The sequence below is a fragment of the Copadichromis virginalis genome, linkage group LG3, assembly GCF_057382275.1.
Source record: "Copadichromis virginalis isolate Kocher_CV1m ecotype Utaka linkage group LG3, C_Virginalis_male_GT1.1, whole genome shotgun sequence".
In the NCBI taxonomy this organism is placed as follows: domain Eukaryota; kingdom Metazoa; phylum Chordata; class Actinopteri; order Cichliformes; family Cichlidae; genus Copadichromis; species Copadichromis virginalis.
Window position 1 is genome coordinate 14,240,713 of NC_140620.1, and position 67,925 is coordinate 14,308,637.

Below are 67,925 nucleotides of genomic sequence, written 5' to 3' on the forward strand. Positions count from 1 at the left end.
TTTTTAAATACATTACACCGTTTCCGAGCTCAGTCACCTCTGTTTGTTTGAAGCTTTTATGAAAAAACAAACTTTGAAACACACATCAAGGTATTACTTTAAATATATGTATTTTTTACATACCTGCATTAGAATCAATCAGTTCCGCCTCATTTTCTTATTCTTATAAATGGGTCTCTCCGTTCTCCCATCATCCTTTGTGTTACCGCGCCAGATCCGCGGCCCCGAACCGTAGTAAGGAAACCTCTGGCAGTTACTTGACTCGCAGCCGGCAACAGCTTACTATACAGGTCAACTCCGCTAGCAAGAAGATCGAGGGAGGCGTAGGAAACTGCTTTACTGAACCTTTATTTCTCCTCCAAGGCACGAACACCGCGTACAGTGGGCTGAAACAGTTTACTCACAGCGGGCATCGCCGATACAACTTTGGCTGCCGAGGGAGTTATTATATTCCTTTTATTTACTTTCTCTTCGTCTCTTCTGTAGTTAACCGTTACTCTTCTTTTCCTTCTCCGCTCACCCTCACACACCCGACAGGCAGTTCCGCTACACACACCCGCATACATTTCCCATCAGGCTTCACCCTTAAAGGACCATGCCTGTAACACTACCCCCACTCTGGATGATAATTAAACCCTTAACATCATTCCAGCACATGAACCCCCCATTAACAAGGAAACATACAGCATTCGTGCCCCCAGTCCAAAAATGGCGATCCTTAGGATGGAACAATCTTGAAGTAGACAACTGTCCATATTTTAAGCACAAGAAAACATAGGATGTACAGGGTTCACTTTGAGGAGGGTGTAAGTCAATGTCCATATCCCGCCCTTCACATAGACAGTATTCATAAAGAAAGACATTAAGGCACTACAGCTGAACGTTTACCCCTATATCCAGCTTTACCTCATTAGTATAAACAGTTCAAACAATAACTTGCAGCCCGTCGACAGCCATGTTGCCAGGAAACAGCAAGACAAACAAGCCCAACAGTACACGTAAGAATAGCCCCCTGTAACAACTCAATTTACAACAGTCATATCACTTAACATATGTAACATGAACAATTTTTTTTTTTTTTTTTTTTTTAACTACTGAGCAGGGCAGCGATCCGCCTACACCCCGACTCAGTTAGGACATACTAGCCTAGTGACTGACCCAGTCACCAAACATGTCCGGCGCCCGCCGCACACGCTGTGGTCTGGAACGGGGTGTGGACCTGAAGGAAGGGTGCTGTTCTGGTCCTTCAGCCCCATCCACGTAAGGCTGAACAGGGCTGGCTGGCAACCCACTACCATCTCCTTGAGTGGGTGGCGGAGAGCCAGCTCTCAGGGAAGCACCAGTATCTGGTTGATCTGCCCCAGCTGGGGTCTCCCACAAGTCGAAGGGGCCGAAATCAATGTCAGAATCGCTTTCGTCGAGCGCTGGAGGAGGCACCTCGGTGGGTGCTGCCTGGTCGGAGTCTTGGAAGACCCAGCTGTTGTCCAGCGGCGTTCTTGAGTGATAAGGCTTGAGTCTGTCGTGATGAACCACTTTAGCCTTTGCTCGGGGCCCCTTTTTAATGCAGTAGACTAAATCATCCAACAGGCCCACTACGAAGTAGGGGCCCTCATAGGAAGGCAGAAACTTGCGAACCTTGTGCCGCACTCTCTTGGTCCCTTTGATCAGATGCCACACTGCAGCGCCGACTGGATACTGAACTTGGCAGATATTCTTATCGTACTGTTTCTTAGCGCGCTCAACAGATTTCCCGAGAGCCTCCCGTGCCAGTTGGTGGGAAAGCTCCAGCCTTTCCCTGAGTTGCACCACATACTGTGGTGTAGTGCAGTTGGGGGTGTCGTCGGCCGGCAGACCCGCGACCAGGTCAATAGGCTCGGTTATCTCTCGGCCCAGAAGCATCATGTTTGGGGTCAATCCTGTGGAACTGTGCTTAGTTGCCCGATAAGCCATGACAGCATAGGGAATCATTATATCCCAGTCCCAGTGGCAGCGCTCCGCGGTGGTGGCTAAGGCCTTCTGCAGGGTAGCATTAAAACGCTCTACCTGGCCATCGGACTGTGGATGAAAGGGCGTGGTGCGTGTCTTTTTGATTCCGAACAGTTCACACATCCCCTGGAACACAGCCGACTCAAAGTTGGTGCCCTGGTCGCTATGCAGAGACTGTGGGGCTCCATATCTACATACCCACTCCGCAACAACCTTTCCTGCCACCGTGGGCGCTTGTGCATCGGGGACTGGATAAGCCTCCACCCACTTGCTGAAGTAGTCTTGTACCACCAATATGAATCGGTTATGCCTTTCTGTTTCGTTCAACGGTCCCATCAGATCGACTGCAATCCTCTCCATGGGGGCGCCAACACGTACCGTGCCCATCGCTGCCTGGGGGGTTTTTGGGGGCCGCGCCCTTTCAGCACAACTGGTGCAAGTGCGGCACCACAGGGTCACATCATCTTTCATGTTGTACCAGTAGTACCTATTCTTCAAGCGTGCCAGGGTCCTTTCTGCCCCAAAGTGGCCACCCACTGGGCCATCGTGCATCTGCTGCATTACGGAGTGATGATAGGCGTGAGGCAGAAGGATTTGGGGGAAAAACACATTACTTTCTGTACAGTGGAATTTCCTCACCAGCACTCCATCTTTTAGGTACAGTCTCTTCCACTGCGCCCAGTAGGCTTTGGTTGCGGGGCTGCATGCCGCTACATCGGCCCAGACGGGCCGACCTTCCCCTTTTTCCTTCCATTCCCAAACTGGGCCTATATCCACATCGTTCTTCTGGCTAGCCAAGAGCTGTTCTGGGGTCCAGCCACTGAACAAGCTAGTGTGATGGGACTCATCCACCCGGTGGATATTTGGGCAGGTGTCGTGGCTACTACTGGAACAACAGTCCACTGCTGCTACGGGTGCACACTCTGGTTCTGCTACCCGGCTTTTCCCATCGGTACCATCAGGCCCCACTACCCCCACTGGGGGCTGCCCTGGGGGGGTCATGCTGGTACCACAGTCCTCTAAGTTACACTGCACACCTTTATGCTCGAACCGGTCGCTGTTGATGGTGGGCTCTGGGAGTGTGCACGGGCATGAAGCGCGGCAGGGTCTCCTGGAAAGTGCATCCGCATTCTGGTGGTTTTTCCCAGGTCGGTGCAGCACCTGGAAGTTATACTCTGCCAGCTTCTCCAACCAGCGGGCCAGCTGGCCCTCGGGCTCCCTCAGCCTGGTCAGCCAGCGGAGGCTGCTATGGTCAGTCCGGACAGTGAACGGCCTACCCAGCAGGTACTGTCTGAAGTGGGAAGTGAACGCCACAACCGCCAGAAGCTCTCGCCTGGTCGTACAATAGTTTTGTTCGGTAGCCGACAGCCGCCTGCTCCCATAGGCCAAGACCCGCTCTTCGCCCCCTTGCACTTGGGAGAGAATCGCTCCAATCCCACAATTGCTGGCATCAGTGTCGAGGAAGAAGTCACCCTGGTCCAGTGGGTAACCCAGGACAGGGGCTGCCGTAAGCCGTCTTTTTAATTCCTGGAATGCTCCCTGGCAGTCGGCAGTCCAGTTAAAACGGGCATACTTCTTAGTGAGTTCGTGGAGGGGTTTAGCCACTGTGGCAAAGTCCTCCACGAACCGGCGGTAGTATGAGGCTAAGCCAACAAACTGACGCACTTCTGTGACGGTCCGCGGTGCAGGCCAGTCCGTCACCTGCTGGACTTTCTGGGGGTCCGTGGAAATACCTCCAGCAGAGATGATATGGCCCAGATAGGCCACCTGCTCCCGAAACAGGCAGCATTTAGATGGCTTCAGTTTTAGGTTGGCTCCACGCAATCTGATGAACACTTGCTCGAGCCGCTCCAGCATCTGGGTGCTATCCTGGCCCAGGACAATGATGTCATCTAGGTACACTAGGCATGTCTCCCACTGCAGCCCAGCCAGGACTCTGTCCATAAGCCTTTGGAATGTGGCCGGTGCGTTGCACAGTCCAAACGGCATCACATTCCACTCGAACAATCCCTTACGGGTACAAAATGCAGCTGCTTTTCGGGCTCTGGGGGTCATCTCTACCTGCCAGTACCCTGAAGTCAGGTCTAGTGTACTGAAGTACTTGGCAGTAGAAAGCGTGTCAAGGGTGTCCTGGATGCGTGGCAGGGGATAAGCGTCTTTAAGGGTTCGCTCATTTAGTGGTCTATAGTCCACGCATAGTCTGGGACTCTGGTCCTTCTTCTTCACCATCACAATTGGAGCAGCCCAGCCGCTATTGCTAGGTTGAGCTAGCCCAGCCTCCAAGCTCTGCTGTACTTGCTGGTCGGCCGCTATTTGTTTGTCCCCTGCCATCCTGCGCGGCGGGTGCTTAACTGGTGGCCCTGGCGTGGTCAGGATGTCATGCTGGACAACACCAGTGCGACCAAGGTCATTCGGGCCAGTGGAGAAGACATCACTGTAGGACCTCAGCAGGCCTGCCAGATCGTAGCGGGCAACGTGAGTCAAACCGGGGCTGCTCTCGGCGTAAAGGGCCTGCAAATGGCTTGGTACAGAAGCAGGGGGAGTACCATTAAGTTCGAGGGCTGCCAGGACCCTTGGTGGGCGACCCCCCGATCCCTCCAGGACCTGCACGGGCTGAAGAACCCCTGCCACGGCACCACGCTTTAAGGTGACAGCTGCGGCCCCAGGGTTAAAGACTCTGATTGGGATGCTAGAGGGTTTACTAGGTTGCACAACTGCGTGAGCTACCAGTACTTGGTGCTTCTCCACAAAGCCCTTTGTAGGGCTTAGCATCATGTCTCTATGGGCGGCACAGTGGGAGCTGGAAAACCCGGGGACCACATACTCGCAGCCTGGTTCCAAAACCGTAGTGCGTGCCACCCTAACAACAAGCACCTGGGGTCGAGGGCCCACGCCAGAACATGGTATCTTTTCATTAAACAGGGTTATCTCTTGGCGGCCGTAGTCTAAGCAAGCGCACGATTGTTGCAGGAAAGGGTGCCCCAGAATAACTTCAGTGCCTTCAGCCATGTCGGCCAAAAGAAAGTCTACATTTTCAACACCGCTCCCCACCTGTACAGGCAGGATGACCTCGCCCAGAACGGCCAATCCCTCTGGACCAATGCCTTGTAGAGTCTGAGCAATGGATGCCTGCACCTGAGGTCTTGACTCTGCGGGGATGGTGTTAAAATAGTGGAGGGGCAGCACATTCCGCCGTGCACCAGAATCCAGCAAGGCCCGTATTTCCCGTCCCTGTATTGCTATCTGGACACACATCACATCTTGGCCTCCGTTGTGGAACACTGTGCCTGGGTCAGGGGCTGGGCCTCTAGCAGCTTTTACAGGCTTTTGGGCAGGTGAGCGAGGAGAGGGGCAGTTCCTCTGTAGATGTCCTATGCCGGAGCAGTTATGGCAAACAGCCTCCTTCCTGCTTGACCTGTTAGATGTGCTCCAGCTTTGGCGCCCACGCTGGATAGGTCTTTGGGCCCTCTCCGGTGGTTCATAACTTAGCATATGAACACTCTCCCGTAATGCAGCTGTTCGGGTCCCCTGTGCTGTAGAGACTCGTGGCCCTGGCTGCATAAGCTGTGTGACTGCCCTGGCGGCCCTTTTCGTTGTCTCGAACCTGTGGGCGATTTCATAGGCTCTTGCCAGGGTGCGTGGTTGTTCTTCCAACAATTTCTGGACCATTTCAGCATCTGCCAAAGCATTAGTGAAGATCTCTACAGCAATGCAGTCCTGCTCCAGCTCGGAGCGGTTGGCATACACAATGGAAACCTTCTCGTATATATCATCTCTGAGGGTGTGCAGGGCCTCACCTGGTTTCCGGATTCTCTGCCGTAGCTCAATGCCAATGGCTGCTGCATGCTCTGAACATGGCCCATAGGCAGCCTCCACCTCCTCCACAATCCTCTGGTAACTCCAGCGAGCAGATTTGGGGTTTTTGTGGATTATGGCTCCAGCTGCGCCCCTCAGGCTGAATCTCAGTTGGACAGCCATGGTGTTCTCCGTCCAGCAGTTGGCCTTTGCACAGGTCTCGAACTGATAGAGAAAGTCTTTCCATGACCCTGACCCATCGAAATGGTCTGGTTGTAATGTGGGAATTTTCTCCTTGCCCCTCGTCTGTCCATCAGCACTACAATCTGCAAAACCCCCGTCTTGCACTACACCAGGAAAACAGCCGCGTGGCCCTGGCATGGCTTGTTTTGAACTGTGACCCTGGTCATGCTTGCAAAGCCCACACCCCCCATCTGGTGCTGGTATTGCCATGCGAGTTGTTGGGGAAAAATAGCCCTGAGCTGGCATTTCATAGCTGTACTGCGCAGGTTGGGGTATACCCGGCATAATGTGTAGCTTCGCTGGCTCAGTAAACGGCGTTTTTCTAGGGACACTGCAGGTACAGTTCATGGCGGTGAATGGCTGGCTGCATGGCCGAGATGTAACAATCCGAGGTGGGTGATCATGCGAGCCATGCTGTCCCACTGTGAGCGGTGTAGATGCAGTGTTACCAGGGCCTCCGCAGTCTGAGCACTGCAACTGCTTAAACTCACTGCACACTGCATTCTGCTTCGCTATTGGTGTTAAGAAAGGGTTGGTGTGAGCTGAAGGTGGCGGGGTGAGATGCCATGCAGCCTCAAACTCCGTCGTATAGACTGCTGCTATGCTCGCCGCTGGCGTTAACTCTATGTCCGTGATGAAGGGGTTGCTGCTGTGGATTCTATTGTTTACATAAGTGGCACGGTCCACATTAGCTGTGCCACTCTCTGGGGTTTCTGGCAAAAATGGGTTGCTGCTCTTACTGAAGTACATTCCCATGCCATCCCCTTCAGCATCTCTCGGAGCCGCCATTTTCTCTGTCGTCCGAGGGAAAAGAGAAAAAGAAAGTTCGCTCCCTCTCTCTCGGCGCTTTGCGGAGTTTTATCCCGGACGAGCCCCCAGTGTTACCGCGCCAGATCCGCGGCCCCGAACCGTAGTAAGGAAACCTCTGGCAGTTACTTGACTCGCAGCCGGCAACAGCTTACTATACAGGTCAACTCCGCTAGCAAGAAGATCGAGGGAGGCGTAGGAAACTGCTTTACTGAACCTTTATTTCTCCTCCAAGGCACGAACACCGCGTACAGTGGGCTGAAACAGTTTACTCACAGCGGGCATCGCCGATACAACTTTGGCTGCCGAGGGAGTTATTATATTCCTTTTATTAACTTTCTCTTCGTCTCTTCTGTAGTTAACCGTTACTCTTCTTTTCCTTCTCCGCTCACCCTCACACACCCGACAGGCAGTTCCGCTACACACACCCGCATACATTTCCCATCAGGCTTCACCCTTAAAGGACCATGCCTGTAACATTTGCTTACACAGGTTGCGTCTGATTGGTTGGAGCTGAGCGACATCCAAAACTAACAGGAGTGGTGAATGAATCTATAAATGTGTTTTACGTGTGAAATGAAAATAATAAACCTAACAAAGGATTATGTACGTTAAATCTGCGCACTTTCAGATCGTGAATCAGTTTGGAAAACACTGTGTGATGGCCACAACATGAAGCGATTTTATTGTTGAATTATCAGTGATACTTTCACGTGTTTTTGTTGAGAAATGTTAACGATGTCATTACAAGAAAGCATTAAATAAGGGAGAAAAACCCGTTGGCGGAGAGGGTCCTCGGTTCTCCAGTTAGATTGTGCTTCACAGCGTCATGTTTCGCCGTGACGGGGTTATTATTGGAGTAAATGGATGGCTGGCGCCTCTGCTCGAAGCGTCTCTGATCGCCGTGAGCGGGTTCATATTGGAATGAATTGACAACCCACAGCATCACATAAAAACGTGGAAGGGTACTGTAACAGCCGTTATGGTGTGGTGTCCCTTTAAAGGACTTGTGTGCTGCAAAATACCCTCACATGGTGCGTAAAGCAGTTTTTGCGCTAAGAGTTCTGCTAGCTCTTTACAAACTGATGATGCTAACGTTAATTGCTAACGTTAACTGGAGCGCCAAGACTGAAAATCATTTGAGTTGCGTTAGTTATGTGTTTATGTCACTGAGTTCTGCAAAAATCTCTTTCCTCTTTAGCTTGAAAATGAGTGATTCAGAGGATCCCGAGCTGGAGGAAGAGCTTCAGGCTGCTGACGAACTCCTTCAAGATATGCAGGTAACATTTTTAGTGGAAACAGTTGTTAAAGAGGGAACACGCTTGTCTAATATTTTGTACGGAGTAAACGTTATGTTATTTGAATTTATTTTTAAAGTTTATGTCAAATTAAGTTGGTTAACTTAAGATGTTTGATAATCTTTGCTTTAATCATAGACTGTATTTTAGGTGTTCCCTTTTTTCCTTGTTAATTGCGTAGAATGATGCACGGAGTGAACCTCAGCCAAGACCAGTGCGCTGGAAAAAACGTGACAGACAGGGAGATTTTATTCCTCAAAGACCATCAACCAGTCGAAGTACTAGTTGCATGCCACGTGGTCAGTGTTCACGCAACCATTGATTTTATCTCACAACTTGTTTTCACCAAAGAATTTCAGTAAGTAAATATTCTTCATCCCCCCCCCCTCAGTGTCCAGAGAGCAGCATCAATGTCCACGTGAAGAACCTAGTTATGTTGCCAGTGTCAACCCAACAAAAGGTACTTTACCTTCTTGTATATATTGTGATTTCTGTTTACTTTTATATTTGTTGTTATAGTTGAGTTAGGCAGGGCTTTTGTGGAGTCCTAAGAAACATACTGCCTAGAGTGTTTTTCACTTTGTGGAAGAGTTTCTTCCTTTCTTTATATTTTTTTCTGTATAGTGTATGGAACTGAGGTGCTTCGTCAGGAGCTCCTTCAGTTGTTGGAGGATGGAGAAGAGGACGCAGCCATGACTTGTGAGACGTCGTGTGAGTCAGCTGCTACTCACTGGGCGATCAGAAATATGGTGTCCTTGCAAAAGTGGAAAGAGGCCAGGCCTTGTCTTATAGACAATATGTTAGCTACTCTGGATCCACAGTCACACCGTGTGTGTCAGTGTGGCAAACAAGTAGTTGTGAGGTGTCTGGACTGCCTGCCTCTTCCATTCCTTTGTGCTGACTGTGATATTGCAGTTCACACACGCTTTGTCCTGCACAACAGAGAGGCAGTAACAGGAGGGTTTTTGCAGCCTTCATCAGAGTTTCACAAGCCAATAGGTACGGTTTTTAAGTCTTATGCATTTCTTGCTATGTACTATGAGTGGGTGCTGTTATTGTATATTTATTGTGTATCAGTTAATTTCTAATTCTTTTTATATATATTGTGTGTTTTAATGTTAGTTCGGCTGTTGCCTGTGCAAAGGCCAGACCATGTGTGTGACTGCCCAGCAGGTAACGTTGAGGTTTCACCCGGTGCAATTGTGGCTCTTGTAACCATAAATGGTAAGTTGCCCTTTTGTCACACACTACATACACAATAGATGTGTTTGGAGGTTTTATTGCAAATTGTGCATTGCTATCTTGGTTTGAATTACCCTCGGCCCGCAGTATATGTGGGCACCTGTCAAAGGTCATTTGGATTTACCAGACCGATTTGAAAACAACATGAAAAAAATGAATGCTTTGAGCCATGACTGAATTTATCCTTATCCTTTCTAAAGGCCGTTATAACCTTACACTACCAGTGGTGAGCTGCACCAGCTGTGGCCTAATGTGGTCCCCCTCAGTTAAGGACATCCTGGGTAGTGGATATTGGCCTGGCACCTTAAATTTCTGCACCCTGTTTTCAATGGATGTCTTTCAGTCTTTCTATGACATTAAGAAGGCTGCACCAGGGATGTCACTTAAGGCATTTGTCAAAATGCTGGATGAACGAACAGCCCATTTTGGAAGGGTGGGTTTCTAAATTTGCTAAGTTTAAGGAAATTGTGCAAATCAATGTTTATGATGACTGTCCTTGAATATTCTGTTGTATGTCCTCTATGTAAAAGAATGGTCGAATATCAGCTGATGCCTTCAGTAAAAGTTTCTTGGAGTGGAGTGCTGTAAAGTTTGAGGTGGACAGGATGTGCAAGGAGCCATGCTTTAGCTGCCCTGCCTGCACTCCAGACATGCTCGCCGTCTCAGTTGATGGAAACCGCAAGCTTTATCGCTTTCAATCAAATGCAAGGTACGTTATGCATTGTGGATATAAATCAAATATGGATTTGTACAAAAATGTATTTTAATGTTTCTTTTCAAACAACTGTCACTGTGTTCGTTCAGCACTTCAGAGCAGGGGAACTTTGAAGGTGTCTTCATTGAAAAAGATGAGGAAGTTGCTGAGTTTGTGAAATACATCCAGAGACACACAAATCATGTAAGATACACATATGCGTTAATCTTGTTAAAATGATGTTAATGCCGTAACCATATACACATACGTGTGTGTGCATGTGTGTGTGTGTGTGTGTGTGTGTGTGTGTGTGTAGACATATATGGATGGGTCGATATTTTTTTTATTTTTCTCTTGGTGTTGTCGTAATACTATTTACTTTACTTTATCTTAATGTTTACTTAATTTTGTCACCATGTGTATTTAAAAAAAACAACATGATTTTTATTTTGTGTTATCAGTGCTGTCCTGGGGAGATATGAGGTCTCGTGTGACTTAAGGCTAATTCAGCTAATTGTTATGCATTTGTTTTAAAAAGTTTGTCCGTGATAGGGCTTAATCATGCCATGTCTTTTATGTTAAAATCTTTGAGTGTATAGGTCCCGGGGAAAGGGTTGTGCGGATCTTCATCTTGGACTGCAGCAAAGGAGTCGTCCAAAAAGTCCACTGGGAAGTTGGATGAGGAGGGCATGGAAATAGCTGTTTGTCGCCACGGAGTCCTCTTAGCTGCATTGAACATGTTTCGAGGGGAGATCTTTGCTTACCCCCTTTTTCTCCAGAGGAAGTTGGCAGCTAGCGTCCCAGGACATATTACGTTCCTTTGCTCCGATGTGGCCTGTAAATATTTCCCCTATTTAACCAAGGTGGCTCAGCAGTGCCCTGAGCTGAGGAACCTCTTGTCAATGCGTCCTTTTCTCTCCGTCATGCATGCAAAGGCTCACACTTGGAAATGCGAGGTATACTGCAGCTTGTAGTTTTGGATTAGTTTGAGACATTTTGTTATAAGGTTGAATGAATTCAGCAGTCATGTATTGTGACCTCCTTTCTATAGATCAAATGGGGAGGTGCATTTCAGGATGGGGCCGGTTCAACAGTTGGAGAAGAGGTGGAACAAGTAAACAGTTTCCTGTCTAGGGCGGCCATCACAACGAAGTACATGTCTAAAGCAGGTATGTGTCCATGTCTGAGATTCCACTCAGTCTCCTGCTCATTAATTCTTATTTGTATACTAACTGAAATGCAGGGCGAACAGACATGCTGACCCTCCTGGCTTTGGGGTGGAACAAAAGGAAAGTGGAACAACTGGGCCGCACTTTGAGCCAGCGATATCTAAAGGTCATTTTTTTCAACACCCATTTTAATGTGTGTGGTAATGGGGGGGAAACACCAGTACTCTTTTAATGTCAACATGAATGACATTTATGAATGCATTCTTAGATCATAAGGATCCTTAGAGAACAAGTGGAGAGCCTGAATGCGACCAGAAATGAGCTGGGTGTGGATGACGACACGCTGCAGCAATGGGTGGCCGATGTGCAGAAATGGGCTGAAGGTGAGTCTTAATATAATGCACTCGTATATAACAACAGGACCCACCATGGCCTCATTAAAGAACTTAGAGTTAAGATCTTTCTGACAGTGTCAACAAACAATGAAAAATAAGCCTTGTAAAAGCAAATTTATGGCAGAGTTGTTGCGTTTCATCAAATTGGATAGAACCTGGGTTGAAATGATATCGTACTAGTTGGTTTTATAAACCTGAACACCAACATACTTGTTATCTCATGATTATCATGAGATAGCAGCACATGAAGGCTCCAGATGTCTTATAATGAATGTCATCAAGTCAGTGATCACAGAGTCCACTGTAGTTTGGTGACTGTTACTCATCCTGTATTCTGATTAATATTCCTCTCACTTAGAAAGTGATCAAACTGATGGCAGCCTTGGAGCGTTGCAGGCACGAATAGAGGAGCTTGTCGTCATCATCAGAGTGCGAACACAAAGTCTTTACAGACAAAATGGTGTCACAGTTTCTTTGAAACGGACCGTTTGATACTTAGTTTGTACAGCTTGTGCAGCTACTTTGTAAACAGAATAAAATCAGATCCAGGTTTGTTTAAGCTGGATGTGATTTGTTCTAGCAAACAAATTGATGAGTGTAGATTAAAATGTAACTATATCAGAATCAGAATCAGAAAGGGGTTTATTGCCAAATGTTGAGCAGGTTTACAACATTAGGAAATTGCTGCGGTGCTTCAGTGCAAACATACTGTCATAAATTGCAATTAAATGGACATGAAAAAATAAAAGTAGGAATAAGAATTAAAAGTGCTACGTAGAAAGATATGTGCATGAGATATACATGAGATATATACATGAGATAAGAATTAAGAGTGCTCCGTAGAAGGATATATGCATGAGATATACATGAGATATATACATGAGAATAAGAATTAAAAGTGCTGCGTAGAAAGATATATACATGAGTGCAGGTGGTGATCAGTGCCAAACATGGAATGATGCAGTGACACAGCGTAGGGTCATGTGTTAGTGGTGGGAACAGTCATATGGTTATTGTTCATGAGTCCGACAGCAGAGGGGAAGAAACTGTTCTTATGGCGAGAGGTTCTGGTGCGAATGGACCGGAGCCTCCTGCCTGAGGGGAGCAGGTCAAACAGACTGTGTCCAGGGTGAGAAGGGTCAGCTGAGATCCGAGCTGCACGCCGCAATGTCCTGGAGGTGTACAGGTCCTGCAAAGATGGGAGTCTGCAGCCAATCACCTTCTCAGCAGAGCGCACAACACGCTGCAGTCTCTGTTTGTCCCTGATAGTGGCTCCAGCGTACCACACGGTGATGGAGGAGGTGAGGATGGCTCGATGATTGCAGTGTAGAACTGCATCATCGTCCGTGTTGGCAGGTTGAATTTCTTCAGCTGCCTCAGGAAGTACATCCTCTGCTGGGCTGAGGATGTACTTCCTTCCTTCACATAATATACATCATGTGAAGGTGTGAATTTTTTATGATTATTTACAGATAGCAACAAGAGGCGACACAGAATTCGCAAGGTCATCTTAGTTGAGAAGAAACGCTTGGCGGCTGCTGTTGACGACTACAACAAGCTCGCTGAACCAACAAAGCAAATCGTATCCAGTGATGCCCTCGTGCAGACCGACGTTTGGCCCTGGCAGAGCACAAGTGAACGTAAGCTCTTGATTTATAAATATCCTTTTTAAACAAACTCCCAGTATCTGAGCAGTAGTTGAATGTTTTGTTCTTGAATCATAATATGCTGCTATGTTTTCCCATCTGATGTTGTTAAACTGTAGCTGCTGCTGACCTCCGGACAAAGAGAAAGGTCTTTGAGAAGGTGATGGCTGTGAGGCGCCTGAGAGAGGAGGAGATGATCCTTTGCAGGGAGATGCGGCATCACTGGACAGTGTTGCGAATGCGTTCTGTGGTGTTGGGGACAATCTCCTCAGACTGTAAGCACTTTATTTATTTATTAATTTTTTGATGAATCGATTGAAAATAAGAGCAGATGCTAAAGTCTTACTGGATCTTTTACCTATATCTAGATTGCTAGCTAACACTGCCTTCCCCCTTTTAAAAAAATGTTTAATTACAGCATCCTAATTCCTTGTGTTTATGAGGTGAGGTTTTTTTTTTGTTTTTGTTTTTTTTTACTTTTCTCATATTTATTTGTTTTGTTCTTTTTACAGCCTCCTTTGTTGGCATGTCGGAGGATGCACAGAAGGGACTTTGTAGCCTGGTTTTAAAAAAACAAAGTGAACTGAAAGCTGAAATGCTCAAAGTAAAGGACGTGTACAAGAGAATCCTCAGCCACCAACCACTCCTGGAAATGGACTCGGAGGAGGACATTCCAGACGATGCCACTGAGAGTGATTTGAGCACTTCTGATGAAGACTGATTGTGTCATCATTGATGTTATGTTTGGTAAAATAAAAAGTTAATCACATCTCTGTTCAATGTGATTTTTCAACAGACATTTTACATTTTGAGAAGTAAAATGGAATTTCCTTGGTGCAGTTGTTTACCCTGAATCATTATTTCCCATCTAATTTAATGACTAGTGTACATGTTCAGATATAACATAATTCTTATAACATAATTTAATTCATGGGATGCTTTCTGGACTGCTCAAATTATCACAAAATTTAAAAGCACCAGGCAGCACACTCACAAGTAAATTTTTTGTTCAGTGTTTTGTCGAAGAAATCAACAAGTACAATTGAGATGTTTGCTGTAGTGATGTGTTTGTTAAGAAGCATGCCAGCACACTGGTGAACTGACAGTCCCAGAATGCACCCGAGCCATTGACTCACCCCAGAGCAAATGAAATTGCTTATCTAGAAAGACAACCGTCATCAAAGAAGAAGTAAAAGAGTAGGAAACAAATGGTAAGGGAAGGTACTGTGGGGTAGGAAAGAAAGGCCAGAGCTGTGCAAAATGACCTCCAGCAGGCCACAAATGTGCACGTCTGCTCAAACGGTCAGAAATGGACTCCATGAGGGTGGTATGAGGGCCCGACGTCCACAGGTGGGGTTGTGCTTACAGCCCAACACCGTGCCAGATGTTTGGCATTTGCCAGACAACACAAAGATTGGCAACTTTGCCACTGGAGCCCTGTCCTCCTCACAGATGAAAGCAGGTTCACACTGAGCACTTGTGACAGTCTGGAGATGCCGTGGAGAACCTTCTGCTTCCTGCAACATCCTCCAGCATGAGTTTGGCAGTGGGTCAGTTTTGGTGTGGGGTGGCATTTCTTTGGGGAGCTGCACAGCCCTCCATGTGTTCGGCAGAGGTAGCCTGACTGCCATTAGGTACTGAGATGAGATCCTCAGACCCCTTGTGAGACCATATGCTGGTGCGGTTGGCCCCGGGTTCCTCCTAATGCAAGACAATCCTAGACCTCATGTCGCTGGAGTGTGTCAGCAGTTCCTGCAAGACGAAGGCATTGATGCTGTGGACTGGCCCGCCCATTCCCCAGACCTGAATCCAATTGAGGACATCTGGGACATCATGTCTCGCTCCATCCACCAACTGCACCACAAAATGTCCAGGAGTGGGCAGATGCTTTAGTCCTGGAGTCTGGGAGGAGATCCATCAGGAGAGCATCTGCCACTTCATCAGGAGCATGCCCAGGTGTTGTAGGGAGGTCATACAGGCATGTGGAGGCCACACAGACTAGTGAGCCTCATTTTGACATGTTTTGAGGACATTACATAAAACCAGATTAATGATTCTGTATTGCATTGATCAAGGAACCAACCCAATAGGAGCTAAAGGAATCCTCTTGACATTACTTCACTCAGTAAGTTTATACTATGTTTAATGTGCATTTTCTTCATCAGTTTAGAACATAACATGTTAGCGCTCCCTGGTCCTTTTTGGAGACAGATCCTGAGACAGCAGGCAGCTATGGAGAACTCGTGTCAGCTGTGGTAATTAAGGAATACTTTGATTTAATATTGATTTCATGACAACTATCCTCAGGCACATATTCCTGGATATATATAATGACATAAGTAAACTCCCATTTTAGAATCATTGCCTTCTTTGATCTGACTTATTGCCTCAGACTTTGGCCCTGTGTCCCCAAAAGTATAGAAAATCCATGACACTGAGTAAGAGGCCTTTATCATGTTATAAGTGAGAGAGTTTGGTGTAACAGTGGTTGAACATGCCAAATCAATCCACAACATACTGCCATTCCCCAGCTGTAACCTGCATATGCATCAAACCAAAATCCAGTATCATAGCCACATGATAGACATAAAGATGAGGTTAAAAGGGTTGTCTCGTTTTGCCAGATAGCTTCATCCCAAAAAAGATAGACATTCTTCAAAAACAAAAGTTTGTGAATATTTGCTTTTTTGCCAGGCCTAAACCAACCTGTTAAACTTATCAAATTATTGTCATAGATAGGAACCTATTGATTGAAACAGAATAATCCATTGAAGCCTCCATCATCATCCACAATCACTGTTACTGTTCAGATTATTTTATCTCGGTTTTCCTCTAGAATGTTTTGAAAATCAGCATTTGCTGTAAAACTATGAGATGTCGAGTGCAGGGAAGATATTATTGATCGATCAGATTCATGTATGTGTTAGGTACTTAAGCCACAATTAGAGAGTGAAACAGAGACTGACACTGGTTGAAATGTATAGTAAATATTTTATTTTGAACTTTTATGCTGAACTACAAGCTGTGAACTGTGTGATCTCTGCGACCTGTGGTGCCTGGTTTACTGTGTGTAAAACTGCGCAGGTTCCCATGTGTCATCCCACACTTTGCCACTGTCAGGAGAAAAACATAACAAACAACAACGACAACCACACACAAAATAGGACAATTTAGGTTGTGACATATGACAATTTTTTAGGATGAAATATCTTCTATATTCATGTCATGCTTTATACGCCTTCATTGTAATATAAATTAATCAAATCAAGTCAGAGAGTATTAATATATGTAGTAGATGTCAAGCAGGACCACAGCAGCAGCCACGATCCATTGGAACCTGCTGGATGAGAGAGCACAGAAACTCCAGGGAAGAAGTTTAGTTAGTAACATGCATGAACTGCATTACTGAGACATGTATGTTTACAGATGGTGATGAGGAAGAGGGGGAGAGTTTTCAGTAAAAGGAGACGTGACTGCATCTTCAACCAATACTGAGCCTGCATAACCCTGAAAGAGACAGAGAAAGAGGGGGGGGACACTAACCCCCAGCAGTCTGGTCCTATTACAGCATAACTAAGGGCTGAGCTGAACCAGCCCTAACTATAAGCTCTATAAATAAGTAAAGTCTTATGCCTACTCTTAAAAGTGTTGACCATGTCCACCTCCAAAACTCATAATGGACTTTGGAGGTGGACAGCTATCAAGCTCCTCACAGAAGAAGACAATTTACTTTAGTCCAAATACATGAATTCAAATTGAGTTGATAACTATTTATCAACAATATGAATGTCTGTTCCCGTCCAACAAAGTTGTTACTACATACCATGTTGAGCAAGGCTTCCACTTGACTTTAACTTCTTCTTTTTCCTGAAAAACATGATATAAACAAACAATTAATTAAGAAAGACATGCAAGTTGCATACAAAAAGGAGCTTATAAACATTTGTGTACTATTGAATGGCTCAATATATTATACAATTAGTTTACAAAAACATAAGAACCACTACAATGCTTGTACTGCCAGCATCGAGTGCATGTCAGCAAAGCAACACTGCTTACATTGTGGCTCACAAGCAAAACTAACTGAAGCAGATGTTACTGAATGGGAAGGAGCACCTCCACATCAATCACTCCTTCTGAGCATGATGTCAGGAGGACTTTAAAGAACGTAAACATCAGGAAGGCAGCACGACCAGGTCGTATCAGGTGGTCTGTTCTTATTTAATGTCCTATTTGGAGTGAAATCCTGACTCAGTGGCTGAATTAGTGTAGATTCATCAAAAACAAAAGCTTATGGATATTCAGTCAGGCACAGTTCAAATCCGGGAAGTCCAAAGATGCAAACAAATCTGCACAACAGCAGGCTAAATTACTTACATTTACAACTCTCCTGTCTACTATCTCTTCATATTTGAAAATCTTCTGTGTGCGGTGTTTTCGGCATTCTGAAAAATAACAAATGAAATATTTACATGAGTTCTGTAAAACTGGAAAAAATGCAAAAATTAAGAAAAAGAAATCTTAACAAACTTAACGAACCTGTCGTGTGTTTCGTACATTTACAATACCATAACGTCTAACCTTTCCTTGTCATTTTTGTGTTTGGGACATCCGAGGTGTACACCGTAGAAATTGAGGGAGATGCAGGATGTGGAGATGGAGAGGAGGATGCAGGAGAAAGCAGAGATGAAGAGGAGGATGCAGGAGGAAGCAGAGATGAAGAGGAGGATGCAGGAGGAAGCAGAGACAGAGAGGAATGTGCAGGAGGAAGCAGAGATGAAAAGGAGGATGCAGGAGGAAGCAGAGATGGAGAGGAGGATGCAGGAGGAAGCAGAGATGGAGAGGAGGATGCAGGAGGAAGCAGAGATGAAGAGGAGGATGCAGGAGGAAGCAGAGACAGAGAGGAATATGCAGGAGGAAGCAGAGATGAAGAGGAGGATGCAGGAGGAAGCAGAGATGAAGAGGAGGATGCAGGAGGAAGCCGAGACGGAGAGGAATATGCAGGAGGAAGCAGAGATGGAGAGGAGGATGCAGGAGGAAGCAGAGATGGAGAGGAGGATGCAGGAGGAAGCAGAGATGGAGAGGAGGATGCAGGAGGAAGCAGAGATGAAGAGGAGGATGCAGGAGGAAGCAGAGATGAAGAGGAGGATGCAGGAGGCTGACAGAGGGAAGATGTTGGTACAGGCTCTAAATGAAGAATAAATTCCTGGTTTAGAGCCTCTGGGTCTGGGACTGGTCTAGCATCGACACTGTCAGCAGAGGATGGTCCAGCTGCTGGTGTAGAACTTTTAGCAGGAGGTGAAGCTTGTAATTCTGAAAAATTTTAAATATTAAACATTCATTAAAATGGGTTGAAAAAATGTACAGTACACATAAACACATAATAAGTAGTGATTTGCATGTTTTCAGTTAAGTTTTTACTAAAGATACAACTGGTAAATATTGGCATCAAATAAGTCATCTCACACACTCACTGACCCAAATCATTCAGTACAAGTGCCCTCTAGGGTAGTGTGACATCTGTAGTGCTTTTCTACATTGTACATTAATAAATTAATGAGTGTGACTATAAATCCAGAGAGCTAATGACTTTTTCCTCTGATGACACTACTTTCCTGACTTTGTAGTGAATAACATTTGACACTTCAAGCTAGTACTGTGACTTAGGAGTTTTGTACAATGGTGATGCTAACTACCTCAGGGAGGTAATCAGGTAACCTCTTAAGAAGTATATAAGTTATTTAAGAATCTTGGTGTTCATATTGGTAACATTATAACATTTGTTATACTAGAAAGTCTCGAAGAGAATTATCAGGTCTGGTTTTTGTGAAGATTTTTAAAATTACATTTGTATATACATGAGTGTGAAAGACTATACTATACACACACACACATACAAAATTGTTCAGGTGGGTAACACCAGAGGTTCAGTATGGCTAGCTTTGGTGATGTGACCGACACATGGGGAGGTAATAAGGCAGATATAACACTATTTTCATGTTAGCAACAGGACATGTAGGGCAGCTGTCACCTCACAGCAAGAAGGTTACTGGTCTGAACCTTGGCTGAATAATAGAATAGAACAGAATAGAGTAGAGTAGAATAGAATAGCTGGTGACTGTTAACTATCCTCATCCTCACCATCTTGTTTGTCTCTATGTACCCCGTGATGATCTGCCTTCTTATCTAGGGTGTACCATGAGTATCACCCAAAGACAGCTAGGATAGGCTACCTGATAAGGACACCTGGTTACAGATAATGGACAAAGCATATCTTACTTCTCAGAAGGTGTTCATAAAGCTTCCTCATCTTCATGAGGATGTCACGTGCAGCACCTTCCGCTGGTTCGATCTGAGTGATCACGTCCCCTACTATACGGCCCTTACGGTCAAACTGTCCAAGAAACAGAATTGGTTGGTAGCCCAGGGCATGTAGCTTTGAAACCTGCAAGAACAACAAAGAAAAACATGCAGCCAGTCTTTCATGTAAGCAAATTGATGTATAACAAACCTTTAAGTTTCACATCTTTGTTGTTTTATTGTTGTCGATAGTTAAAAAGTATTTATGGTGACCAAACCTGTAAATGTATGATAAAATCCATCTTGAAATGTTTTGTCTCTCAGTTAATAGCCGATTAAATTAAAAATCAGAAGTAGCTTAAATAAAAATAGTTTTAACAAGTTTTTTCTAGTTGGATGTCTTTAGTGTGATGATGTTATTCTGATGTGAATAACTTTTTTATTTATGCTCTTTTATAAATTAATATTTTATGTGTATATACATGTCTTGTTAGTTTCTTACTTCATGATATACAAGAAAACATTGACAACTGTGATTAATAAAGAATTGTCTACCAGACCAACCACTTATTAGATCAGAACTTTTAAACTTACTGACAACTGGGCTGAATTAACCACCCTGCTCGCATTTCTGTTTTTTTTAACAGAGGCAGCCCAGTTACTGTTTTTAAACTGTTCTTGTTTTTTTTTCAATCCCTCCTTTAGGTTCAGGCTGCCCAGGCATCCACTGCATGTCTTCCTGTTGCAGGTGTTTGGGGCCTGACAGGAAGGGCATGGTTTGGTTTTTGGCTTTGTCATTTCTGCAAATGAAAATGGAACATGTAGGGATTATTTCAGGTCTGTTTTGGTGAAACGATTACAAAAATAATTTATGACCAAAGAAATAACTTATATTACGAGGCAGTATTACACCATATTTAGAAAAAAAATCAATTACGAGATTAAAGTCGTTAATATTGAGTTAATTACGTGAATAGGGTTAAAAAAAACCTGAATTGATTACAGAAAATATACATTGCTAAAATAGAGCAGTACTAACATTAGCTGGGTGGCCAAGCAAGTGTCTTACACATGAGAATAGATCACAAAAAAAATTAAATAAACTTTTGCAGAAGTAGTTCTCTTGGTACACAGACTGCTCTGTGAAAACATTTCAAGTTTAATATCAGTTTAATATCACTGAAATTTTTAAGTGACTTAAAAAGGAAAAAAAAAAAAAAAAAAAGTATCACTGAAATTAATATTTCAGTGAACATGCAAATTACCCACAGTTTATCACAACTTACTTAGCTAGGATCTGCCTCGTGTCCAGTCGAAAACTTCGATGCAGGACCGTGAGTTGAAAGATACATTTACTACGACTCCCAAGATGCATTGCAGTAAAAACCATCCAATCGCCTTGCTTAAGATCTGTTGACGTGTCGCTAAAGGCGCGCTGTAGATAAATATTGCAATTTGTAAAAAATAAAATATTAAAATTTGCAATTTTTAATTACATAATTAAACACTGGGCCAGTTTAATTTCGTATTATCGCTGGTTATTATTTTAGAGTAAATAAAGGAATAACGGGTAGCACCAAGCTGTTGTTATCTTCATTTCCATAGCGACGGCGGTTGAGGATTATGGGTAGTGTGCAGTTACGGGATTAGTGCGTCTGCGTAAATTGGTCTGATTGGTTGGAGCTGAGCGACATCCAAAACTAACAGGAGTGGTGAATGAATCTATAAATGTGTTTTACGTGTGAAATAAAAATAATAAACCTAACAAAGGATTATGTACGTTAAATCTGCGCACTTTCAGATCGTGAATCAGTTTGGAAAACACTGTGTGATGGCCACAACATGAAGCGATTTTATTGTTGAATTATCAGTGATACTTTCACGTGTTTTTGTTGAGAAATGTTAACGATGTCATTACAAGAAAGCATTAAATAAGGGAGAAAAACCCGTTGGCGGAGAGGGTCCTCGGTTCTCCAGTTAGATTGTGCTTCACAGCGTCATGTTTCGCCGTGACGGGGTTATTATTGGAGTAAATGGATGGCTGGCGCCTCTGCTCGAAGCGTCTCTGATCGCCGTGAGCGGGTTCATATTGGAATGAATTGACAACCCACAGCGTCACATAAAAACGTGGAAGGGTACCTTAGGCGTCAGCATGAGAAGTTAAGGGACGTGACAAATCGTCATTATTTTACGCGTCGGGAGTGAGAACGGGTTGGTATGTTGTAATCGCACTGGACAATTAGTGATACAAAACAACTGTTTTCTCCTGTGAATAAAAGTATATGTTTTTGTCAATGTACCATGGTAATAACAGAAGCGAAACGTAATATTGTGTCAGGAAAATTCACTATTTATGCACAATAAACAAAGGAGCATAGCGCCACAATTTCTGTTCAGCGCCAGACTTGCTTGTAACCTATATCACCAGTTATGTTAAGAAAAATGACGCATTAACTACAACAAAACTCTGACCTTTGTGGGAATGCTTGGAGCAGACTAACATGTGAGCTGGAGTGTTCGGGGACGTTATATTTGGTATATCCAGACCATCCGTCGGCTCTTACTTCGGAAACATGGCTTAAAAATGTCTCTTCAACGATGTAATCCGATAAAAAAAACGATCTCTCTACCCGTCGGCTTCCCGTGGCTGTCATGCGACCGACTATTGAAGTTAATAATACAACAGCTTCTTGCCATTTTTTGTGTTTCTTTTTATCGCTGTGTAACTGAGTTCAATTGAAAGCCTGCGTGCGCTAGTACCTCTTGCCACAAGTTCCCAGAATCATTTGCGGTTTAACCCTGAATGACGTCAAATTTTCAATCTTTATCCTGGTAGGCCGGTCTATAGTCAAAATGCCCGGGCCAATTTTTTGTCCCAGTCCAGCCTTGATTGTGTGTGACGTCTTCTTTTGCGCATGCGGGCCGCTTTGAGGGTTCACACTAGAGCGCGTTTGCTGTTGCATTTTATTTATAGTGTGAACAAGCAGACAAAAAAATCAGATTTGATCAAAAAACCGGAATTAAGCATTAAGACCTGCAGTGTGAACGTAGCCTAATTATTTTCTCCCCTCTCTCTGTGGGCGCTGAGTCCAGTGTCAGCTTCAGAAATATTCCCCTCTGAAACCCCTTGGTGTGAGGAACTTGTTTAAAATAAAACTGCTCTTCTCTCTGGGCTGAACCTTGACAGTTTTAGACAGCTTAATTTAACCGCAGCTATTTTATCTCTCACATGAAACTTTGAAATCACTTATCAACCAAACAGATCATGCAAAAACAAGAACAGAGAGAGGAAAAAAAATGGTTTCAGACAAACACACACACACACATGCGCACGCAGCAAAAATCATTACAGGACCAGTTGGACTAGAAAGCTGAGAGACACATACTTACTAATCACACAGAACTGCTGAGGACCCAGTTCACTCACAGATTTCAAAAGCCTTAGTGATTATTATCCAGCATTAGTATCTGAACCTGGAATCATTTCTATGGAAACTGAATTTTATGTAAACGTTAAATTTAATCTGATGCAATCAGGTTTAAACTCACGTTCTGTTATTCACTGAAAATACAGACATTTAGAACAAACTAAGACCATCTGTGCTAGAGGAAATGTCTGCTGTGACTGCATCACTCTGCTCAGCTTTGTTGTTATTCAGCCTCTGCATGTTTACCTCTGCAGGTGAGTTTTACCTGTCAGGAGATAAATGCCATTTCAATGATAGATAAAGACAAAGAAATTGAGTAGGATTATTTCATATTCATTCTGTTGGTCTGTGTGTGTGCAGGCAACATGAGCCTGCACACATTAATTTTGTGATAAGTTTATTGAAAATTCTCTGTGTGTAAGTACAGTTTAGTGCTGTCTGATCATCACTCTGATTGACTACTGTAGAAGTGAACAGTGTTACTTTGACCTTTAACCTCGCTGCGCTGTGTTGTTTCCTCTTTTTCAGATCACAAAATCATCACAGCTGAGTCTGGACAGGACGTCACTCTGACATGTCAAGCTCAAGCCCACATCGTCATAGTTGTAGAGTGGAGCAGAACTGACCTGGAAGATGAAGAACTTGTCCTTTTATATCAGCATGGATGACTTGTTCCAGATTACCAGCATCCATCTTTTGAGAACCAGGTGGATCTGAAGGACAGACAGATAGCTGATGGAGATGTGTCTTTGATTCTGAAGTGAAGAATGTGAGACAAGATGATGCTGGAACATACGAGTGTCATGTCATCAAGAGAGCTGGAAAACCTTTGAAGCTCATCAATCTGAAAGTTGGTTCTCCAAGTGAGTGAGGAGTGTTCAGTGTGTTTGAGATCTTCGGCTCTTTTAGCTGCGCTGCCTTATTGCTCCTAAATAGCTCTGTTTCCACAATCACTGAGATCCTTCTATTTTAGCCCAGCTGTGAATGATCTGTATTGGTAGTGTCCCGATTCGAAATATTGAGGCAAAGAACAAACCAACACTGGCCCAGAAGAGTTCAGTCAAATGATGATTTAATGAGTACATGTGTGGGAAGATGTACACTGCAACTCATCAGCATAGATCTTCTCCAAACAACTCAATTCAGAATAGTTTTATTCATCTCAGGGTTCAGCCCCTCCTGCGTCACAAATGTACATAATTATGCTTAAGTTACAGTAAATCATCATGTGGCGGAGGTGTGGTCCGGCGCGTGGCTGCAGGGGAGGAGTGGTGCAGTGGGCTCAACGATCATGATGATAACGACCTGTGTGTGGGTGTATCTGTGCCTAGCGTGTGTCACACATCACTTAAAAATAGCTAAAATAGACAGAGATGTTACTCTTTCCAGTACTTTCTTCCATACATGGAAATTAAATTCATTCTCCGAATAGCCCCTGGGGACTTTACACTTTCTTCACTCTTCTTCTGTCACTTTTTACTAGGCAAGCTCAACTGCAGGTAGAAGCTAAATGAATTCAAGGCCTTTGCTTACAAAGGTCTACATTTAAATCATATTTGTCTGTAAGCGTGAATGCTGTTTTAACCTTCCATTGCTCCAAATCACCTTACACAATAGATTGTGAAGACATCGCGCTTCACAAAGCTTGAAACCTTCAATAGACTGAGAATCAACTCTTATGAGCACAACTACTGATGTGACGTTCTGTATCGAGGCTTCGAAGCTTGTGTCGAGTAATGGAGGGGGCGTTTCCGCGATGCGCGTATCGAGGCTTGCTTCACTTATGGGAGGAGCTGAAAATGATGACGTCCGAAGCCTCGCTGCCCGGCTGTACCACGTGACTGGTTCATGAAGCGGTTCGAACTTTGCCGCGAGATATGACAGCGATATAAACCCCTCAGACTTCATTCAAAATGTGGGTGTTTGATGGAGAGTTGCGGTTAGTGAGAGTTTGGAGACAGTTTGGAGGTTCATGAGAGTGAGGAGAGAAAGTCTGGAGAGAATGGAGCCAGCTAAGAAGAGGAGGATGTCCTCCCCTGTGTGGGAACATTTTGATCTTATTCCTCCCAACAAGGTATGTAAATTTCTACAGAAGATGTATTTTCATAATACTGATGGTGCAATACAATTTATGTTAAGCGGCTTTACTTTTGTACAAGGTGAAGTGTTTGCTATGTGCCAGGGAGCTGGGATATAACAACAACACCTCATCCATGCTTAGGCACTACAGAGCTTTGCATGAGAATAAGGAGAACACCGATTGTGGAGCAAGACCAGGTGAGCCATCAAATGCCATGATAATATAGCATGCAGTAATGTTACTAAATGATATAACAATATTATACAGCTGTTATAAGTTACGTGTGTGATATTTATATTTGTGCTTTATCTTTATTGTCTTTCCTCAGGAGAACAATCTCAAATAGATGAAGACCTGGTTAGCATGGTGATTGAGGACTCCCAGCCATTTAGCATTGTGGAGGACAAAGGATTCAAAAGATTTGTTAAATCATTAAATCCTAGCTACGTTCTCCCCACTAAAAAGGTCATAAAAGCAGCGAAAATTTAGTTTTTACAGAATAAAATGTGAACAGGCAGGACTGAGGCTCAAAGCCTCAGTGTGTAGCTGTCCATACCTCAACGTTACAAAAGCACAACTACTGTCCACACCCCAACCACACCTCACCTCACAGTAAATGATCATTTCCATTTTAAGCATTTCCAAATAATCATTTTCCATACTGCCAGTATAAATATACACAGTGTACTGCCATCACTACAATATAGATGTTTTACACACTCCTTTTGTTGTTGACATTTACAGGCTGTGTGCAAAAGGCCACACTCTTCAAATTCATGCCAACTAATATTTTTATGTCCAGTAGATGTCCTACTAGAGCAAATGAAGCTTTAAGAAGCTTTGCGCTGGGATGAACCAATTGGATGAAACGCTTCAGTGCTTCATGAAGCTTCATCTGCCCATCACTAAGCACAATATGCAAATGTGTGTATACAATGATTATGGCTGCACATGCAATAAAAATGTTAATCTGATGCCAGTAGCTGTGATAAACAGTTTAATGCAATTTAATGATAAAGTTATATCAGAATCGTGTTTATTGGCCAAGTCCCACAACGTGATGAACCTCTTCCCCGGGCATCTCCAGATAAATAAAATAGCTGCGGCTAAATAAATATTTACATGTAAACCAAATGAATGGCCTTTTTTATGTCTGTTTTTGTGATGTACCAAGATCTGAAAGTTTTATTTATTTATTTTAATGAGAAACTGAAGTATAGCAGAAAAATTTGTGAGCTTCTCCTGGTAATATCCTAGTAATAGTAATAGTAAAAACTAAATTTTAAAGTGTCTTAATACATGCTCAATCAAGCAGTTAAGTAAATCTCCAAAAGCTGATTCTGTTCATCTGGATGTAACGTTTTCAGTGGGAGAAACATTTTGTCACTCATCCATGTGACTTCTTCAGTCTCAGTTGACTGCAGGATTCCCCAATCTTATAAACAGTACATTTGCATAATGACTGAAACCAGCCCACTGAAGTAACAATGATCTGGGAGGTCAGTTCCTTGATCATTAATATACAAATTCTCATGACCATTGAGAACAACCACTGACCAAAGCCCACTGACCAAAGCACACTGATCAATGGCCATGAGTACCATTCACAGAGAGTTGAAAGCCATTCCCCAACTCTCTGTGAATCGATGACACAAGGATCCAGGCCCACACAGACGGTGCGTAAATCATGGGAGGCCACATCACGGACAGGAACAGAGACACAGATGGGCGGTTTAGACAGGAATAGGATAGGAATCTGTGGGAGGAAGTTGTATCCCCATCTACAAGACCACACAAAGGAGGTATATGCTCTCTGCACTGGTATGTCATCCTTTAGGAGACACAGATGGGCCGTTTAGACAGGAATAGGATAGGAATCCATGGGAGGAAGTTGTATCCCCATCTACAAGACCGCACAAAGGAGGTATATGCTCTCTGCACTGGTATGTCATCCTTTAGGAGACACAGATGGGCTTTTTAGACAGGAATAGGATAGGAATCCGTGGGAGGACGTTGTATCCCCGTCTACAAGACCACGCAAAGGAGGTATATGCTCTCTGCACTGGTATGTCATCCTTTAGGTTTATCACCATTTTCAGATCAGAATTACAACCAATATTGTTCCCATCCCACTCAAAGACCCTGCACTCATCAAACAACATTCTCTGGACAATCTCTTTTTGTTCCTCTTCCAAATGATCAAGATTCACTGGCGGATACCACGACATTGGGACAGGTCCAGCTGACTCCACCATTATCTTGCGAACTGTTATTGCAGGTGGGCACTCGCTTGAGGCCTCAACTTCCACAATACGTTCAACTGGCTGTAAGGTGCCCAGGGCCATCTTGCTTGTCAAGGTCATATCATGTTTGGTGTCATTACTTAGAGCAATGGTGATGTATGGGTTAGCTGGATTCTGTATTTCAACTAACCCCGTCAAGACATAGAACCGCTTTAGGGCCTGGTTGCCCTCATCATCCTCAAACAGCACTAAACAATCAAGCGGATTCATGGTTGATGGAACGGGGCACTTTAACCAGGTGACCTGTTCAGGAGGGATAATCACATCCCTTTCAACTGTTCTCAAGTACCCTTGTGTAATGTTTGGCTCTACTGTCTGAATGAAGCTTCTGACCACCTCACCATTCTCAGGGGGAAGACAGATGGCATTACACAGCAAGGTAACAAGAGTAGGTATCAACTGCTCTAGTTGCTCCTCAACGATCTGTTCCAAGACATTGAAACCGATCAATGGTTTGTCCACAGGCAAGGTACTGACGAGGACCGGAATACTGACGGAGAGGCTGGGGTCTTCACTCCCCGGTAAGTTGATCATGATGGGTACCCAGCCATCAAATGATATGGTTTCCCCGTTGACTGCGCAAACTTTCAACTCATCAATTTCCTTGATGATTTCAGATAGAGGTTGCATGACTAAGTCAGGCAAGTATCAGTCTTTCCAATGTTTACTTATGATGCAAACTTGAGCACATGTGTCAAGTACTGCTTTCACTGCTAAGCCATTCAAATTGCAATGTATGAGAGCTTTCTTACTGATTAGCTTAGCAACTGCCCCACATTTAGTGTGGGGTGCCATAACACCAGACGTAGCGAGTGCCTCACCCTGCTGCTGGTTAACTACTTCTGATGTGACTGGCAAGGGGAGACTTGGTTTGCTACTGTTAAGGTTAGGTTGGGTCCCATATGAAGAGGACCCACTGCTTCAACCCTGTCACCCGGTAGAGAAACTGCTGTGGTGTCTCACTTTCATCTTTTCTGGCACACATTAATTCTTGAAAGAGTTCTGTACTATTTTTCTCTCTCAGGTGGGCATGGAGAAACCCCTTCAGTTCAAGTACAGTCAAATCGTCTTTATTGATTAACATATCTTTAAAAGTTCCAGGCCTTAATATCCTGAGCACTCCACGAACTATCTCTGCATCAGGGAAGCCTTCTCTGCGTCGACCTCTTGCTGACCCAGGCCCGCTGGACCCACCGTCTTAGCAACCATGGATCAGTCTCGGCTCCAACTTTCAGCTCGCATCAGCCAAATATCCTTGGGCAAGATACTAACTCCATGTTTGCCTACTGGTGGTGGTCAGAGGGCCCGGTGGCGCCTGTGTCCGGCAGCCTCGCCTCTGTCAGTGCGCCCCAGGGCAGCTGTGGCTACAATGTAGCTTGCCATCGCCAGTGTGTGAATGTGTGTGTGAATGGGTGAATGACTGAATGTAGTGTAAAGCGCTTTGGGGTCCTATGGACTAGAAAAGCGCTATACAAATGCAGGCCATTTACCACTTTTGTACTCTTCCGGAATAGCCCAAGTATGGGGGTTAACTAATCAAAATGAAAACATAACCCTCCACACACACAAACATGCAATAACATTAAAGCACATCACAAACATATTCATATTTCCAACACGTACTATAAACAAACCAATAACATAAGCTTCACCCATTACTATATAAATTAAAACCCTCTTTATCCATACTCCCTAACCTGGCACACTGGTCTGCTCCAAGAGCCCTTAAACAGGTGATTAAGCTGCTTTCACTCTTATGCTCCACATCCTGCAAGAAGCAACCAGGACAGGTGAGTACCTTATTTAGGTTACTCACAAATGATTAACTGTAAACAGCTTTAACCTTGGCTCTTCTCTTACACAGGTAGGATGGCCAGTCCCACTGTCTCTTCACCTTTACAAGCTGTCATTTTAGTTGTATGTCACATAAACCCAATAAAAGACTCCATAAGAACTAAAGTGTTTTTTCTTTATTACACTATTTTAAATTCCCAATCCAACAATTAATCACTAACAATACCAACCAGATAATAGAACCCCTGGTCTCCATTAAAAGCAGCAAAACAGTAAATATATGACTAGGGATGGATACCGGTATCCGGTGGCATGATGGCACCGGTTCTGACATAAACGGTAGTAACCAGACAGAAAAGCAGCGCACATTTCGGTGCTTTATTTCGGTGCTTTTTTTTCCTGACCTGTGATACACTTTAGATTCTAACCAATCATTTTATGTTTCCGAGGATAGTAGGCGGGTCCAGGTACGTACGTTCTTTTAGATCAGAGCTACAGATTAAAAATGCCCAAGGCGAAGTGGTCAAAAGTCTGGCTGTACTTCACAGCAAAAGATGCAAACTCAGCAGCCTGCTACAAGTGCTTTAATCAGATACTGCAATACTGTCAAAGGAGGTAACACCTCAAATCTGATGAAACGCCTGGTGACGCATAGCGTTTTTTTTAAAGCCGAGAAATGCGCCGTATTTGATAGCTTGCTGAGACCTCACACCGTGTACATCTACTGCAGGTTTGGTGCCTGTTATCGGACCCGGAATTAGCAACATCCCCCAAAAACACGAAGAGTAGAGTCCTGGCCCCTAGCCCTGCCAGTGTAGCAGAAATGATGATGGACGAAGATGGCAGCAGCAGCCGTTCTTCTCTGCGTGAGTAGCTTAATGTTGTTCGTGTGTAATTCACGTTGAGTACGCTATCCATGTTATTACATTAATGCATGTAAGGTGAACTAGCAAACATCATCATCATCATGAGTATAATTCCCTCGAAGCACAGGCAGATGCAAGTGGTTTTCTGTCACTGGTTTATTTGAAGACTTCTCTCCAAAGCTACCGTGAAAACTATACAGCATTAACAAAATAAAACTCGGCGTAAGACACAGCACTAAAGATAACACTGTACAACAAACACGATTGTGAGGAGAAAGTTGTTGGAAGGCAAAGAAACTTACAACTCAGATATCTATTTTTTACATGCGCATGGGCGGTCACTGCTCAACCGATGTGACACAGAAAAACCGCCCAGGGCATTCAGAACATCCTTTATTTATACTTAAAGCAAGTTTCCACAGCAGTAGGAGTGGCATGTATGGAACTGATAATTTTTCCTTAGAAGGAGAAAACCTTTCGCTTATCTGCTGAAAAAGGAGGTAACTTTGTATGTATAGAAATTCAGACATTCCCATAAAAGGAGGGGGAGAGAGAGAGAGAGAGCCAGCTTGTCTGTTAAAACAGGAGGTATGGTATCGTATGTCACCGCATTCCTCTACACATATGGCTTCAATCTCTCTTCCTGTGTTGGTTCCAATTCACAAGCTCTTCTTCCTTTAAATGAAGCTACAACTAAGCATAATCACAAAACTAAAAAATCTCTCATCAACGATAAATCAATAAATACCTCGTTGGCTGCATGCTGCAAAAAGGGAATTAGCTGCCATTCTTCTGAGGTTTCCTTTAACCGTTTAACTGTGTGGTACCTCACAGGGGTACCACAACAACATCATCCAGGTAGAAAACAGCATATGCAATTTGAGGAAGCAGCTACCGCTCCATGAGGTGCTAAAAAATGGCAGAGGCTTCAAATAAGCCAAATGGAAGTGTGACGAATTGGTACGAACCATACAGAGTGGAGAAGGCCATTTTTGTCTTTGGACTCTGCAGACAAGGGAATCTGCCAGTAAGCGTTGGTTAAATCCAGCATCATAAAATAAGACAAGCAGTGCTTAACCAGTCCAGGTCAACTCAGGCATTGGACAAGCATCAAACCATGAGACCTTGTTCACTTTCTGATAATCATCACCAATGTTCCCTCTAAACTGCGTGTGTGCTCAATTGCGCACTGCTGGCACTCTGTGCAGAAAAAATCCGTGTTGCACATAAAATAAAATTCTAGTAAATAATAAAATTAAAGTAAATACGTTAACAATTCTGTTTTGCAGTGTTAGTCAGTAAGTGACTGGCTGCTCCAGTATGGGATTAGAACAATGGCACCTCATCCCATAGGCCAGCCAATCACGTGATTCAAATTCGTATATGCGCAGCTAATCAACGTCGTTGACAGGCTATGACAGCGTCCTTATGTGCCGAAACCGGTGTTTTAGCGAGCAAAGTGGTGTGACTAATGTGGAGTGAAGCCACGTTAATGACAACGTGTACAACCATTGGAGATGTGAGCAGGACAGATGGAACAAGTGACGTAAAAAGAGTGGACTTTATACCAGTTTTCAAATTGTGTTGATAGGCCACATAAAAAACAGAGTTGTGATTAAAAAAAAATCCAATGTTTGGTTTTCTTCCAGAATATTGTTGTTTATATTTACTGGGGCAAGGCAAGGCAAGGCAAGGCAAGTTTATTTGTATAGCACAATTCAACAACAAGGTGATTCAAAGTGCTTTACAGAGACATTAGAAACAAGAACAAATAAAAAGCTTGATTTAAAATTGATTAAAACAAGCAAATAAACTAACTAACTAATTAACAAACAAACAAACAAACAAACAAACAAACAAACAAACAAACAAAACAGTATATAAAATCAAAACAGATAAAATCAGAACAGTAGATAAAATCAGTAGTTAAATGTAAGTTTTGAAATTTAAGCTTAAAGTGTGGATTTGGTGCTTTATTCAAATGCAGCTGAGAACAGGTGAGTCTTCAACCTGGATTTAAATAAAGTGAGTGTTTCAGCTGATCTGAGGCTTTCTGGGAGTTTGTTCCAGATATAAGGAGCATAAAAGCTGAATGCAGCTTCTCCGTGTCTGGTTCTGACTCTGGGAACTGATAAAAGACCGGATCCAGATGACCTGAGGGATCTGGATGGTTCATACTGGGTCAGGAGGTCATTGATGTATTTTGGTCCTAAACCATTCAGAGCTTTATAGGCCAGCATCAGAACTTTAAAGTCTATCCTCTGACGGACAGGCAGCCAGTGTAAGGACCTCAGAGCTGGACTGATGTGGTCCACTTTTTTGGTCTTAGTGAGGACTCGAGCAGCAGAGTTCTGAATGAGCTGTAGTTGTCTGACTGATTATTTAGGTAGACCTGTAAAGATGCTGTTACAGTAATCAAGCCTACTAAAGATGAATGCATGGACTAGTTTTTCCAGGTCCTGTTGAGACATCAGATCTTTTATCCTTGATATATTCTTGAGGTGATAGTAAGCTGACTTTGTTATTGTCTTAATGTGTTTTTCTAAGTTTAGGTCTGCATCCATCACTACACCCAAATTTCTCGCCTGGTTTGTGGTTTTTAGATGTATAGATTGAAGTTCTCTGGTGACCTGTAATCGTTTTTCTTTGGCGCCAAAGACTATTACCTCAGTTTTGTTTTTGTTTAGCTGGAGAAAATTGTGGCACAACCAGTCATTGATTTCCTCAATGCATTTACCAAGAGCCTGTACAGGGCCTCGGTCTCCTGGTGACATTGTGATATATATTTGTGTGTCATCTGCATAGCTGTGATAGTTTATTTTGTTGTTGTTTATAATCTGTGCCAGTGGGAGCATGTAGATGTTAAACAGAAGGGGTCCCAAGATGGAACCTTGGGGAACTCCACATGTGATACTTGTCTGCTCAGATGTGAAGTTACCTATTGATACAAAGTATTTCCTGTTTTCTACGTATGTTTTGAACCAGTTTAGTACAGTTCCTGAAAGACCTGGCCAGTTCTCCAGTCGTTTGAGTAATATGTTGTGGTCAACTGTATCAAATGCTGCACTGAGATCCAGTAAAACTAGGACTGACATTTTTCCACTGTCTGTATTCAGACATATGTCATTAAACACTTTGGTCAGAGCGGTTTCAGTGCTGTGGTTCTGTCTAAAACCTGACTGGAAGGCATCGTAGCAATTATTCTGTTTTAAGAAGTAACTGAGCTGTTGAGAAACTGCTTTTTCAATGATCTTACTTAAAAACGGGAGATTTGAGATCGGCCTGTAGTTGTTCATTTGTGTCTTGTCAAGATTGTCCTTTTTCAGTATAGGTTTGATTACAGCAGTTTTTAGTGATTCTGGAAACACACCTGATAATAAAGAAAAGTTGACGATCTGTAACAGGTCTGACTCTAAAGTCTTTGAGACCTTTTTGAAAAAACTTGTTGGCAGGACATCTAAACAGCAGGAGGAGGAGTTCAGTTTACCTAAGATGTCCTCCAGGTCTTTGCTGTTAATAGGTTGAAACTGTTTCATGGTGTTTAAACAGTTTTTTGGTGGACACAGTACATATCCTGGATCTGCTGTTGATGTACCAATTGCTTGTCTAATTTTTTGGATTTTTTCAGTGAAGAATTTGGCAAAGTCATTGCAGGCCATGGTCGAATGAAGTTCAGCTGCCACTGACACAGGAGGGTTTGTTAGCCTGTCAACTGTAGAAAATAAGACCCGAGCATTATGGCTGTTTTTAGGGATGATGTCAGAGAAGTAGGACCTCCTTGCATTCCTCAGTTGTAAATTATAATTGTGAAGTTTCTCTTTATAAATGTCATAATGAACCTGGAGGTTTGTTTTTCTCCATCTGCGCTCAGCTTTCCTACACTCTCTTTTTTCTTTTTTCACCAGTGTGGAGTTTCTCCATGGAAACTTTTTCCTTCCAGAGATAACCTTCACCTTAATGGGAGCAATAGTGTCCATTACATTTAACATGTTAGCATTGAAGCTATTGACGAGCTCATTGACTGACCCTCTGGGCAGGTCAGGTGTTAATGGGAAGACCTGGTTAAAAATTGCACTACTGTGTTCAGTTATACGCCGTTTTGTGATCACTGTTGTTGATATATTTGTGTGGGCTGAGATTTTACAGAACAGGGGGAAGAAATGGTAAAAACTGCATTTTATAAAGAAAACGTTATAAAGCACTCTCCGCCTGTGAGCAAAGACAAAACCAAAACACCCCACCCTTTCCCATTGGTCAAAAAATGTACCATGCCGACCAATCAAAACATGGCATTTGGTTGTTAAGAAACGGAAGTTGTTAAGAAGAGGAAAATTTAGGAGTGACGGCAGTGTTTTGAGATGTGAGAGATTTGCAACGTTTAGCGCAAATCTTGTATAGTTAGTGTGTAGTGTAGTCAATAGTTTTGTTGTGTGTGTCAGAACAATGAGGCGGCTGCTAAATGTTACAGGAGTGATACATCTCCTGTTGTCAGGCCTGCAGGTATCAGGCTTTTGATGTTCTCCTTTATCTCATAGTGGACAGAAATTATTTTTTGGAGAGGCACAAATAATTTGTGTGGCATCAGATTTGATGCAGAACACCTGATTGTTCTGTAAATAGTTTGAAATGTTTGTTTAAAAAAAATCCCTTAGCAGCATTTTTAGGTAAACAGCTGCAAAAATCTTTGTTGTTTGCAATACTCAGTAACTTTTTTGAAGAAGTAACTATATAATTAATTGCCCAGCATTGGTCTTTATATATTGTATTTTGCAGAGAGAGTTACAAAGTTTCAAAGTGGTGCTCCATGAGAGTCCTGTAGACGAGCAGCAGCACGATCCTGCATTGCAACTGCAAACCGCTGTTGCAATGCAGGAACATCTGCTTTATTGGAATGTGTGAGATGTTAACCACAATGACTCTTAAAAACACTGTCTCAAAGCTTCATGCCAACAGCATGTTTTTAAGAAAAATCAAACATATTTTCTTTCAAGATAATTTTAGAGTTTTTAATGAGCTGCAGGATCCTTCTTCAGTGTGAGTTGAGAACAGCCAAGTCGCCTCCTGTGATAAACCTCCACATGTACCACTGAAAACAGTTAAATTAGTTTGAATCGAAAATAATGGGTCAAACTACTTGTTCTGAGACCATTTCTTTATTTTTCACACCAAACTGTTTAATAAGATAAACTCTACACAGACTTCATCAAATATAACTAACACTTTAACATTAACAGGATTTCATAATACAAACTTCAAATCAACAAGAAAACAGCTGCAGAACATGTGGAAACCAGTTCAGCTTGAGTTTCTTTTTTTCTGGACATAAAGTCACAGCAGGTGTTGTTTCAAACCTGGTGGACAGATTTAGTTCATTTTGGAGGTTTTAAGAGCAACTGCTGTGAAAATATTTGTAGTTTTGGGAGAAAATGATTTAAGAGAAGATTTTACAACAGCAAAAGGTTAAATATGAATGAAGAATTGAAATTTAACAGAGGTAACACATTAAATGAATACATTAAAAAAAAGTTAATTTTGGAAACACTAAGAAAGTTCAAATGAAAGAAATTGAAATATATATCCATATCTGCAATTCTGATACATTATTAGTTTGGTAAAAAAGACATTCCTATAACTTTAATAATACAGTAACAAGTACAACTACTAAACACTACTGTGTCCTAAGGGAACAAAGATTAAAATGTAACAGAGATAACATTTTAGAGAATTAAAATCCCTCAAAGGAAAAAAAAAGGAACTTGATATGCATATCTAGATATGCAGCTTCCTAAATGTAACATTCAGGATTATTCACTGCAGCTCCAGAAATCAGAGCTACCTCATCAGATCCAAGTGTGGCATCAGCTGACACTCTTTACAGGAGATTCCATCTGAACTCTGTGGAGCCTGATCTCAAGGTTTTTAAGTCTGACCCTGAAACCAGAAGAGGATCTTTCTCTCTCTTCAGATTCATTGTGATCCAGTGATTTCAGTCCTGCATGATCAGGCTGATGTTGGTAACAGTGAAACAGTTTATTTACAGTGTGGGATCGTTTGTGTTCGGAGTATGAACTGAGATTCCTGAAGCTCTTGTCACACTGGTCACAGCTGAAGTTCACTTCCATGTGTGTACGTTCATGTTTGTTACGATGACCTGATTGTGAGAAGCTGTTGTCACAGTGTCTGCACTTGTATGGTGTCCCTCCTGCAGTGGTGAAGGATGACCCACACTGGTCACAGATGTGCTTTTTGACCACACTGTGGAAGAGGTCATGTATTTTTAATGTACTTGGTGTGTGGAAGCCTCTCCCACATTCTTTGCAGTAGTTCATTTTGTCTCCAGTGTGGCTACGTTGATGTGGTTTTAGGTCCCGTTCGTGATTGGAGGTTTTTCCACAAAGGTTAAAGAGAAACGCTTTCCCACCACCACAGTGACGACAGGGTTGAGAAATGGATCAGTGTGCTTCGCTCCACTCCTAAACAAAGACATTGTATGTCAGGGAATTCCTTCAACGTTTTTATGCTGAACGTCGCCTGAAATAAAAAGCATCTCTGCCAACGTCCAATTACATTTTACTGTTTACACTATAAAACTCAGGTTACTTCTTCATTTTTCCAAACAGTTCATTCAGTATAACTCCATAAGTTTACTGATCAGACTTTTTCCAAACAATCAGGTTAAAATTACAAGATAAAAAAATCAATACATCCTCACAGTAACTGCACTTCTAGAGTTACTTTCTGGAGTGGATCTGTTGGTGTTTTTTCAGCTGATTTGGAGCTTTAAAAGTCTTCTCACACAGGTCACATTTATAAGGTCTCTCCTCAATGTGTTGTTGTAACTGTGCATCTGTTGCAAACAGTTTCCCACACTGATCACAGCAGGAAACATCAATTCCAGTGTGAATCCGTAGGTGAATATTTCGATACCGTTTGTCACTGAAACTTTTTCCAAAAAAAACGCAGCTCTACGCCTTAATTCCAGAGTGGGAAACTAGATGCCTGTGTAAGTCGCTATTTAGAGCAAAAGCCTTACCACACAACTCACAGTTGTGTGCTTTAAGTCCACTGTGGATGAGTTGGTGTTTTTTTAAGGTTCCAGCCTGGGTAAAAGACTTTCCACACAAGTCACAGCTGTAAGGTTTAACTCCACTGTGGATGACTTGGTGTTTTTTTAAGGTTCCAGACTGGGTAAAAGACTTTCCACACAACTCACAGCTGTAAGGTTTAACTCCACTGTGGATGAGTTGGTGTTTTTTCAAGTGTCCAGCCTGGGTAAAAGACTTTCCACACAACTCACAGCTGTAAGGTTTAACTCCACTGTGGATGAGTTGGTGTTTTTTCAAGTGTCCAGCCTGGGTAAAAGACTTTCCACACAAGTCACAGCTGTAAGGTTTAAATCCACTGTGGATGAGTTGGTGTTTTTTCAAGTGTCCAGCCAGGGTAAAAGACTTTCCACACAAGTCACAGCTGTAAGGTTTAAATCCACTGTGGATGAGTTGGTGTCTTTTTAAGGTTCCAGCCTGGGTAAAAGACTTTCCACACAAGTCACAGCTGTAAGGTTTAACTCCACTGTGGATGAGTTGGTGTTTTTTCAAGTGTCCAGCCTGGGTAAAAGACTTTCCACACAAGTCACAGCTGTAAGGTTTAACTCCACTGTGGATGAGTTGGTGTTTTTTCAAGTCTCCAGCCTGGGTAAAAGACTTTCCACACAAGTCACAGCTGTAAGGTTTAACTCCACTGTGGATGACTTGGTGTTTTTTCAAGTCTCCAGCCTCGGTAAAAGACTTTCCACACAAGTCACAGCTGTAAGGTTTAACTCCACTGTGGATGAGTTGGTGTTTTTTCAAGCTTCCAGCCTCGGTAAAAGACTTTCCACACAAGTCACAGCTGTAAGGTTTAACTCCACTGTGGATGAGTTGGTGTGTTTTTAGGTTTCCAGCCAGGGTAAAAGACTTTCCACACAAGTCACAGCTGTAAGGTTTAAATCCACTGTGGATGAGTTGGTGTGTTTTTAGGCTTCCAGCCAGGGTAAAAGACTTTCCACACAAGTCACAGCTGTAAGGTTTAACTCCACTGTGGATGAGTTGGTGTGTTTTTAGGCTTCCACCCAGGGTAAAAGACTTTCCACACAAGTCACAGCTGTAAGGTTTAACTCCACTGTGGATGACTTGGTGTGTTTTTAGGTGTCCAGCCTGGGTAAAAGACTTTCCACACAAGTCACAGCTGTAAGGTTTAACTCCACTGTGGATGACTTGGTGTCTTTTTAAGTATCCAGCCCAGGTAAAAGACTTTCCACACTCATCACAGCTGTAGGTTTTCTCTCCTTTTCTTCTGTGAGGTTTGTCGGCCTCCTGAGAGCGCTGACTTTTCGCTCCATGTTGGTCCTGCAGTGACAGAGATACAAACAGAGGCAATGAGTGAAATGCAGTCGTGGAACAAACTGAAACTCCCTCCATTGGTTGAATCAAACATGTCAACAAACACATTGTTGGTGTGTTTCCACCACCTTCTGGTGGCAGTATCACATTACAATGATGTGCTACAATGAGAGTTGTAATGAAAATGACATTATTGAAGAAATATTGATCAGCAGAGAAAATCTTTTACGCATAAGAAATTTCAAGTTCAACTGATGATATTGTTGTTTCAATGTGTGCTTATAAAATATGATCTTTGTATTTTCTTGTAACTTCTGTTACAAGAAATTAGAACTCTGAACAATATTTAAACTCCATTCAGAGTTACATACCATAAAATAATACTTTATGATTAACATAAATGTTTGATTGCTCTAATTACCTGTATTTACCTTGTGACATATTACAGGGCAAATTACATTCTGGGTACAGTTACATCACATAACATCAACTGTGAACACCTTATGTTACCGTGGCGTTTAAGTCCATGGGAATTATGAGTATCTACTCCCAAATTCCCATCCGGGCTACATTATTATCGGTTCATGGTATCGCTTAACTTTTACGAGTATGAGTACACACACATTTTACAGTATCGGCCCGATACCCGATACCAGTATCGGTATCGGTGCATCCCTAATTGTAACTGTGATATTTTTCTCACCTTTTGTGTTGAAGTCATTGATTGTTTCCTCTGTAGTGGCTGAGCTGAGTCCAAATGGATGAAATTGTTCCTCCGTTGCACCACCAGACTCTTCTCCTCCTGTTAATCACCTGGGGGACACACACACAGCAGGATTTGTAAAAAAGAGTTTTGATAAACACAATGCTGGACAGCAATGCTGTCATGTACACAAATACAGTGGGGCAAAAAAGTATTTAGTCAGCCACCGATTGTGCAAGTTCCCCCACTTAAAATGATGGCAGAGGTCAGTAATTTTCACCAGAGGTACACTTCAACTGTGAGAGACAGAATGTGAAAAATAAATCCATGAATTCACATGGTAGGATTTGTAAAGAATTTATTTGTAAATCAGGGTGGAAAATAAGTATTTGGTCACCTCAAACATGGAAAATCTCTGGCTCTCACAGACCTGTAACGTCTTCTGTAAGACGCTTTTCTGTCCCCCACTCGTTACCTGTATGAATGGCACCTGTTTGAACTCATCATCTGTATAAAAGACACCTGTCCACAGCCTCAAACAGTCAGACTCCAAACTCCGCCATGGCCAAGACCAAAGAGCTTTCGAAGGACACCAGGAAAAGTATTGTAGACCTGCACCAGACTGGGAAGAGTGAATCTACAATAGGCAAGCAGCTTGGTGTGAAAAAATCAACTGTGGGAGCAATCATCAGAAAATGGAAGACATACAAGACCACTGATAATCTCCCACGATCTGGGGCTCGACGCAAGATCTCATCCCGTGGGGTCAAAATGATCATGAGAACGGTGAGCAAAGATTCCAGAACCACATGGGGGGACCTGGTGAATGACCTGCAGAGAGCTGGGACCAAAGTAACAAAGGTCACCATCAGTAACACACTACAACGGCAGGGAATCAAATCCCGCAGTGCCAGACGTGTTCCGCTGCTGAAGCCAGTGCATGTCCAGGCCTGTCTGAAGTTTGCCAGAGAGCACATGGATGATACAGCAGAGGATTGGGAGAATGTCATGTGGTCAGATGAAACCAAAGTAGAACTTTTTGGTATAAACTCAACTCGTCGTGTTTGGAGGACGAAGAATACTGAGTTGCATCCCAAGAACACCATACCTACTGTGAAGCATGGGGGTGGAAACATCATGCTATGGGGCTGTTTTTCTGCCAAGGGGACAGGACGACTGATCCGTGTTAAGGACAGAATGAATGGGGCCATGTATAGTGAGATTTTGAGCCAAAACCTCCTTCCATCAGTGAGAACTTTGAAGATGAAACAAGGCTGGGTCTTCCAACATGACAATGATCCAAAACACACCGCCCGGGCAACAAAGGAGTGGCTCCGTCAGAAGCATTTGAAAGTCCTGGAGTGGCCTAGCCAGTCTCCAGACCTCAACCCCATAGAAAATCTGTGGCGGGAGTTGAAAGTCCGTGTTGCTCGGCGACAGCCCCAAAACATCACTGCTCTCGAGAAGATCTGCATGGAGGAATGGGCCAAAATACCAGCTACTGTGTGTGCAAACCTGGTAAAGACCTATAGTAAACGTTTGACCTCTGTTATTGCCAACAAAGGTTATGTTACAAAGTATTGAGTTGTAGTTTTGTTATTGACCAAATACTTATCCACCCTGATTTACGAATAAATTCTTTACAAATCCTACCATGTGAATTCATGGATTTTTTTTTTCACATTCTTTCTCTCACAGTTGAAGTTAGAGCTGGGCGATATGAGATTTTTTCATATCACGATATGTTTTTTTCATTTTAGGCAATATGGATATATATCACGATATAAGCCAAATAACTATATTTGTAAGATTTAATTGGAGTCCCAGGCTTCTACCTTTCTACCTTTAAAACCCGGAGAGCAGCCAAATGGCTTTTAGCTAGGCTTTAGCTTCAGCCAAGTGGAAGCTAAATTGGCTAGTCATCCATATGTATATTAGGTTGTTGCCAGTTGCCGTGTTTTATAACATGATTGACATGGCAGCACTGAATGCACATGTGCTGTATCAAGCATGCACCGGGATGAAGGAAAGACGGGTGGACTTCCTGGTGGAGCTTGCAAGAGAGTTGGCTCACTCTCATGTAGCTGCGAAGAAGGCAAGAAAAGAACAGTTGCTTTGGACACAACCCTCCACACCTAGCCCTGGAAAAAGAGTCATATGTCAGGTCAAACACAAATGCAAGAACAATCATGCCACTGTGCGATGTGTTCACTGCAACAGATACACATGTGGTAAATGCAGACTACAGATACCATGGCAGTGCCAAGATTGTGAGTGATTGCTGAAAATGTTGAAATGTACTCACTCACTTTTTATTATTATTTGTAAATATGTGTACAAATGGTTGGTTTTTTGTACTGTTTTTATCAATAAATCTCAGCAACAAAGGACGATGAAACACAAAAGGAAGTTCACAGCTTTTAGCAGCTCCCCCACCCCCTCATTCACACACCCCCACTCCCCTCCCTCCAGAATTCCCAGGTAACAACCTAATATACATATGGATGACTAGCCAATTTAGCTTCCACTTGGCTGAAGCTAAAGCCTAGCTAAAAGCCATTTGGCTGCTCTCCGGGTTTTAAAGGTAGAAAAGCCAAATGGCTGCTCTCCGGGGGTTTAAGTGTTTTAAATGTGCCTTTGCTCACAAGTAAAATGTGAAATAATCAGCAGCTTGTTTTGATTTAAATATTTATTTCCCATAATAAGTTCAACAGGGTAGATGTACTTAAGGAACATGAGACTTTCTCAGATAAATAAAGGCAAATATTGCAAACTACACAAAAGGCAGCCGCTAAAGCGTTTAAGTTTCAAAATAGAACAAACGAAACAGACTACTAAACTGTCAATTCCACTTAGAAACAAAATATTAATTCTAAAAATAAATCTTAGTTTGTTTTACAGAAGAACAGACAAAATTGACTAACTTTTGTCAATATCAAATAAACTGAGAGCTAAAAGGAAATTCTCAATCTCTCCTTGTTGTATAGCTTAGCTTTTCAAACAGTTTTAACAGTTACTTTAGTCTGACAAAAGCCGAATGACGAATTAGCGCTTCCAGTCAGAGACTGAGGCTACGTCAACACGTACACGGGTGTTTTTGAAAACTGAGATTTTCAAAAAAAACGAGGGAGAGGAGGTAAGTGACGGAAGTGACGAGTAAGGTAAGCGACCCATGTTGTAGGTGACGTCAGACGCCGGAGAGTTGGCGGAATTTAAAAAAAAGCAAAAGCAAATGGTAGCTTAGACTTTAACAAAGGTTTTTCAAGCTTCAATATTACCAAATATACTAATCGATTGTCATATAACTAACAACATCTGTTCTGTCATCTCTAACACCCTGGAGGACAACGGGGAGAGTTTAGACGCTCTCCAAGATTACATCGACCGCTGTTTTCAAGATTTAGTAATGAGGAAGGCCCAGAGTACATTCTCCCCGACCAAAATTGAGACGCCGTCATCGAAGAGATGTCGCCCGGCAGAATCCCCCGGTACAACATCGCCTGCCGGCAAAGACATCGCAGACATCCTGGAGTCAATCGACAAGCGATTGTCCAGTTTCGATGCGAGGCTGGCCCTGGTGGAGATTTTACACCGGGAATTTAAATCTCTGAGAGAATCCCTGGAATTCAGCCAGCAGCAGGTGGAAACGCTTGCCGCTGAAAATGCCACGCTACGGGAGTCAGTCAAATCTCTCACCGATAACGTGACCCAGCTAAACATTGAAAATAAAAAAATAAAAGAGTCCGTTATCGATCTACAAGCCCGTAGCATGAGAGATAATCTTGTGTTTTCTGGTATTCCAGAATCTACCGGAGAGGACGCGGAGGCAACGGTGAAAAGCTTCATCAAAATCCACCTGAAGCTGCCGGAGGACACCGTAAAGAACATCGACTTCGATAGAGTACATTGCTTGGGGGGCGTTCGGTCGCGGACTGGGAGACCACGGGCCTATCGTGGCCAAATTCGGGCAATTCAAGCAAAAGGAACAGGTGAAGAGTCGCGGCAGAGAGCTGAAAGGAACGGACTTCAGCGTGAACGACCAGTTCCCCAAAGAGATCCTGGAACGACGCAAGGTCCTGTTCCCAGTTCGACGTAGCTTTATCCAGAAAGGCTCCCGTGCTGTCATCGCTGTGGACCGGCTCTACGTGGACGGACAGCTGTACCGCGACCCCGGCACCACACCGTGGTTATACTGACTGCACTCCAGATAAGAAACCGCTACACTCTTTTCTTATTCACTCACACTTTTTCCTTTAACATTTGTTTAACCTAGTAATATCAATATGATATCATAGCAGATATAACACCGTCACCCTCCGTCATTACTTTAATTGGAATGTTTCCGTTTCGTTTCTTTTTTTGTTGTTGTTGCTCACAGTTCATGTGGTTTCTTTCTTTTTCTTGTCTTTCACTGCTGTGATCACCTACTTCCCCACTCACCTACAAACAAACACCCTCTATTTCTCCATATTTTCACACCACGATCACGCAAACACATCCGCTCAACGGCAGCACATTCACAACAGCCTCACAGCACGCACAGACTTGCAGGACACATAAGCAAGCCACGCTTGTTCATATTAGTGAATATTCACACATAGTCAGACTTATGGAGCCTCTCACCACACTTTTTTTCCCTCTCCCTCTCTTTCTATTTGCAAACAAGGGATGTTTCCACACTCTCTCCACCTATCTAAACGAAACACCCAGCGTACATCATTAGACATACACACACAATTATGGGCATTCTGAGGCATTCCCGGACGAGCCCCCAATTATGTTATGGCCCGTCTAGGCGCGGCCAGACCACAACATAAAGGGTGATCCATCCCCGTCCAACCCCAAGCAGCACGTCACACACTTAATTTTTAGTGACAGTGATTTATTTACAATAAGTGCAGTTAAACAAAGGAAGGGAGCATATCATAACTTCAGGGTGAACCCAAGGCCAAAACAACAAACAAAAGTAGCCTATCTCAGGAATAAACGAAACTTACCTACTCAAAGGAACTAAACAAAACGACAATCACTTTCCTCCCTACCTAACAAAAACAGGAGAAAACTGATCAACCAAAAAGGCGGTCCACCCTTACATGCTCTTACATTACATAAGACTTTGACACAGTGACCGGTCTGCCGGCTGGGTTGGGCCGAGGATGAATGACTGGGCAGTCCCTGGCGGTCTCTTCTTATCCGCTGCCTCCCAGTCCTCAGCCAATCAGTGTGAGCCATCCACCCTGGATGCACCAATCCTGGAGGAGCACCTGGACACTCAAATCCACACACAATTACGGTCACAGTCGTAACACATGGAATGTAAATGGAGCTGGCACCAGAGGAAAGAGGTTAAAGATATTTAACCAGCTTAAAAAACTACAGGCAGATGTTGTTTTATTACAGACCTGTCACAGGTTTAAACGAACTTAAAACACCTGAGTTTCCTAACGTGTTTGCAGCCTGTTATAATTCTAGACAACGGGGAGTAGCAATTTTAATACATAAAAATGTTAATTTTACAGTACTCGATACAGTTATAGATCCAGAGGGTAGATTTCTAATTATTAAACTATCAATATTGAACAAAAAACTATGTATTGTAAGTATATATGGTCCAAATGTTGATGAACCCTCATTCTTCCACGGATTTTTTAGTGCACTCTATGAACACCTCGATTGCGCACTCATTCTTGGCGGTGACCTCAACCTTGGACTAAATGAAGAAATGGATAGGCTCAACACAACAGGAACTCAGCGCAATTGGCAATCCACAAATATAATCAAACAGTATATGAGCGACTTTGGCCTTCGCGATGCATGGCGCTCCCTTCACCCCAACAGTAAGGAATATACTTTTTTCTCGCATGTTCATCACTCTTACTCTCGTCTGGATTATTTTTTGGTCAGCAGCTCACTGCTGAGTGACATTTCAGACACTGAGATTCATCCTATAGCTATCAGTGATCATGCTCCTGTATCTTTAAAACTAATGCACAAGAATAATACTACGCCAAGTAAAAACTGGAGATTTAATACATCACTGCTTAAAGATGAAGACTTTATTAAATATTTTAAAAAGGAATGGACTTCATACTTAGACTTTAATGACACCCCCGGAATATCTGCGTCTGTTCTATGGGAAGCAGGAAAAGCTGTGATGAGAGGTAAAATAATTTCTAAACTGGAGATTTAATACATCACTGCTTAAAGATGAAGACTTTATTAAATATTTTAAAAAGGAATGGACTTCATACTTAGACTTTAATGACACCCCCGGAATATCTGCGTCTGTTCTATGGGAAGCAGGAAAAGCTGTGATGAGAGGTAAAATAATTTCTTTCTCATCACACAAAAAGAAAGAAGAAAACAAAAACATTCAGGAATTAGAAAAAACCATCAAATCACTAGAAGAAGCCTACGCGTGCAACCAAGATCAGGAAACATTGAACAAAATATGGAAGACAAAACTAGAATTAAATGAAACTATTAATAAAAAAACACAATTCCTTATACAAAGACTTCGCTTGCAGAATTTTGAACACAGTAACAAATCAGGTCGATTTCTAGCTAACCAGTTAAAAATAAATAAAGAAAAAACAACTATATGTGCTGCTAAAGATTTATCGGGGAACACAATATATGACCCTGGAAGAATAAACAACATTTTTAGGGATTTCTATGAAACTTTATACTTACCACAAATAAACCCATCTAAAAATGAAATTGATCGGTTTCTTGACAATGTAAATCTCCCAAAATTACTAGACAGTCAAGCAATGGAACTGGATTCGCCACTGACACCAAGTGAATTCCAGGAAGCCCTGATAAGTATGCCCAATAATAAGGCTCCAGGTCCAGACGGCTTCCCTGCAGAATTCTACAAAGAATTCTGGACAATTCTGGCACCAGTATTCCACGGAATGTTGCAGGAAATCGAGGAAAATGGCAGACTACCACCAAATATGAACTCTGCCAACATTAGTCTCCTGCTAAAACCAGGCAAAGACCCTTTATTTCCCTCAAGCTATCGTCCAATTTCTCTTTTAAATGTAGACCTTAAAATAATCTGCAAAGCTCTCTCAAAGAGATTAGAGAAAATAACCCCCCTCTTAATTCACCCTGACCAAACTGGTTTCATAAAAGGTCGGCACTCCTCAACAAACACTCGTAGATTACTTAATTTAATAGACTACTCATACAATAAAAACATTGAAACCATAATATTATCTCTAGATGCAGAAAAAGCATTTGACAGAGTTAACTGGAAATTTTTATTCGCAACTTTACACAAATTTGGTTTCGGAAACTCTTTTATAAACTGGATAAGAATATTATACAATTCCCCAACAGCTCGTATCAGAACAAATGACCAGACATCCTCCAGCTTCTGTCTCCTGAGGGGCACCAGGCAGGGATGCCCACTCTCCCCTTCACTTTTTGCAATTTTTATCGAACCTCTAGGAGCAGCATTTAGACAGGCTACAACAATTAAGGGCATAAAATGTAAGAACATAGAACATAAAATCAGTCTCTATGCGGATGATGTGTTGCTTTTTCTGCAAAACACACAAACCAACCTCTCTGAGGTCATTACTCTAATAAACTGGTTTTCAAGAGTTTCAGATTATTCAATTAACTGGCCAAAATCTACAGTTCTCCCCATTAACTGCTCCTTCCATAATTCTTCCTCTGCCCCACTGCAATCAGGAAATATTAAATATTTAGGTATTAATGTTTCTCCTAAGCTTTCAGACTTAACTAAATTAAATCACATCCCACTTCTAAAGAAAGTAGAAGGCGATCTGACTAGATGGAAATCTTTACCCATATCACTCATAGGAAGGGTCGCCACTATAAAAATGATGATCTTGCCAAAAATAAATTACTTATTTTTGATGATCCCTAACAAACCATCACAAGATTGGTTCAGATCTCTGGATTCATATATTTCCAAATTCCTTTGGAAAGATAAACCCCCGCGTATCAGCTTAAAAACGCTACAAAGAACCAAGGATAGAGGAGGATTAGATCTGCCTAATTTTCACCAATACTTCTTAGCCAACAGGCTTCAGTTCATCTCAGAATGGTCAAAACATACCTTCCTAGATGAGCCCTGGCTAGATGTTGAACAGGCACTATGCAAGGATCTAGAGATTTCAGACCTACCATTTATTAGCTCAAACATCAAAAGACATGAATGCTTTAAAAGTATCAACATCAGCTCCTCTCTGACAGCATGGTGGGAGTTTCTAAAAATATCGGAGTCTTCACTAATCCCATGCAAACGTACTCCTATCTGGTATAACCCTGACATATTACAAAACAATAATATGATTAACTTCCCAGAATGGAGTTGTAAAGGAATTAAATACTTAGAACATATATTGGAGGGAACAGAATTGATCCCATTTGACAGACTAGTTGCACAATATGGGATCAACAAGAAATTTTTTTTAGAATATCAACAAATTAAATCCATTATAAAAAAGAAATTTAACCTCAGTGAAGTTGAATTACAAACACCACCAAGTGTGGCACATTTCCTTACTCTTAAATCCCCCAAATTATTATCTAAAATATATAGAACACTTTCTAAATTAGATGAATCAATATCCCTTCCTATTGCAAAGTGGGAAGCAGATTTATTAGTCAGTTTAGACCAAAACTTCTGGTCTCAGGTATGCTTAAAAACTTTTAAATTGATTAAAAATCCCAGTCTGCAATTAATACAATACAAAATACTACATAGAGTACACTATACAGGTCATCGGATGTTCAAGATGGGCTTTACATCTTCCAACAACTGCTCACACTGTCAAAACAATACACCAGACAATTACATTCACGCTCTTTGGTTCTGTCCACCAGTGCAGAAGTTTTGGCACGAGATATGTGAAGACTTATCAAAGTGTCTGAAATGTAACATTCCAACTTCCCCCTTAGTGTGTTTGTTGGGCAGCTTAGATAATGTCACTTCAGAAAACAATATAGCCCATATGGTTTTCACTGCCCTATGCATAGCCAAGAAAACTGTCCTCATGAACTGGAAAAATAAAAACAATCTTAATTCTAACCAATATAGAAATTATCTATTAGATTACATTAGTTTTGATACAGCCTCGGCCACCACATCAGATCAATTGCTCTGGCTCCTTTGATCGGCTCCATCACCTAGTGGGGGTGGGGGGGTCATAGTTTGGTCCCGCCTTCAATGTTGTGATTGGTGTGGGGGCAGGGACAGACTTAGGGCGTCGGGGGGTTCCCCGGAGGCATCTTCCTTGGGGGGCTCAACCCGGGGTAGCGGTCATGTCCGGTTGGGGGCTCTTTTCTGACCATTTCCTCGTGGCTGCGTGCAGCGGGGCTAGGGGAGGGTCTGTGATGATGGACGTGGGTTACTGACCTGGTAGCCTGTCTGCCCCTGGGTGGGTCCGGGATGGGCGTGAGGGTCTGGGGGCGCTCCATCTCTGGGCCGGGGCCCTGGCTGGGCCTCGGGGCCTTGGGTCCTGGTTTGTGTGTTGCCGGGGTTGTGGGCGGATGGGTGCATGGGAGCCCATCCCTGGCGCAGGGTGCCGCCGGTGTGTCGAGTCGCCTGTGGGGCTCTTCAACCGGTGGGGGAGATTGTTACACCTTGCAGGAGCTTTCCTCCCCTCAGGAACTCTCTGCAGGAGGGGGAGATACAGGAGAGGTGGAGGAAGATCTCAGCCTGGGCGTCTATTGTCTCATGTAGTCTGGATGATGAGTGGATGGTGGGGTGGGTGCAGTTTTCTCTGTGGTGGGGTTGGGTGGACTGTCCCGGGCTCTGTGGGGCCGGGGGGCGCTGCTGCACTGGGCCCCGGTCTGGATGGGCCTGGGCCCCCTTTTCCCTGGCGGGTCGCGGAGTGTGGGAGTGCCTACTGGGGTCAGCGGGGGAGCTGGCCCCAGGGAGGGGTCACTGCCCCTCCCTTCCTTCCCTCCCCATCTCCAGCTGCCTCCCTCCTCCCGCTCCACCACAACCACCCACACATGCAGGGCCCTGGAGTAGGGGTATGTCACCAGGATGCAGAGGAGGCTACCCCCCCCCCCCCCCCTGTCCCCTTCTGGCTGCCTCTGCCTCAATTTTATCCCACAACTTAGACATTCACATTACTCACACCCTCATTACACATACATATAGGATCTTGGGGGTGGGCACAATACACGGAGTCCAAGTTACCATCAGGGTGTACACCTCACCCCTGGCATCGTTGCCCACCTCTCAATTTTAAATACATGTAGACATTGAGGGCTAACAGGAGGGACTATGCACTTACCTGCTGCTCTCTGGCAGGTAGCTCTATGCCCTCCTGGGTTTTAATTGCACCTTAGAACACACATGCGTCAACACTACTATGAGCGGGTGGAGGGAGGTTTGGAGTCTTCTCTCACCCCCGTTCTCTGCGGCCTGCTGGAGCGGGGGGGGCTAGGAGGAGTTGGCCGTCCGGCTGCGGTCTGGGGTGTGGGGCCTCCTTGCTGCTGCGGAGTCGGGGCGGTCTGCCCCTTTCACATCGCAGGGAAAAGGGTAACACCACCTGGGTCTGGGTGCAGTTCCCCCCTCCAGGGGCAGGGGTACCTAGACCCGGTTTGTAGAGTACGCTTGGGGAGTGTGATCGCGTATACAGTGTCTCTTTATATTTGTCTCCACGTCGGTTGAGTGTGAAGTGCACATGAGAGCATGAGGGTGGGAATGGATGTTTGTGTCTGTGTGTGCCTGTATGTTTGTATTTATATGTCAGGTTGGGTATCAGACGCCACCTCTCTGGGGACATCTCGGGCCTTCCAAGGTTTGGAGGCCTATCTCCACCCACCACCACTTCCCCTGCCGGTGGCGGACTCCCTCAGGTGTCGGTGCGTTGGTGGTTCTTTGTATCTGGGGGTGGGCGTCCGGGTACACACCGGCTCACTCCTTGGGGCTCGCTCGGGCCATTTCGGAGGTGGGGTGCCCCCGGCCTCTCGGCCTGGGGCTCGGTCACTCAGGCACAGCTGGCTGCCGGCGGAGCCCACGGGCGCATCACTGCAACTCCCCCTGGCTTCTGCTCCGCGGCTGCTGAATGAGCCCTCATCTGGGACTCTCCTTAGCTCTTACTGGGACAGTGGCGCAGCGGCCCCTCTGTGGGTCTTCCTTGGTCTCTTGTGTTCTGGGGGCCTCTGGATGTCTGGAGTTTTGATCGCCTCCATACCCGCTTGATCCCATAAAGGACAGGGCTGTGGCTCCCCACACTCCCTAGCAGATCATTACATGGAGAAACCTTTGGAATGCAAGCATGCTGATCCACACAGGTATGCACACAGGTGTACACATGGGTATTCACAGACGCGGACTAAAGCTTTCTTGGCTGCTGCCTCAAAGCACACTGTGCGCTGTCTATCTTGCATGCTGAACAATATCGTCTATTATTTAGTAACTATTGATATCTATGACTAGCTAGTTTATTGTGATGGTGCCTTTTTTTTCTATTATTATGTTGCTCTTTGTTGTTTGCTGTCTCCTCTGTTTGTTTGTTTTTCTCCATACAGGTGACCCAGGAGTTTTTTTTGTTGTTTGTTTTTTTTTCTCTCTTCCCCCCCTTCTCACCATCTCTTCTCCCCTTTGGTTTTCTTTCTTTCTCTCCCCCTCTTTCTTTCATTCTTTCCCCCTGTCCTATAAAAAAATAAATAAAAAATAAAAAAAAGATGACAAAGGATGAACTGAAGCTCCGCCATCACGTGATGTCACATGCTGCTGTTTCTGATGTCACTTAAGAAAAAAAAAAAAAAAAAAAAAAAGAAAACTGAGATTTTCCGTTTTCGTTTTAAAAAATAATCCCGTCCACACATAAAGGCAGAAATGAAGGAAAACGCTGCTATGAACATGCCAAAGCAGCAGGTGGAGCTAGATTCCTAACCGTGCAGAAATGTTGGCCAATCAGAAGTCTAGAAGCCTCGGTGGGAAAAAGTAAACAAAGCTGGGGCATAGAAGCAGAACCGAGTCGTATGTGTGGAGGGACGGTAACTGTGTGTATATGTAAGCATTTAAACACTGCAGAGAGTACAATTAACAGTATTGTAGAAATTCATTTCACCAGAACAATAACGTGGCGCACAGTGTGACGTCAAAAAATGCGCACACCTTTGACGCTGCGTTTTCTCCGTTTTTCTAGTCCACACGTAAATGCAAAAATGGAGTTTTCAAAAATCTTTGTTTTCAGTGACCAAAAACGCCGTTTACGTGTGGACGAAAGGTGCAAACGCATAGAAAAATCTGCGTTTTCAAAAATACCCGGGTACGTGTGGACGTAGCCTGAGCATGCACCAGTTTATTGTATTTCCAGACTTGCTTTCGGCACAATTTACAGTGCACACTACTCTGTTTTTGTCAGACTTGAAATAGCCGAAATACCTTCACACTACAGAACTTCTATGGCTCTTCCATTCGACAATCTCTCCGGCATTGGAACCATCATCTGTTTTCTCTTCGGTCACGCTCGGTTGATTTTTCTAGTCGGCACACTCATTTTCTCCATTACCCGAGCGAGCGGTACGGTGGCTGGCTGCTTCCCAAACAAATACACATGTTGGCTTGGCACTTGTGCTGTACGTAACAAGTCACGGGACGTGACGCTGCGGCTGTGATTGGCTGTGATCTATATCTATAAATAATATATATATCAAAACTCTTTTTACAAATCCTGCTGGAATACGTCAGGTTACAGCTGCAGTCAAAGCGAGATGGAAATAATTGAACAAGCAAGCGAGCGCTCAGCTTCTCTCAGCATGCTGAGCTAATGATTAGTTGGTGTTTTTCTGCAAACAGTCTCTCACTCTGTAAACTGTGAACACACTTCCCTGATTTCACAGATTTTTATGGTAGCGACCTTTTGGAGACTTTTACTTCCAGGTGAAGAATCGGACGTCTGTATTTGCGCTGGAAGAAAATAAAATACAGGTGCATCTGGAGATCATCCTATAGGGCTTTGGAGCGTGATGTCATGTGGGTGGGCGTGGAAAGGATTTTGGCCCGATCCGCCATTTTGGAGTCTAGCGCAAGTGAAAAGGGAGCGAAGTCACACACAACAGCCATGGTTCGTATTTGCTGTGTGGTCGGCTGCAATGTTCGATCACACAACCGGCAAGAGAATAAGCTTGAAAATGGTTTATCTTTTCATTCTTTCCCAACCTGGAAGCAACACGAGGCAGCTCGTGTATCGATGTTACCAAATGAAGGTGTCTAGCCTGGAGAGCAGCTGTGAGACGAGCTGACGTGCAGTTCTATTCCATCTCCAAATATCTGTTGGTGCTCCAGACATTTTCATTCCGGTAAGTTCTAAATATGTTCATATAATCTTTATAGCCTATTAGTTTTATTTTCTATGCCAGGGGTGCTCACACTTTTTCCGCATGTGAGCTACTTATAAAATGACCAAGTCAACATGATCTACCCACTACAAAAATCCAAAACATATACTTATTTATAAATATATTGAGGATTCTTTATATCTACAATGTATATACATGCATAACCGCAATATCCAATATTTCACAACACAATTAACAATGTAAATTTTTTGTCATTACCTGAGTTTACTCTGATGACTTGCACTGAATTGAATCAGCCAGGGATGCATAGTCCGGACAGTAGCTGCTGACGGCCAGCCTCAAACACACTTCCAAATGTTCATCAGTCATGGTGGAACGGTACTTGGACTTAATGATGTTCATGTGGGAAAATGATGACTCACATAAATAAGTGGAGCCGAATAATGCAGTCAAAGAGGCAGCACATTTCCTCATGTTGGGGTACTTTACTTCTGTGAGTAAGTTCCAGAACTGTCCATGATCTCTGGACTTCAGCTCAATGTCGGCTTGTAGTGTCAAAATCTCATCTTCCACTCCAGAAGAGTTCAGGTGAAATAGTTTTGCAATTTTTGATGCGAGTGAATCGACATCAGCATCTTCCCGAAAAGGATAGCACATGAAGGTAGCGACTGGCTTGAAAGAAAAGTCTTGAAAGCGTTTGTCAAACTCTGACAGACAATTGTCAATCTGCTCTGTGTAGCGTGCACTGTCAAGTTGCAAACAGGCCATCCCCTGCATCTCCAGCTCTGACGCCAGGTTTTGAAAGTTTATCAAATCATGGCGCTGCAGCTTTAAAGAGAGATGTTGCATCTTTCGTTTGAAAGCATTAACTGAGCTGATCATGTTGATCACTGTTTTGTCTTTTCCTTGCAGCTGTAGATTAAGGTCATTCAACATGTTTGTCAGATCGGTTAAAAATGCCAAGTCTAACAGCCACTGACCGTCATTAAGTTGCATGTATTCTGCTTGTCCAGCTACACGGAAAAACTCCTTAATCTCCGGACAGAGCTCTCGAAATCTTTGCAGGAATTTCCCTCGACTAAGCCACCTCACGTCAGTGTGTAGCAACAACTCAGAGTGGTCGCAGTCAGCCTTCTCCAGATGTGCACGAAATAACCGTCTTTGAAGAGATCTGGCGCGAATAGAACAGGCGATCTTCGTTGCAACTGTGTCACTCACGTCCGTAGATTCGTCCAACTGCAGTGAGAAACACTGGCAATCTCCGATGTCCTTCCAAAGGTGCTGGGTTAAATCCTCCGCCATGGCTTCACAGCGCCGTGTAACTGTACTTCTTCACAGCTGGAGAGCTTTGATCGAAGATGTTATTTCTGCCTTATTTTTAAAGTCTCGGAACAATGAGTCAGCTGCTTCAACGAATGCCTCTTTTACCATCTCTCCATCTTGAAAAGACTTCTTGTTTTTAACGATGATGTGACTCACCCGGAACGATGCTTCGGTGGCGGCTTTCGCTTTTGAAGTTTGTTGTGTGAAAAATGACTGCTGTCCGGACAACTGGGATTTTAGTTCCTTCACCTTTTTCTTTCTTAGCTCGCTTTTCGGCGGGAATGTAGTGTCGTATTTTCCGTGAACAGTTCGAAAATGCCGCTCCACATTTCCCTTCTTTGGCATTGCGATGGCAGCCTGGCAGATGAGGCAAACGCACTTCGAAAATGACATCGTGAAAAAAAAGTCTTCCTCCCATTCCGTATGAAAGTGATACGTTTTTGTCTTCTTACTTGGTCCAGCTCCCTCACTCATTTTTAACCCTTTCTTAGGTTTAGAAAAAACCGAGAGCTAAAAATTGGAGTTAACTCGCTGACTAGCTTGTCAGTTTTACTACACTTCGCGCACATGCGCAGCGACCTAAGCGTCAGAAAAAAATCCGATGTCATCTGACTGGCTTCCCTGTATCAATCAAGTGACAGGATGGATGATAGGCTGGCATCTATTTTTTTAATGCCATGCGATCTACCAATACTACCTTTGCGATCGACTGGTCGATCGCGATCGACGTATTGAGCACCCCTGTTCTATGCGCTCTGAGCTCATAGCAAATTACAACAAACATTCTACTGAGTGATTTTGCAGAACTACCTTCTATTTATAGAGTTGCTAATTATTTGGCATTATTGCAGCAAACCAGCCTATTAAATGGATGAATCACATCGTGACTGGGTTCCAGTGCTACACAAGGGACCTGCTTCAAACATACCACCATGCCAATCAGATTACTTCTTCCATGTGAGGGTGAAGAGGTGACCCTTCTGAATAAGATGGTGAAGGTTTGCTGCGTTTTGGTGAACAGTGTGATAATAAAACCAGGGAAAAATGAAACCTGCTCCTGTTAAATACTCTTAAGTCTTGTGCTGTTAAAATTGCTGTATTTTTTCAAAAGATACAGTAAATAAAGTAATGTTAGTAGTGAGTGATATCATGTAAACACGTGATTTTGTGTAAACATTTTGTCATTTGTAAACTATAAAATCATTTTTCTTCTTTGGCTCTCAGCGAAGGCGGTCGCACTTTTCTCCTCTCCTCCTCACCCTTATCTTCCCTGCTTAGCCTCTATGTCCTTGTCTGTTTCGTGTGCATTACTTTCCCTGGAATAGACTCACACGGTCGTTCTCTAAAACCTAAAAGAGAATTATGGATTTGATTAACTGGTCTCTGAATGCTATTGACACCCTTTTCTCAACGAGAAGTCTGGGCTCGGGAGAGCCCGAGTGCCCTGGAGGGACTTTCCCTGCCGGATATACGATGGACGGGTGGCAGAACTGGAGAGTCATGTGTCTGGCGGGACTGTCGATCGAGGACGCTGAAGATATCTATCTATTCGGAACCATGATAACAGGGTTCGTGCTGATCGGAGTTGGCTTGGCCCTGGTTTATCGGAGAAATAACAGAGCGGAACCGGCTGTTCAAACCCCCCTAAGGCTGCCCGCTGGAATTGAAGAGATGAGATGAGGCGCAACCTCTCACAACGAACATAATATGGTCAACACCTTGGAGATGCTTACAGCTGCTGTGAAGGCTCAAAGCAACAACATTGAGCGTATGGGGGGATACATCAGAGAGAGGCCTGCTCAAAATGAGACCCTTGAGCGACAGTTGGACGACATCACGGAACGGATCACTGCAGCTTTGAGGTCTCAGAATCAAAAGAATGGCAACACCATGGAACAGAAGTTTGATACCATCATGGGGAGGATCGTGGTTCTCCAACGGGAGATCGAGAGGCCAGTGTCGGAGTGTTAGGGCAGCCAAAAATTCTCCTGGGCTGCTCGCATGGAAATTTACAAAATCAACATTGAGATTGCGGACCCCCATAACGGCGCCACCTGCAGGCCCAAGGCTGGAGCCGAACAATCACTCCCTGATAACGACTGTGTTACGGCTATTCTTCCCATCCCATGCAAGGACACCTGGATTGGCTGGAAGACTATTTACTTAGCCTGATAGGCCGAAGGACACTGTCTCAGCTAAACTATGGACACGCACACACACACACTTACACTGATAAGCACTCACTCATCCCCCCTCCCTTTCCAACGCCTTCGATGCTTGTGCCCTACCGGGGAAGATAGCAGTCAACTGGACCAGCACAGATGCTGCAGGACCGGATGCGCTGTCTACACCGGCTCTCTCTTACCCTTTACCCGCCCCTGTTGCTTGTCTCGTGTTTCTATGGTGTATTGATAGTCATGTGCTTTTGTGCTGAGGTGTTTTTTCTGTTCTCAAACTGTTCTCCCACTAGGAGCTCAGTCTGAGTGGAGTTTTTTTTCTCCTCCTCTTACCTCATGTAGTGTATTTTCGTTGTTTTTTCCTATCAGCCTACCTTTCTGACATGTCTGCCCAATGTGATGTTTGTGTAAAGTTGGTCAGAAGGTTCCTTTGTGAGTGCGCATGCGCCATTAGCGTGCTGCCTGCTGTAACCCCTAATTTCCCTCAGGATGAATAAAGTATTCTGATTCTGATAAATGCCATGGATTCTACACTGTAACTGATGTGATGTTCTATAAGGTGGTTTCAATAAAATAAAAAAAAGAGGCAAAAATTAGTTTGTTTCTTTATTCAACTTTTGAACAGTGGGACTCAGTCAGTATATATTCAGTAAATGCAAATTATTTACACGGCAGTGCACTACAGGCATAAATCTAGACCCCTAGATAAAACATTATGGGTCATTCCCACAACCCACAGCTTTACTGTGTTCCAGCAAAGTATCCAATAGCAGTGACAACTCCTCCACAGTAGCAGGTGGGATTTTTCTGTTTTGAGGACGGCTCCTTTTACCTGTCACTACAGATGTTCTGTTTATGTTTTGATCAAGAGCCTTTTTTTGGGCAGCTGAAGAGGAGAAGTCTATCTTATGGCCAACCTCTGGCTGTATCTTGGTCATATTACCCAGCAAAACCCAGTATGCAGGTTAATCTGTAACAGTCATTGTGCTGTAGATCAACACTGTTGCTTCTACATTAAACAGAAGAGCAGCGACATCGCTGCAGGTCTCTGCGACTCCGGCCATACAGGTGCAGTGGGCGACTTCAACCTTCCCTGTGATGCTCACAGTGACCCATGGCTGCGATGCTGGTTCATTCAGTCTTTGAGAGTGCAGGACCTGAAACACACACAGACAAAGTTCATTTAAAGACAAGAACTAATGAGCCAAGGCCGACGTAAATGTGTTTAATCTACTTTATCATAAATGTAACAAAGTGTTTAGAAAGTTAGCACAAACATGTGATTTTTCATTTCTTTATGTGTCCATCTATAGAACGCTGCATGTTATAGTGTAAATCTGCCTGTTCTCTGTCAGAAACCTGCCAGCAGAAAATGAACCTAAAGTATGTAATGCAAGGATGTCATCACTTTAGAGATGGAGAAAGCATAAAGTGACAATTATGAATCACTTAATATGATAAGGAGATTCTGCAGGTCATTGATCAAAGTATAAAACTAAAATAAAATGTATTTTTAGTGACACAGGATACAAACATGGAAGCAAGATGTGTAATTAGGATTATTTATAATAAATATGAATAGTGCAATTTCTTTAACCATAAAGAATAACAATCCTTCAGGACAATGTCACATCAATGCACTGAACTCACTATGTTATCCATCTAACAGCCTCCACATGTTCTCACTGTAATTTCCCCTCATGAATGAATTTATGCTGCACTAATGTGAATGTTTGCAGGGAAATCAAACGCGTTTCACTCGCAGTACTCGAGCTGACTTACCTTTGTTTGAATGACGACTTGTACGCGCTGATTCCACAGACAAGGTCCGAAAATATGTCAGGCTACGTCAGTAGCGGTTGGTCTTCAGGGTTTCTACTCCACGGCCGTATTTCATACGGGTCCACATTTCCAATGCACGCTATTTTCTGCAAGTACCGCCACTTCGCCTCTGGACGCAATCGGTCTCTATACAGTCCATTCTCTTTTGAGCTGCTTTTAAGCATCTTTCTTGTAGTCGTCGTTCCAACACAGTGTGTTTGTTTTGATTCGTAGACCCCGAAAACGACGCTGCGCTCCCACAATGCTTTGTGGCGTGACGTCAACTCCAAAGCCCTATGAAGTCCTATTCTACAGGCTGATTGCCCTTGTCACTACCCGATCCGTACCGGAAACCCGATCGGTACCCCGCATGCGCAAATCTTACGTCACTTCCTCTCTTTGCCAACATTGCGACATTCAATATGTTTGAATGATATGGTTAGCGCCCAGTTAGCTCCTAGCATTTCTCAGCAGCTCTGCCTCCTTTTCGACTACCAGGACATTTAAACAATGAATAATCCGTATCCGCAACAAATTTTTGCTTTTCTCCTCAACAGAAAGCGTTCCCCGATTGAACAACAGCGCCGTAAAATAAGAAGAATGGTGCCTAATGACAGAGTTAATAATACAGACTTTATAATATGTCACGCGAAGATTCAGCAGCCAGATGAAGTGTTTACTGGCAATTGACAGTGATAGCGGACATTATCATCACTTTTCCAACAATCCTCTCCACACCGACAAGCATAAACACACTCGATTATCACTAAATCAAATTTAACACACGTTTGTAATGACGCTAATTCAGTTTACAATAGGGTTCATTCGCTCAGTCAGCAGGTGGCGGTGTCCTCGTACACTGGGGAGTACACTGCCATTAAACGAACAGAAGAAGAAGAAAACCCCTGCACATGTGCGGTACGGATCGGGTAGACCCGATCTGTCACTATCTTTTAATTTTTTTATTTTTGTCTACATTATATTAAATGTTTCATTATCGGAAACATGTTAAGAGATACTTGTTATTTTTAACATCTTAACAGATACTCTGACCTGTAACTATCGTAAAATGCTTCAACCGGAAGTAGACACCTTTCGCACATGCGGGGTACCGATCGGGTTTCCGGTACGGATCGGGTAGTGACAAGAGCACCTGGCTGCAGCCACTGTGGAGCTCCACAGTAACCGGATACACGTGACCTCCACACTAACCGGAAACACGTGACCTCCACACTAGCCGTAAACACGCATGGATACCGTGGAAGTCATGCAAGTTGATCGCAAAGGTTGGTTAAGTCTTTATGAAACACTTTTTTTGCGTTACAAAAACATTCCTCCTTATTTTAATGTTTTTTCATCGTGCTCCATGGCAGAGAAACACACAGATATGCTTTTTCCTGGGCCTGGTTTAAGTAAGAGAGCTGGATTAACGGCTTCTGTGGGCGAGAAGAAGCAAAAAACACATTTTGCATTAGAGTATGATTTATTGTTGGCGTCAGAGATGCAAAATAACGAATACTTCAATACTGTACTTAAGTAGAATTTTCTGGTATCTTTACTTTACTGCTGTACTTTTTTGTGCCTACTGTATACTTCTTTATACTTCTACTTCTCACATTTTAGCACGCGTATCTGTACTTTGTAATGCGTACATTTGTAAATCAGCCCCCCGCACGCGTGCTTTGGACGCAAGATTACTTCAATATTTTGTACATAAATTATATTTTAGACCCTGTACTTCTTACTTCGACTTGACTAAAAAGTCGAGTCAGTGCTTTTTAAACAGAGGTATCTAAACTGTTAGCGTCAACACTGTAAATTTCATCACAAACAGATTTATATATTTATCAATACTTCTATTCGTCATTCTTTTCTGTACAGCTTTTTTATTGCCCAGATTTTAGTTAGCCCCTGTTCAATTGACTGTTATATGTCAATAGAAACATGTCTCACAAATTAAAGTGTCTTGTAAAATATTTGTGGGTTTTTTTCAAGAATTTTCTTCCCAAATCTATTACATGCCAACTGTAAATTGTTATTTCTGCTAAAACCTTAACTTAAATGTGTATATGGTGTTTATCTGTTTCTCTCTCTGTTTTAGATGCACATATCAATCCGGAATTCGGGCTTAAAGCCAGAATTGCAGGAATGCAACACGTGTTGCAGAGGACTCTTTCACTGCCCTCTGTGCCCCACTTTCAGCCCTACTGTCAGGGCAAAGATTGAGGAGCATCTAAGTGTGCATATAAAAAAATGCTTTGCCTTTCAAAGGTATGTTTGTATTAAATATACTTTATAGTTATAAATATGCACTTTTTTTAAGCACTTCTGCAGTATCTTTGTTGACATAAAAGTTGCTGTTGATATTGTACAGTTCAGTGCATTCATCTGCAACCAAAATAGTGTTTTTATAAAATATATTTTTATTTACTTTTCACCACTTTTCTTGACATAACTTTTGTGATCCATACCATTTTGCTTTCATTATTGAGGTTGGCTTGGATGTTTTTGTTAACATGTACAATCTGATTGTTAGACAAATTGATTGCATTCTATACAACTACATTTAAATTACATCTGTTTGTTTGTTTGTTTTTTCTCTTACAGATAAAATGATATGCCGGTGCAGGCTGGCTTGCAGGACAACAGGACACTTTCACCGCCCTGTCTGTAAGATTACAATCATACGGCGTGGGGATATGGCAAGGCATATATTGTCTTGTCAGCATTCTTCAGTGCCAAGTCAGCCACCATTATCAGGACTGCTCCCCGCTGAACTCTCCGAGGAGACCCATATTCCTCCGGCAGTACTCTTCGAGGAGCCCCGTCTCCCCCCCCCCCCCCCAAGGTTTTGTCTTCGGTATCTGAACCATTTTCTGAGTCTTTGTTAGAACATTCATATGCTCCACCCTCTGTGTTCAATAAAACTGCAGCTGATGGAAAGTCCATGAAAATGACATGCCCTCACTGTGGCCTTACTCTTCGTAGCTCTGGCAAGCTATTTGCACACTGGAGAGAGGAAGCCAAAGCTGTGCTTGAAGGACAACACGTGCCAATTTTCAGACTGAAAAAGCGCAAGTTCCAGGAAGTCAGTCAGGTCAGTATTCACTTTAAACAGTAGTGTAATTACATGGTTAGTGACATTTGAATAACTGTTGTAGCGACTTCCACAGTCGCTACAGGCCGGGGCTGGAGCCTGCCTATTTGCCTGACGCGCTGTCAACTTTACGCAATAATGCGAGAGATGGAATTGTTTGCTTGTTTATTAAAGTACTTTGAGAGTTTACAGAGTAATATCATCAGCTCCTGATTCAGACTCTTACAACGTCACAGGCTCTAATAAACGAAGCGAAACATGTAGTGCAGCGGTCAACAAAAATTACGGCTACCGAGCCCTCCTCTCTGTCAAAATCAAAACCCATGAATGACAGACTGACAACGCCCATTTATGTCACCGCTAGCACCCACGTGACTCCCATAACAACCAAACAAATAAAAACCCAGTGATCATCAAAATTCAATACATTCAATTATGGCTCCTACAACTGTTAAAAAACTGTTCTGCAACAGAGAAATAACTGTTTTCATCCCCATTTGCCTGACACAGGAGCCAGCAGTTGTTGAAGATCTGTGTCCTGCTGTGCAGTGGGTTGTCCAAAATAAGGCACTTTTCCGTGGACATGTAACAATGCCAAAATATCTGTCCTTAAATCAAGGGGACCAGCAGAGGGTCTTAAGAGACATGTCAGAGGAAGAAGACACTGGAGCAAGGGACTTGTTCCTCGTTGTTTTTCAGTTTGCAGAGGACATGGAGCTCTTTTTGAAAGCATGTGCTGATGAGCAGGGGCTAAGGGTCAGTGCTATGACATGTAATGGACAAATGAAGGCACTGGCTGTGTTTGTTTGTTTGTTTAATATGTTGTTGCTTTTTTGTTTTGTTTTTTACGTAGTACAAAATTCAAATTAAACTTATTTCAAAATGTTGTTCACTTTATTCTGTGTCCATACTTATAATAAAGGATTACAGTGTAACAGCATTAAATGTAACAGCATTTTTTTTGAAGTTGTAATTTCAAAATAAAAAGCTTATTGTTGATATTAACAGTAAAGAATTGTAATCAATAATATTTTTATACATTTTAAACATTAACACTGGGCTCTATCCTGGCCAATTGTGGACACTTCACTTATTCTTTTTTTTGACTACTGGGCCCTATTTCAGGAAGCCGGTTTAGAAAACTCAGAGTGAAAAAAGATACGCAGGGTTGAGTAACCCCGAACTGTCCAACTCGGAATATTCGGTTTCAGAAAGGCTGATAACAAGTAGTTCAATCAACGCGGAGTTGCTTTAACCCCAAGTGAAGCGCGCGGATGAGGATACATAAAGCCCTGATAAGCGGAGCACAGATTAAGCGAGTCACCATGGAGACGGAGGGAAAGAAGGCGCGGTCAATGTATTTCACAGCGCTTGAGGCCGAAATTCTGATGGCAGCATATGCCGATAACATGCAAATTCCGCGGAAAAAAGTAACACAGCCACAGCTGCAAAAGAAAGGGAGCATGCATGGCAAAACATAGCCGACAGAGTCAATGCGTGAGTGTTAATATAAACATTGATCTAGGGATTTCCACCCATTTAACACGTTATTTTATCATATGTTATTTTATTTGTTATTTTATACATTTTATTTTGTGACGTGATGTGAGCGCAGGTGCAACCCAACAGGCCCCAAACGTGCCTGGCAGCAAGTAAAAATGAAATATAAAAATATAGTCCAAACAGGTAAGGTGTAATTGTATTATGAGCCATAGTGCTTGGTCTGTTTGTCCCACGTAAATCAATTGCAGTTAGAGGCTACATTAATTTTCTTTCTGTAAGCACTTTTTGAAATTATCTGAGCACATTACAAGTACACATTTGCTTACTCTGTATGCTCAAATGTGGCCCGTTATAGCCAACAGAAAAAAAGCGGAGGCCCGAAAAACAGGTGGGGGTCCTCCACCACCACCACTCACAGAGGCTGAGCAGTTGGCCCTCAGCCAAAACAGTGGGCGCCCTGTGGCCGAAGGCATCTCTGCGGGGACATCCTCTGAGTCAATAACCCCGCAAGACACAAGTGCCTACATAAGAGGTAAATTCAAAATAATACATGATGTGCATACATCCTTTCTTCACAGTCACCTTTGCAGTGCTGCTCATTCATTTGATAAACTCTTTACCATAATGAATTATTTTGTAGTGAAGTTATTTTCCTACTGATTTTGCCTTCCCTCAGTCTTGGTTGTCTTTGAGAGCATAATGACAATGAAGTGTAAGGTGATTGGTATGTTTGTTAATTGCCATTTGGTCCCTTGTAAGTTATAAGTGACCTGTATAAACCTCATATTCTATCAGTTGATGGTGGTGGTGTACTGCATCTGGTGCAGCCTCCTGTTGAGCCAGACCAACATGCAGTTGTGAGTAATACTCCACAGATTATATGAGTTTACAGTAGAACAGCAATGTTGTTAATTTCCTTACTACAGGAAAATAATGAAGAAACATTGACAGCTGTTACAGAGGAGGAAGAAACAGAGACACTTTATGAGGTTTACATCTTTTAATACTTTGTGTACAGGAAACACAGGCGACCAATAAAGCCAGTTGAACAAAAAATCTGTTTTTCCGTCTTTCAACATGTTGAGGTGATGGGTCAAAAGAAATGATTGTGACATATGGTGTCTCTGACTGCGCTTCCATCTTGTATGTCCGTGGGAGGGTCAGGATGTTCATGGTTTGGATCACTGCTGATGTTTGGTTCAGAAGGACAGTGTTCTCCTCTAATTGTGGCAATGTTGTGAAGAATCACACATGCAACAATAATGTCACATGCCCTTTCTGGGGTGACCCTGAGTCTTTGCAGGCACTGGAACCGGGCCTTAAGCATTCCGATAGTCATTTCAATTCTGGCTCTTGTCCTGCAATTAGCCAGATTATATCGCTGCTGTGGGCCCGGTTCAGGGTCAGGGTAAGGGGTAAGCAAATAGGGTAAACATGGATACCCCCTATCACCAAGCAAGTAGCCAGTGAACTCTCCTAAGACAGAAGGATACACTTCAGTTCAAATGTCCCTGAAGCAATTGGTCTTTATATATTTTAAAGTATTCTCAACTCACCATGTCCAAATTTTGTGCTCAGTGTACATTCACGGAATATTTGTGAGTCATGAACAGAGCCTGGCCACTTGGCTTCCACATTTGTGATAATGTTGGCAGCATCACATATGATCTTCACAGTGCAGAGAACACAAATTAGCATCCATCACCATGATGAAATAATTTGTTAGTTTGAAATGCTACAGGGAACTATGTACCTGTACATTAATGCTGTGGAAAGACTTCCTGTTCACATAGTCTCCTTCATTTACTAAAGGAGCAATGATTGGAATGTGAGTGCCATCTGTACAGCCAATCACGCCTGGGAACCGTGAAAATAAATGTAAAATTTAAGTAGTAGTTCAAATATCACCACATCATAAATTAAGTTTTGGTCATCCTGATACCTGCAATTTTGTGGAATCCCTCTTTGATGAATCTTGTGGGTCTATGACCGGGTAACACCACAGATGAGTGCAGGAGACGTTTCAGTGCAACTGTAACATTCCTGACTGCCCGACAGACGGTAGCCTTGGAAACGTGCTCAGCGTCACCAATATTATACAGAAAGCTCCCGTTTGCAAAAAACCGAAGTGCAATACAAATAATATGTACAGAACTGAGAGGATGTCCGCGATGTGTCACATGCGTAATATATGGCCTGAGGATGTTATTCAAATAACTTATAGATTGTGCTGAGAAACGGTAACGTTCGCACAGAAAATCATCAGGAAATGATAAAATGTCCAAACGCGCTCTAATCACTCTCTCCCGGCGGAGAGCTCTGCGGAGGATTTGGGCTTCATGATCTACTGGCTCTTCAAGGAAGGGACACGCCATGTCCGACACTTCCTACTGTCAGGTTTCCGACAAAGGGGCGGAGACAGTCAGGGTTAGTTGAAGTAAACCTGCTAGGGGGCAGGTTAGCTTCACGGCGTGTGTCGTCATAGTGACTCACTCAGGCTTCAGCTGAACTCGCTTTGTGAAACCGAAAACCCAGAGTTTTCGTTAACTCAGGGTATACTTACTCAGTTTTTCCACTAAACCGGCTTCCTGAAACAGGGCCCTGCACTGCAGTGGACCAAAACAATGACACGGGTTTGATCTTAAGGATCTAATAGTTGTGTGTGTTGTGCATGACATTGCCACACAAATATGTATTTGCAAGATAGAGTAGAATAAATTATGACGCATGAAATATTACATAGGCTGCAGTGAATTTCTGTTGATGCAGCCTATTGAGCTTTAAGTTTCCCAGTCAAACTTAGCTTTGACGCACCTGCTAACAACACTTTTACTCTTTTACATTTCATAACAAGACACCATAGCCAAAATATTAACAAAATATATATTATTAAAAAATTCAAAGCTGCAGCACATACAGCAACAAACATCGTTAGTAAATGTGTCCTGGAGTTTATGCAGGTGCAGAAAGTGCTGCTGCTGTAAGTAAGCCTAACAGCTTACAGATCACTTATTTTTCTGGAAAGATGGTAGGAAAGGCATCACTGCTCATTTCTACAGTCTCCCAGATCTTGGAATACAATCCCTTTGTACCATGAAACCACTTCGCAGTACTATGAGTCCACTAAAACCTATAAAGAGAGTGATCCTGGAAGAAATGGGGCACACACTAGTGACCTCAACAATTGCAAGACAGCCTTTTCCCCGATGCTCAGATGGGGAATAAAAAGAAGTTTCATGAAAACATTAGGACTTTATCACCGTTTTATCTGAAAAGTTAATGGTAATATATAACCTAATTGGCTATAAAGAGTAAAAAATTTAGATACAATTTTGATTTTGATGAAAAGGACTGGTGCTATTTTAAAGAGTCACGTCGGTAAAAGTAGATAAATGTTTTAAGAAACATTTTATAGCATTTTGTGAACATACACAAAAAGTGGCCATTTTTGGCAACAAACAAGCTGAGAGAGTTTTATATTTTTGGCTCTCCTTGAACAAAAATAATAGTGCATAATAATCAATGTTGATGTTAATCAATTAGATGTCCCAGACTCTACTATTAATAATACAGCAGTCCCTCGTTTATCGCTGGTGTTACGTTCTAAAAATAACCCGCGGTAGGTGAAATCCATGAAGTAGCCAACTTTATTTTTTACAATTATTACAGATGTTAAGACTGTAAAACCCCTCACTACATGCTTTATACACTTTTCTCAGACAGGCATGAACATTGTCACACTTTTCTCTTTTGTTTAAACACTCTTAGAGTTCAAACCTTCGTAGAAACATAAGTCCAGTATTATGGAATGAAACCTAAAGGTGCATTTGAGGGTGCAAAACGTTTCGTCGGCATTGTTGTGTTTGTTTGGGAGAAAACTTCCAAACATACAGTACAGCACTTCAGAGTTACACTGCTAGCATCAAAGATTTATGTAAATTCGACAAGCTAAACGCATTCTGTACTGTACAGCAGGAGTCCCCAACCTTTTTGCGCCACAGACCACTTTAATGTCAGACAATATTTTCAGGGAACGACCTTTAAGGTGTCGCGGATAAATACAACAAAAGAATAAAAAAAAGAAACTGTGGTATTTTGTAAATGTAATAATAAACGTGACTTGAGCTGTGCGCCAATAACAATGACAGTGACATCCTCCTCTCTGCTTCTTAACGCTATCTGGTCGCTATGGTAACGCGTAAATAGTTCTTTCAAAATAAGACACACAACTACAACCATACATTTCACACCGGAGGATCAACTCTCGCGGAACGGTACCAAAAGACTCACGGACCGGGACCGGTCCGTGGGCCTATTAGGGACCGCTCCTGTACAGGAGACACTGGACTAGATTGATTGACAATGATCTACAGCAATCAGAACGCACAACGCGATGTACTGTAAAAAAATAAATAAATCAGCGAAACAGCAAGTGTCACTTTTGGCCACGAACAATTTAGGGGATGGTGAATTTTTTTGAACAAACCCAGAGTGTTAAAACCCCCCACTTAAAAACATTTTTATTTCTCAGCAGCATCAATAGTGACAAAAACGCAATTTAGTTTTCGATGTCAAAGTCGATTTAACCGAAGTTACGTGTTTCCGGTTATTGTGGAGGTCACGTGTTTCCGGTTACTGTGGAGGTCACGTGTTTCCGGTTACTGTGGAGCTCCACAGTGGCTGCAGCCAGACCCTTCTCGGTAGTGACAGCCCTCCCCCACGCTTGTACCTGTGGCTTCCTGTCCTGAGGGTTGGCTCTTCTCCTGCCCTGCACCCTTTGTTCATATTCAAAGACTATTTTTCTGTATGTATTCTTACCCCATAGCAACCGCCAGATTATAATGTTGCAGACAATCACAAACTCTACAGTCTGTCTAACTCCAGTGTATACCAAGCAATCTATTATTCTTAACAGCAACAACATAAACTGAACCCACATTAAAGTTGGCTCGGTGATTACCTTTATATGAGCCCACAAACCGAGAGAAACTCCGTGATGAAGCTGAAAGTCTTAAGAAACAGATCAGGGAGCAGAGACCCACGTGGTTCACGCTGATCTCGGCTACGATCCAGGACACAAGGGTGTGCAGATCGATGCAGAAATTAATCCCAACGTTGGCAGTGGTATATGTTCCTGTAAGTTTACTACTTTACTCCCGTTTCATGAAAAAGCAGCTCTCTCTGCTCGACTCCTCTCCTGCACACACACTTTGCTCCGCCTCCTTTTCCGGCTCTGCTGTGATTTGTTGCTGTGCGGTCACGTGACTAAGCAGACCAACGTAACCATGTGGGGTGTTATTTCAAATGTAGCGCCTATCTCCTTTTCCTAAACTCTTTTTCTTGCCCTCGTTGGAAACGTCATCGTGGGAAGGAGATTTGCTAAGGACTCAGGGAAAGAGAGGACCGGTGCTGAGAATTGGAACAGCCTTAGGCTGTATCCCAATTCAGGTTCTGCAGCCCTAAAGTACGCAGCCTTAACGGTCCACAAGGGCCTCGTACTCAAAGACCGCTAAGGCCGGAAGTGCGAGGCTTGTGAAATGCCGGTCGATCTCCGTCGCGCTGCCCAGGT

The 67,925-nt window shown here is 43.2% G+C and overlaps 4 protein-coding genes and 1 long non-coding RNA gene across 6 annotated transcripts; 2 read left to right on the plus strand and 3 right to left on the minus strand.

The window, feature by feature from the left end:
• Positions 1 to 1,146: 1,146 nt before the first annotated feature.
• Positions 1,147 to 6,813, minus strand: LOC146712954 (uncharacterized). The gene has a single exon (XM_085437206.1). The coding sequence runs from the start codon at positions 6,811 to 6,813 to the stop codon at positions 1,147 to 1,149; it is 5,667 nt and encodes a 1,888-aa protein (XP_085293332.1).
• A 1,028-nt stretch (positions 6,814 to 7,841) lies between these two features.
• On the plus strand, positions 7,842 to 9,184 carry LOC146712955 (uncharacterized). The gene is made up of 3 exons (XR_014917471.1): positions 7,842 to 8,428; positions 8,521 to 8,589; positions 8,754 to 9,184. It is a non-coding gene; the product is annotated as an uncharacterized LOC146712955 (long non-coding RNA).
• Positions 9,185 to 9,581: 397 nt separating this feature from the next.
• Positions 9,582 to 14,044, plus strand: LOC146712956 (uncharacterized). Its single transcript, XM_085445858.1, has 11 exons — positions 9,582 to 9,804; positions 9,902 to 10,080; positions 10,176 to 10,269; positions 10,665 to 11,021; positions 11,117 to 11,234; positions 11,309 to 11,400; positions 11,503 to 11,617; positions 11,988 to 12,089; positions 13,102 to 13,269; positions 13,395 to 13,550; positions 13,788 to 14,044. Exons 1-11 carry the CDS (start codon positions 9,622 to 9,624, stop codon positions 13,994 to 13,996), a joined length of 1,773 nt encoding a protein of 590 aa, XP_085301984.1. The 5' UTR covers positions 9,582 to 9,621; the 3' UTR covers positions 13,997 to 14,044.
• Positions 14,045 to 16,246: 2,202 nt separating this feature from the next.
• Positions 16,247 to 21,040, minus strand: LOC146712957 (uncharacterized). 2 transcript variants are annotated; one of them, XM_085445876.1, is made up of 7 exons: positions 20,862 to 21,040; positions 20,170 to 20,375; positions 19,555 to 19,720; positions 17,857 to 18,588; positions 17,653 to 17,720; positions 17,099 to 17,142; positions 16,247 to 16,388 (listed from the first exon to the last, which is right to left on the minus strand). In XM_085445876.1, the coding sequence occupies exons 2-7, from the start codon at positions 20,371 to 20,373 to the stop codon at positions 16,337 to 16,339; spliced, it is 1,266 nt and encodes a 421-aa protein (XP_085302002.1). In that variant the 5' UTR covers positions 20,374 to 20,375; positions 20,862 to 21,040; the 3' UTR covers positions 16,247 to 16,336. The 2 variants fall into 2 exon arrangements, with proteins under 2 accessions (XP_085302002.1, XP_085302010.1); XM_085445884.1 differs by lacking the exon at positions 20,862 to 21,040 and having other exon boundaries at positions 20,170 to 20,536.
• A 15,387-nt stretch (positions 21,041 to 36,427) lies between these two features.
• Positions 36,428 to 67,617, minus strand: LOC146712958 (uncharacterized). The gene is made up of 3 exons (XM_085445925.1): positions 67,317 to 67,617; positions 39,128 to 39,237; positions 36,428 to 38,430 (listed from the first exon to the last, which is right to left on the minus strand). The coding sequence occupies exons 2-3, from the start codon at positions 39,143 to 39,145 to the stop codon at positions 37,012 to 37,014; spliced, it is 1,437 nt and encodes a 478-aa protein (XP_085302051.1). The 5' UTR covers positions 39,146 to 39,237; positions 67,317 to 67,617; the 3' UTR covers positions 36,428 to 37,011.
• Positions 67,618 to 67,925: the final 308 nt, after the last annotated feature.

What these genes read in the sequence shown, in the direction of transcription:
- LOC146712956 (XM_085445858.1), top strand. Translation starts at nt 9,622, where the DNA reads ATGTGGTCCCCCTCAGTTAAGGACATCCTGGGTAGTGGATATTGGCCT. An exon ending in CGCTTTCAATCAAATGCAAG is followed by an intron (nt 10,081 to 10,175) that starts GTACGTTATGCA and finishes GTGTTCGTTCAG; the next exon opens with CACTTCAGAGCAGGGGAACT. An exon ending in CTCACACTTGGAAATGCGAG is followed by an intron (nt 11,022 to 11,116) that starts GTATACTGCAGC and finishes TCCTTTCTATAG; the next exon opens with ATCAAATGGGGAGGTGCATT.
- LOC146712954 (XM_085437206.1), bottom strand. Translation starts at nt 6,813, where the DNA reads ATGGCGGCTCCGAGAGATGCTGAAGGGGATGGCATGGGAATGTACTTC.
- LOC146712957 (XM_085445876.1), bottom strand. Translation starts at nt 20,373, where the DNA reads ATGACAAAGCCAAAAACCAAACCATGCCCTTCCTGTCAGGCCCCAAAC. An exon ending in TTAATTCAGCCCAGTTGTCA is followed by an intron (nt 19,721 to 20,169) that starts GTAAGTTTAAAA and finishes TTGTTCTTGCAG; the next exon opens with GTTTCAAAGCTACATGCCCT. An exon ending in CACAAAAATGACAAGGAAAG is followed by an intron (nt 17,721 to 17,856) that starts GTTAGACGTTAT and finishes GTTATTTTTCAG; the next exon opens with AATGCCGAAAACACCGCACA.